At 38.9% G+C, this 72,089-nt stretch overlaps 1 long non-coding RNA gene across 2 annotated transcripts; it reads right to left on the bottom strand.

Moving 5' to 3' along the window:
• Positions 1-26,626: 26,626 nt before the first annotated feature.
• LOC112989894 (uncharacterized) lies at positions 26,627-68,819 on the bottom strand. 2 transcript variants are annotated; one of them, XR_010387764.1, is made up of 4 exons: positions 68,624-68,819; positions 37,784-37,873; positions 29,733-36,961; positions 26,627-28,329 (listed from the first exon to the last, which is right to left on the bottom strand). It is a non-coding gene; the product is annotated as an uncharacterized LOC112989894 (long non-coding RNA). The 2 variants fall into 2 exon arrangements; XR_010387763.1 differs by having other exon boundaries at positions 26,627-36,961.
• Positions 68,820-72,089: the final 3,270 nt, after the last annotated feature.

Here is a 72,089-nt window from a genome sequence, read left to right as displayed (position 1 = left end):
GGGATCATGTGATTGCCTTAAGAAGGGTGCAGTGGGCAATAAATGAAGAATTAATTACATCCCCCCTATTATACTTTCTCCAAGGTAAATCACTGGACAAATCAAACTTCCTTGTGTGCATCACCACAAAATGTCAAATGTTTTTTCTTATAGATGATATCATAGTAATTATATCAATAGGTTGTTTCATATACTTATTCAGGTCTGCATAGACAGCATTGATGAGCAGTCTCCAATCCAAACTTCTGCAAGGCTGTTTGTAATTACTCAAGCATAATAGCAGATGGAAACAATGAAGAAAAGGTTTTGGAATCCAAATATAGCTAAGGTTCAGTTTGTTAGCACTCTGAATAACACTCCTTGAAGACAACAGCTATCAACAAACACAGTACAGGGAGATGTTTCTTGAATAAGATCATTAACTGTACATCTACAACTTGATGGTCAGCTGTTGCCTTATGGTTATTTACTTCTTCAGATTTTAAAGCCAACTAGTTAAATTCAGTTAAATCTGTGTGTAGAAGCTCAGGTATACAATAAGTGCACCCTGCCTGGAACTGTGTTTACTTCCAAAGTGAACTGGGCAAAAAGCTACTTTAATTGTGAATAGAGGTAACAACATATATGTTTAATCCAGTTTAACTAATTTTTTTATAATCCAATTCAAAGTCATTGTGCAAGATTCTAGCATTTTGTGGGTAAATATCCTGCAAATGGAAACACTGCTTCTAGAAATGGAGACTCATTTGAAACCCGAATGATCTGATCTACAACAGTTGGCTTGTAAAACTAGAGCCACTTTACAGTGAATAGCATTTCCCAAAATATAACTAGCATTTATTCAGCTAAATGGATCACATACACTTACCTGGCAATTTCCAAGAATATTATAATTTCTCACATAAAAATACTCTTATATGCATATATATGCAAAACACTACATACAGTCAATGGATCCCACAAAATCACCCACTGACTTTCTGTGAAGCAACATAATCAAAGCATAAGAGAATAATAATAATCTGTAGATACTCAGTGCAAAACCAGAACAAACCCAAATTACAATAATATAAAATTTCTGCACTTTAACAGAAAGGGTGTGTGGGAGAGAGACAAAGGAGTTCAAAATAATTAGTCTATGTAAAGGTTAGTCACAGGTTATAAATGTTGCTTAGAACAAAGTAATGACAAAATCGTTTATATTAGTTAAGCAAACACGGGTGTCAGAGCTGTTTAATACTTGGACACTTTCTCATTCCCAACTAATAGCAATGATAAATATTAAGCTGCCATACTGGCAGGCATAAGATAATAAACCTCTTTCAGCAATATCCAATTAGTATTACAAAAAGAGAAGGCTGTCCTAACCCTATCAAGATGTAATCCAACCACAAGCTCAGTTCTCAATGTGTTAGGTATGTTCAATCAACTCCTAAAGGACAAATATTTTGCAAAAGGAGCAACTACTCTCCACTGAGAAAACATAGAATTTCTTTCATGCCACTGACTTAGTTTTACTGTGGGCATATGCTACATACCTTGATCACATACCTACCTCATCAACTCCATTACTCATCTGTGGGCATACCAATAGGAGAGATTCTTATATTACCACCTCCCAGAAGATGACTTGAATGTCTTGAACTTTTAGTTTATACCTGGGAGAAGCTGGGGTTTGGGGTTTTTTTTTGGGGGGGGGGGCGGTTGGGGGGTGTTTTTTTCTAAGAAAATGGAACTGAAAAAATAAAAAGTCACACAGTCAGAGGTAACTATTCAAGAGATGTCTAGTTCTGCAAGGTCAGCAAAATACCTATTTTACACCCACTCCACCTACCTGGCTTCTGAATATATGAGAACATCTTCAGTCCAAGTGAAGGACCAACAGTCACAGTTCTGTTATGACTCAAAAAAAGATAGCAGGAAAGCCCAGGGATTTTGTCAACATACAAAATTACTTGCATTAGCAAGACATTTGTTAAATAAAACTCTCCACTACCTATAAAATGGAGTGCACTTCCTACTGCAGAGGCAAAACAGTCCTATCAAACCACAAAGGTCCCTGATAATCTGATCTGAAAAAATACCTCTAAACCTTGTAATTTTTGTAATCCTAAATAGGACATGCCAACAAGCCATTCGAGAAACTTTGGTGCTAAACATAATGATTTATACTCTGGCAATCTCAGGTACTTCAGAGAAACTTCTTCCTTGCCGACAGTCTTCCAAGAACTCACATTTTGCATCAAGAAAGAAAATGCAGGAAACGGACAAAATGAGAAGCAAATCAGACCCAGAGGAAAGTTCTGTAGCATGTCTGGCAGAAAACACAGGAGCTCAAATGATTCTTCACATAGCAGAATAAAAACAATGTTTTACGAAGTAAGATCTGCAACAACATAAGAGATTAAATGGAACATTACCTTCACACTTCCAGGGGGTTTAGTCATCGGTCACTAGAAACAGGTTCTTGTAAATAAAATAAATGGAACGTCAGCAACAATATCAACACTTCTCTCTTACTAGCAGTATCAGCAGCAAGTTTGTTTTGGGAAAGCTTTCATTTTGTCTAAGCATCTGAAAAACCCTACGTAAACTAAATGTAATCACAACAACAGTGAAGAAAAAAGTAAGCTCTATTTAAACTGTCTCAGCCACTTGTTTTTAAAGACTTTCCTCAGCACACGCACTAATTCAGTACAATTCCAAGGGCATTAGCTGAATTAGTCTGAGCTTGCATATGCTACAGAAAACAGAATATAACTTTCAGTCGCAAAAACAAAAAAGTTAGCAAAGGTATTTTTTTTCAGAAGGGAGAGGGAAAGATGTGCACTGTCTAATTTCAGGAATTTAATTTAGGTTCAAAAATTAGGATTCTGCTTCTTACATAGTAAGACACCTCCAAAACATCTACCAGAAGTGTTACTTTAAAGCAGAACTTGCATAGTTTTAGAGATGTAAATACAGACATGCGTGTGCACAGTCACATACACATGTATGAAAACTCTGAAAAAGCAATTTATGATATTTTATTTAATTATTTAAAGGAAATTAATTAAAATAAAGAAATAAAACTATACAGCATTAATTCTCAGAAAGTTTCAAGGAAGATATTAAGATCATTCTCTAACATTCAAGGGCACACTGATGCTACTGTGTGTTCTTAAACATTAGAGAATAGTATTATTAGGATTCAGATTCTGCATTTTACAAGTTTTGTCATCTTGCTAAAACAAATGGGAAACCTCACCCGTGTGACCTGACAGTATAGCTACATTTTTCCCCTTACGTTCTTCTGCCATTTCTGCTTTTAGTGAAATCTAAGAGTCCAGAAATTTAGTCTTTAAGACCTTTCCAGAAATGTTGTAGATTTTCAGGTGCTTACATAAAACAATGAGCAATGTGGAGAAATTAAATTGAAGGATTCTATTCCCTTATTCTATGTGATTAAAGCAACAATAAATGACACAGTATCCAATAAAGCATTCAAAATTGCTAGCAAAAAATATTTCACTGTAAAGGTAGGTTGTGAAACTCATTGAAGGCCAAGAATTTTGCAAAGTTCAGAGAAAATGGAAGACTTTTAGCTCTGATAAAAAGAATACCAGAAAGAGAACAGGTCATATTTAATATTAAACAGAAATTTAATAGAGATGAGAACTTGTCCTTCACAGAAGCTTACTGTCCCTTGTTTCTGCTGCTGAATGTATTCAGCATCTACTATAGTCAAGTATCATTACTGTTATTAGTTAGCATTGTTAGTTTTCAATAGGTAACTGAAAGCCCTTGAAAGATGCTTGGAATCTTGGATAACTGTAAAATTAGAGAGAAACAATTCTGGGCCTCTAAATACACTATTATACAAAAGAAATTAAATATATGAAACTTAAGATTTAAAAACAAGTCCAGCATCCAAAAAGTGACATTTCTCCATTGAAACCAATGGAGCCGTTCAAAGGTGGGCTAGCTGTCCAAGTAGCCTAAGAACTTCAAGTCCAGAACCATCAAGAGAATAATGTTTATAAATATTAAAACCACATTAAAACCAAAATACACTGAAAAATGCCAGATATATAAAAAAAATCAGAAACTGACATTTTACTCATAAAACATAAAAAGTCAAGGCTAGCGGCCTCTCTCCTGCAATGGAAAGCATTAGACAATGCCTCTTCTTCCCCTGCCGTCCCAGCTGACCACTATCTTTCTGAATCAGTTAGGAATGTGACTGGATCATCTGCACAGTTCCATCAGAATGCAATATGAAGCAGAAACAAGGCTAAAATGAAATTTCTCAGTAAAAGAAAAACTATTCGTTCTCAGAATTTATAAACCCTAGTTGAGACTGCACTAACCACAAGTAACTTGAAATACTGAACCTGTCAGTAACAGGTAACAGCTCTTTGGTTCCATATCTGTATTTGATATAAAACCTTGCTGCTTTTAGAGTGGTGCCAAACTCTGTTTTTTCTCCTCCTAGTGAACTGATTAATGTCAGTATTTATTAGAGTAATTCCTTAGAAAGGCATCTAGCTTTTTAACACAGTGAAATACAATGGTACAGATACCTGACAAACTGGGCAATGATTTTTCCTACAGAAAAGCTTTTGAACCATCATCCAAAGACCACAAACTGTAGCAGTTTGAGTGGAATTTTTGTATGGTTTTGCTAGACATGTATGACTGTAATACTTCCTGACCACTGATCCTGTGGCACTTGAGGTAACTTTTATTCTTGCTCAGATTGTCCTAATTTCAATATTTAGGAGAGAGTATCTGACTGTTCTCAGTTTTTATGGCTTATAATTGACTAAGTTCAGGAGGCCTGTTATTGTCACATCCAGACCTACATACACTGAGCTTTAATTTCTAAAAGTTCAGCAGCCTCTTTTCAATCTGCAAAAAAATGACCAGGTCAGTTTTAGATGGTACCTACTCTCATATGCAGAAACTCTGGAAAAGGGGTAGGGACTTCGGATACAGCTTTATGCTTCACATTTCCTATTGGCTACAGTGAGGAAACATCCTGATCAGTATAAGGATTATTTCAGATCCCCAACTGAGACAACTCCCCCCTATGCTACATAGGGAGCGAAGAGGTTTCTCCCACAAATGATTTCTACTCTTGTAGCCAGATACCCTGCAGCTCCTCATCTGCAGTTGTCAGTGACCTTGACCGCACACCTACCTTCCTGCTTTAGTTCTGGGGGGGGGGCGGAGCCTCTGGAATCAAACACTGGCAGCAAGCAACAGTAGCCACTGCAGCTCTAGACCCCCTCATCATTCCCTAAGGTATTGTCGTTCTTCTGGACTATGAGAATAAATCACACAGCTATCTCATTTTGCATGTGCCAGAGAAGAAGATATCCCATTTGCCTTTGCCTTCCTTTGCTTGTGCAGTGATGCATGGCTAAGCTGAACAGAATTCCTAAGAAATTATATATGCTCTTAAATAGCAAAAATCATTCCCAATTAAAAGCATAGGTGGGAGGGGGAAGAATACATCGAAAAGATGGAAGCAGGGCCATAAACAGAGAAAGCTATTATACAGGTAGATAAAGTTATTCATAAAGTAATTTTGGCTTTTTATTTTTGGCTCTCAATACAATATACACTTCCCAATTTGTTCCTGAACTGAATATTTTCCCATTTTGTTGTTGACCTACACAAATTATTTATGTTCATAAAACTACAAGCTCTGAGTGCTGAAGCCTGGTTTCACAAGTACACAAACCTCATTCGGTATTTGGTTTTCTTCAGTGGAAATCAGGAGATAGAGGAAGAAGGAAAATGCAGTACTTCCCAGTACTACTGGACGCTTTGCTGAACAATTGCTCTGTAATAGTGCAATGTTGTATTTTAATAAACAGTCAGTGCAATTCAAGGCTTCCTGCTATTTTATGTAGAAGAGTATTTTGAAAACAACTTTTCCTCCAGAAACTGTTCCATGTTATGGTGGCTCAGTGGGAACTCAGCAAGAGATTCCTGAGAACAGTCTGTTGTCAGAGCAACTTTTTTTTTTTAATTGCAAAATAATAAATTTAGGATTAGCAGAAGGTGAAAAAAAATACCATTTCTGTTTCAAAAATGGTGTGTGTGGGGGGGAAATCATTCCTTATACATAGAAAGGAGCACTGAGGTTATAATACATTGTCTTTGTACCACACAGTTAAATGACCTAGCCATGGAACAGGTTTATTCATAGCTTCCCTTACTCAAGAGCAAAGTGCCCTTAAAAATTAAACATTGTATGAAGATATCCTACACCAAAGGTTTGTACAAACCAGAAAAATGCACTTAAGGAGCAGTAATTTATAGTTAATTATATATTTCAGAGGTCATCTATCTTCTGTGTTCCAACAGTATCTACATTTCAATAACAACAACAAAAAAAGAGGGGAAAAAGCTATTCTAAGGATGTTTCCTTTAAATCTGTGCAAATTTCATTCTATAATGTGGTGAGAATCTTCAGTAGTACTCCATTAGCAATACTATTTCTTTTAAAATGACAATGACTGGAGTGGAGGAAGACTTTATTGCAGCTTCATTATTATAGTCAAGCTAGGCGAAATAAGCCAACATTCTCATATCTTTCAAGTAAGCTATCTGAAGATGCAATTTTTACCAAAAAATTAGATATGCAACAAAGGCTGAGAGATAATTTTAATTTTACAAAAGGTGAGAATTATTTTTTAAAAAGTGTATACAACTAGATGTGATTCATATGCTCTAAGAGCACACGACCAAGGAACAGGCTAAAGACAAAAGCAAAAGTTTTTAACCTATCTGTAATCAAATTAACTGGAATCTTGCTATTTGGGTTCATTTTGATGTGAAACTTGATAACTCCACATAGCATTTAGATTCTTTAGGTGACAATAGGGAGGATATAAAAATATAAGTAGGCAATCTGATTTCAAAAGAAAGCTAACTTTAGGAAGTAAGTTCATAGGAGTATAATAGAAGTCATGATCTTTCTCAGTATTTCATGTAAATAATTTCCAAATAAGGGTACCACATAGTTCCTGATCTTTTTTTTAACTGTGTCCGTAGTTCACTTCTGTCATTTAAATGCTGCTATTCTACTAACAGGTTAATTGTGAAGTTCTGAAGTATAATCTCTCTGAACAGAAAATCCCTTTCTTCACCTCTACTTGATCTCCTGTCTTACACAGAGTGACACTAACTGCCAGGCATCGAAATGATCATGAAGAAAATCAACAGAACAAATTTGCATACAAGGCCTTGTTCAGAATGGAATGAAGGTGGGTAATCCTAATGAAATTGGAAAACAAGACCACAGTGGGGGCAGGGGATTAGTAGCAGAAGTTATTTCAGGTCTGTATTTCCTCTTTTGAGAGATTTTCTCCCTGCTCAGCCACCCCAAGGATAAAAGATTAGTTTCTCCAAACACTTTCTTTAGTTTTCTTGTACACATTTCCAGTCAGCATTCTGAAAGGAGTTGTATGACATGGATGTGGGTAATAACAAAAGACACTACACTCACATACACAGAAGTCCCTTCCAATTCTATGAACTTAATTACCATAGCTTTGATTTAATCCCATCTCTATGTCACAGGCAACAGGTTTTACTGACAGGCACAGGGTTAATTCCTTACTGGAATTTCATCAGGTTCAATATTATGGCTGGACTTCAAAAAAAGGATTGGATAATTTCATCACTATTCATATTCGTATGGACAATCTCAGGTCCGATCATCTATCCATATCCAGGACAGATGCAACAAAATCCTTGTCCAGGAGAGATTTTTTTCTGCCGAGATACAATTGATCAGATACCTCTCAGAATAGCTCCAACGTATAACTCATCTCCTTCTAAAGCATCAAGCTTCTTCTGGAAGCTATTCTAACCAGAGAAACTGTTTCATTCAGTGTGTAGCAATGCCTTTGTGCCTAATATATGAAGGGAATTATTATTAATGAGATTACTATGCTTAGCCATTCTCAGAACAATGCACTGATCATTTAAATCAAAGCACTATGAAAAGAGAAACAGTAAGCTGTAGAACTGTCAAAACATGTGTTACACTGGCTGAATTGATGAAGTACCAAATAAAAGAGGAACCTGCCTTCTTAGCCTTTATCCTGTGGTATTTTCTAATACACTGTGACACTCTACGCAAGATTATCGGTCTCTCTGCTGGCTCCTTTTTCAGAGAGTCAGCTACAACCTTACCAAATGAGTGCAAGCATAGCAGCTGCTGTTCAGAGCAGTGGCAGATTACCCCCATGGAGGGGAAGGTGGCCAATGCCCAGTACATCATTACTTTATTTCTTCCTTCTCAGGATCCCTGGTTAGACGTCTGATGGGGCAAAAGAGAGGAGTTAGAGGTTTTATATTCCTGGTTCACCCAGCTTGGACATTTTCATCTGTTCTCAAACATAAAACTATCAAAGAAGCAAACTTAAGGGAATATGCCAACAGGCAAGTTTATCATTACCTTATGAGGCAGGGTAGCAGCCTGACCAGGGAGTAGGACGTCTCACCTCATGAGAGCACAGAAAAAGAAGCTAAACCTTTTTCAGAAGTCTGAAGACGGGGGGGCGGGGAGGGAGAGAGAGAATAGGGGAGCCAGCTGAAGGGAGTGCTACTAAAAGAACCAAAATAGGTATGGCTGGTGAGTAACTGGACAAGAGGGACACCAGAAAGGTTATCTACAAAGACAGCTGCTGCTAGGTCAACCAGCTCAGACTCACTAGCCTTGGACATTCAGTTGGAGGTCACAGCAAATGTAAGCACAGTATTTTATTCCACTTTACACTGATATAAAGATCTATAAAAATAAAGCAGCAATGGAAAATGTTATGAAAACTAAGTATCTTGAGTGCCACAGCAAATTGCAGCCTAGATTTGCTTGGCTAAAAGGAAAGGCATCAAAGAGTACTAGAGCTGTGAGCAGAATAGAAATACGTAAAGAAAGCTATCAACAGAAAAATAAAGGGACTACAAAACCCAAACATGTATCTATACAACATCATGGAAGTATTCCCATAAGCTTTCATTGAGTTCCAGTACAGCTGGATGACAGCACAAAGAAATGTCCAGTCTTGCAAGCACTGGCATCAGTGAGACGTAATGTGGACCAATGATTGATCCAAACATCACATTTACACTCAGTAGCATTCATGGTGGATAATAAGCACTCCACTTAACTTTTGCTTTGTAGGCATGACCTTTTGAAACATTTAAACTCTGCTTAAAACAAAAATAGATGATGTAAAAAGCTATTATTTCATGCCAAGTTTAAAGTGATTTTGGTTTTGTACAGATTATATGTACGGCCGACTTGCAAACAAGTTTGCAACACATTTTTGTTTCAGTTCAGACTTAGTTGCAACTTTAACAACTCCTAACTGGCAATCTATGTGAGTCCTTAACATTATGGTCTCTTGTGTATTTAAAAGATTTTTTTTTTTTAATGCCTACAGTATATGCTTGCATATGTATTATCTGAAAATACTAAGGACAGCCATAAAACTTTCTAAATTCAGTATTTTGTGTTCTTACATATTTTACTAGCTTTAATGGATGCTAGATTTACAGCTGTGCCGTTTTCCTCGATGTGCTTTTTTATTTTTGGCAAAAGGCAAAAACTTTGAATGGCTCTTAAAATATTGTATGTATCAGTGGTTACAGTTTAAAACATTTTCCCAAGCATTTTATTTCTGCGAGACCTTCAAAATGGTGGTTAAACTTTTCCCAAGCAGTTTTCTTCAAGAATATACACTATACTGCCTTCTAAGCCACATCATGCAGACAGAAGTAGTCTAGACCCAAAGCTAAATGGTTTGACAGAGGTAATCCCAATAACAGAGGAAAGTAATCAAGATGGAGGGGGCTGGGAGTGAGGTCAACACCACAACAAAAACCCTGGGATAGTTACAACACGGACAAAGCCTGCTTTTAAGAAGCATTCCAAATTAGCCTTTATCCCATGGTCCATTTCTTTTTTCTTTTTGAAGAGAATCTTTAATAAGGATGCAGATTATTGTATTTATTTCAAATTACAAATTTCAGCTCTCAGCTAGTCAAAGGACTCTAAAGGAATTATATGATCATGGCCCTTTAAATCCCCATTAACACCTAATGCCACTATAACATTTTGACTATCCCAGTCAAAAGCTCCTTTGGTTTACCTAACCTAGTCAAGGTAAAGTTAATATATTACTTTCTTGCACATTGCACCATATGCTTATTTACTGTGACAATTTGCAGTGAACACAAGCATTATGTACAAACTTCTGATTTTGTTAACAATGCAGTTATCAGTGGTGTCTTAAATACCATATTCCCTCTGTACCTGATGTTGACCTCTGCTGTTTTACTATGTGTTCAGTTATTAAATATTGCTTAATGCTAAAATACGTTCAGCTTTTTACCTTAAAATGCATACTAAAACAAACATTTAACATTTTGATTTATGCTTGTCTGTCTGCTAAAATAACCATAATCTGATCTTTAAAAATTCTTTGAATCCATAAAGCAAAAAGGTGTGTACAGAGGTTAGTGCTCATGTTCACAAAAAAGCCTAATCAAAAATGTAGTGTAAGGTAAAAACTCCAGACTACTGACTTTAATTGCTTATTATACAAACCAACAATCCAAGTTTGATCCATATATTTACTTACAGATACAACAAATTCAAGAGATGAGAGCAGGTGGAGACCACTGATTCAAAGTAAGATTACAGAAAAATATTCTGGTTCTTCTAAGTTATACTTGAAACCTTGTAAGGTCTACAGTTGTCCCTGATGCCCACAACCACTGAAGTCTCCAAAATGCTCTGTGAGCATCTGAACTCTGAACTGAACATCTGCAGTGAGGACTCAAGGGCTATATCCCGTGTGACTATCTGACATGGGAGGGAGCTGTATTTGGGCCATGGTGTATTTTAAAATCTTTGTTTCAAGTCAATGGCTCTTTCAAACAGTAAAAATCCGATGAAATAAGCTATTAGAGTTACAAAAATCTACTTTATATTTCTGAAAAGTAAATTTAGCTGAACAAACCGCATCACTACTCCCTTCCTTAAGCAGATTTACTTCTCAAAGCCGTCTGGCTATTAACCTGACAGGACCATGTCATTGCTGACCTATTTTGATCTTATTAGTTGTAAGCAATTAAGGGACTAACTGAGAATTAGGTTGCTATGTCAATTTTCTCATTTAAAGACATTTAAAGAGGCCATTTACCAAAACTGTACACTAGTCTGACTAATGGGTTGTGCATAGCACTGATATTTAGTGTAAAATAAAGAACCATTTAAATGTAATCATCGAGGAAGTTACATTCAGCATCTAGGGTCCATTCAGCTACTGGGACAGTACTGATGCATGGAGAAAAGAAGGAGGAAATTATAATCATCTCTCTTATCATCCCCACCTACTATGGCATTCATATTCCATGCATGTTGCATGCAAGAATGGAACCGTGGATAAAGGAATCACTACAGTTTTTATGTCAACCCCTCTACTAACCATCTGCAGGCAGCTGTTAAGGATTACCAAATCCATTAGCTCAATGGAAGTGACACTGCTGCAGCTCCATACCCTCAGCTTCAACCAGTAGCAAGGCTGAGCATGTATTCTCAGCAGGCACACACAAAAACATATACAACACAGACATACACACACAGCTGGCCACACATATCAACACAGACAGAAACAGCACTGATATACAGAGCACCAGTGGCCTCAGTTGATGAGGCTGTTCAGGCTGATCAGGATGAAGGTCTGTGTATGTGTATATATAGATAGATAGATAGATTTATATATGGTGTGTGTGTGTGTATATATATATACACACTTACACATGTTTCTGTGTGTGCACACATGCATGCAAATGCACATTTATACACACAAACACTACAGATCATTCCAGCACCTGGCCTAAGACCTAGACACTCAGTCTGTCCAATAGCTGCCTCTGGATCCTAGGTCTCCCCAGTTACTGGCACATGGACATACATACCTTCTGAGGCCCACAGGCCCACTCCAGTTGCTGGTACAGACCCTCCCCCTCCATCCCCCACACTCCAACACACACTGTGGATCCTGCCAGTAACCAGGCTTAGACACTGTCTACTCAGTAGCTGGCCCTGGATCTTCACTCTCTGCAGCTGCCTCTTGCACAGAGACACACAACATGGAAACGGGTCTCTCAGTTGACCCACAGACCTTACAGTATCTCCAGTGGTGGGCTGGCATGGCCCCTGGCCTCTCCAGTAGCCAACTCCTTCAGTTATCTCATGCAGATAGAGAGACACACACACACACAGACAGACACACAGACAGACAGACACACACACACACACACACGTACGTACATACCTGCCTCCTAAGCCATTTAGCCTACTTGCTGGCTGGTCTGGCTTGATACTCACTAGTAATCACACCCTGACATGTGTACCCTCACTCCAGTTACTGGCACCACAGACACTAGCCCTGTAAGCCACAATCCCACTCCAGTTGCTGGCACTTACACCCACCCACCTGTACCCACAGAGAAGAGGGAGCCCCCTCACCCAGGAAAAGGGTTAGAAATGGAGCTTAATAAGAAGACAGGACAGACTGTCTGATCAGGCACAGGGCTGATCAGATCAGGTGCAGGGCGTGGCCAGACAAGCATACTGACCACCAGCCTGTTTACACGTGACCAGCCCCTTATCCCTCTATTGTTTCCTGCTTGTTCCTCCCCAAACCACCTCGACCCCTCCCTTTGGTTCCTTCCCTTGTGCGATCCCCAAATGCTTTGCCCATGCATTCCATAATGTGTCCCATACTCTCTAGGCAATCCCCCCTCAATCTGAAAGGTGACCTGGAGAACCACTCCTGTTGATGCATCAGGTGGGTCTCATCCCAGACCATGGGGCTGATGCTGGCCTGGGACAGTCCTGGGACAGCTGAGGCAGGGGCTCATGTCTGACTGGATGATTGGGGCTCCTCCTCCTCCTGCTGTTGTGCCTCTCTGCTCTGGTGTGTGTGTGGAGATGAGCTGTTTATGGGCTGAGCCCTCTCCTGTGATGGGTCTGGGAGTAGCTGGGTCAGGGTATTATTTGCTCCCAGCGCTTGCCACTGTTCCCCTGTACTCCTTTATGCGAGTGGAGATGAGCCTTTTGTCATGTAACCTAACATTGACTATAACCTGCCATGCTTGTACCCCTCCCAGCAGAGCCTTACAGGTTTAATTGCCAATTTGCCTCTGAAGATCCATATTCACTCATGTAACATAACAATCCTGCGGAAACTGTTAGCAATAGGAATAAATTCCCGGATCCTCTTCCACTTTCAAAAGCAGAAGCCTTTACTACTTGAACAAAAAGTTAGCTCCAGGGGTAGACTTAAACATTGGTACAGGATATCTGCTAAACAAAGTTACATTTACGAGCAACATGCCAATCCCAGTATCGCAAGGGCATTAAGACCATCATTCTGACACAAGTATACTAGCACCCCAAAACGTTAGAAAGCTCTCAGTGCAGCACCATATACACAAGGACTAACAGACACATCAAGAAATATCTTTCTAAGAAGAGAGGCATGTGTTTTTCATATTGATAGCTCACTGTATTGCCAGTGACACCTGTCTAATAAGCTAAATTAAACAGCATTATTGACAGTAAAGAGAGAGATATCTGCTGGGATTTGAGAAATCTGCTTTTAGTGCTACTTGTGCTAGAACTTCTGGTGTATTCTTTAACTAAGATACAGTTGAATACTAGACTTGTGTAAAAAAATAAGATAAACATTACTGAAGCTAGTAAAGCATTAAACTGGATCTGATGATGCTGCCATACTAAATTTAGAGAACTGCTTTTCAAATACCTCCTGTTCTTCTCTCCTGAAGAGTCAGGCTCTGCTTCAACAAGGTTTTCCCTGTGTTCCAGCACAAAACTCCCAAGGCACACCTTGTAAGAGAGATGTTCAGGACCACCAGGACCATGGTAGATGCAGTTCTGCAAAGAGTACCCAAAAGTGATGACCCCACAGTCATTTTAATGAAAATGTTTAGCCTTACATATGGGATGTAACATAAACTGAATGTTAGATGTGAAGACTTAGTAGCAACGTGACATTTTTTTTTCTTTACAGAACCTTTTTTCCCTGAACATAGTGCAACCATTTTCAGAGTCGCTTTGAAGAATAATACTGCACATCACTAATAGAATTAGGAGGCTGGATAATCTTATTTAACTTCTTCCCATAAGTTTGTTCTCTTCTCAAGTAGCAGACAGTCGCTACAGTGATGGCAAATTGCGTGTCTCTTATGCCACATAAAAAAGGCCAAACAGCAGTAATGGAAGTCTACATTTTCCTTTATCTCCAATTCTGAATATAAAAATATGATTCTGTCTGCTCCATGTCTTGAAGTAGAGTACAAATGGCTTCGCTGATAACAATAAAAGTAGGCTACTCTATACTATTTGGGAATCTATTCTAGTATATCTTGGAGAAAAAAATACAAGTCATGGACACCTACTCTCACATTTGGAGACAATGTTCTTTTTCTACCACAAGATCTTGATGATTAGAAAAATCCACAGACAAGTTTATGACCTTGAAGTGGGAATCGAATTTTGTCTGAGGTGGAAGAAAAACTTCTACTGAAAGGAACAGTCCATAGGGCAGACTCTAACCATGAGAAGACATTCATGTATACTTGAGATTAAATAAACAGCCATAAAGACAAGATAGGACATATACTGTTAAAAAAAACAAAAACAAAAACAAAAAACTGTGCTGTGCTCACAAGTCAAACCCTACAAAAATATTTTCTAGAAATTTTTTTTTAAATGAATTTAAGTTGACTCCAGTCATGCTGACAGAATCATAAAATATGAATGTAGTACCATATCCTGAATAACTGTTACACAAGACGACTCCAGCATTTGTGAAAAAGCAACAAATAAATAAATATGTATATATACTGGAGGGGGGTTGGTGGGTGGGTAGGTGGATGCATGCGCGCACACACACATGAGCCAGGAGCATTGCACCCACTATACCAGCCAGCTCCCCAAAATAACACATGAATTGCACTTACATGAAGAAAGCTGATAATGATGGTTCCAATAAGGTCCAGATATTGTGAAACTGTACTGACACAGAACTGAATTAGAAATGGGTATGTCAAATCCATAAGGCATGTATACTTTGACATAAGTTTGTCAGTTTCTTCATTTCAGTCAGCTTGCTTTAGAATAAATACAATCTTTATTATTAAACTGCTGCCAAAGGTATAATAGATTAAAATACCCTTACAAAGCATTTAAAAGAGGGTGAAGGAAGGAGAAGATTAATTATTTATGACAATTCAAGTATTAGCAATTTCAGTATATAAAGAGTTGTCTGAATTTAGAGTTAAACCATTACCGAAAAGAAACATCAAGACCACGACTAGCTGCTTTACCCAAATGCTACTCCAAGAGAGTGATAGGACACTCCTTTCCCAGGCTGGTTCAGAGAAAATGTCTGTGTCTCTACATCCTTACAAATAGGATTCCTACTGCTCTGGTTGAAAAACATGATTGTCAACCAGCTTCAGACAACACAAAAATGAAAAAGGTGAGAACAGAAAGGCTCCATATCTTAGATTAGCTCCTCAAAATGCCATAATCATCTTCCTTAAAATAAAAAAGGAGCACCATGTCTCATGTCCAAAATATCTTAAATGTGTCTTTAATACTTTGGTTACGAATAAACCTGGTATTGTGGACAGGGACAAGAAGACTTAAGTAATGAACATTGCAGAACTGAAAGTTTTTTGTTCAAAAGTTATGAATCTAGAAACATTCATTCAATGTAGTCAACTACTTTATGATAACAGTTATTCAGTCTGAGACATTCCTACGTCCTTTGAAAACTTTAGATCTTGAAAGAAAATACTGTAATGCTAGAGGTTTCCAAGATAGGACACATATCTTGCTGCTTGTCTTAATCACCCACAGAGATTTTCTCAGTACGTCTTCACAGAATCAGTCTTCGTGGCAAAAGCTGATTCCTGAACATCTGAATTTTGTATTTGGTCTCAGACTTCTGAAAGAGGGAACATAATGCTTATTTACTGCTTGCAGTCACCTCTGTTTAACAATTATAATAACATACATGCACCAATTCCTTCTATAATGGAAATATAGCCTATCAGATTTTTGTATCTGCTGAACCTTGGCAGAAAGATGGCACTCTGAACCTATTCAATACCTTCTTCTAGAGACCCTCAGTCCCCAAACAGCATTAGCTGTCATTATTAGTTAATAATATTAGGCACAGCAGAAATATGAATATAACTTTGTGTATCAAAGAGCTTGCACTTTAGAACAGTAGACAGAGGAATAAATGACAGCAGTACAAGCAAACAAAATGGCATTAAGAACCAAAGGTGAATGATCTGTATTGATGGTGGAGACAGAAGTCCTTATTACAGTGGTTTTTAATAAGTGCTGTTTTAATTTCACACACACACAAAAATAGAATTAACAAGTTGTAGGCAACTATAAACCTGAAAGTTATTTGTGTAGTTCATTTAATTGTGTTGCGGTGTTTTTCACATCACAAAAAGAAAATCTGTGATATTAGTAAAGCATTTGTAGCTCATAACATTTACATAAGATTGTAGGGTTCCCAAATGTAGTATGGAAGCCACTTCAAGATAGTTCACAGCCTAGAGATAGCAGCAGCTATTCCCAGGATGACTGCTACTGCTAGTAGAATGTCACTGCTTTCAACGTGGCATCTTGATTTACAATATATTTATCAGCCTATACGTTCACCTTAAATGAAAGTTTCCAAAATCTACATTTTTCAAAATAAACCAAGCTGTCATGAAATTGAGTTGGCAGTTCAAAGATACATGATTTTTAGTATCTTTCCTTAGGATCTGTAATTCTTAAAGCTAAATAAACCCCACATTTTGCAAAGTCATGAAAAGACTACTACCAAGCTAAACATAGGTAGCAACAGGAATGTACTAGGTTGCTGTTAACTGTAAGAACCTAATAAAAGGAAATATTTTTAAAGTCTATTCTCAGGATGTTAGGAAGAAAAAAATTATGCTGATAATCCTTTTCAAGATTTCAAAAGAATTGCTGAAGTGAGAGAGAAACAGAACATGCTTTGTCAGTACCAATAGCATATGCTTAGGAGACACCTTCAGAATAATACTTCCAGCGCAAATTTTCTTAGTTTCAGCATCTCAGGTACTTCTTGAAGTGGTAAGATCTTTAATACCTCTGATGGCCTAAATCAACAGCAGTAGAACATGTTGCATTTGCACATAATTTCCGGAAAAGTCTTTTTAAAAGGCAGTTTCAGAGCATACCAGATTCATTACTTCTGTGTATATTAAAAAAAAAAAACACACACACACGCCTTTGGTCTTCATAATAAGAGGAGTCTCGCCATGTATTGCTTTGAATAAACTTGACTGACCTACATAAGCTTTGAATACGTAAATAGCCCTCACTGAAACTACTGTTTAAACGAGTAAGCAGAGAATCACAGCTCGTATAACCAGAATTGTGCAGAACTCAGTTCTGTTTTCGGCTTTTGTATTCTGCAAATATAGTTCTCAGTTGCTGGCATGGCCCATTAACTACTTTAACACAACAGCTGTGATTTTTTTTAATGTGTTTTTCTGTCAATTCTAAGAAAATAGATTTTCTCTCATACTACTTATCCAAATGCTTTCTTTTAATATAGACTTGTTATACATCACAATATTGAATTTAAGTTGAAATGCTTTGAATGTAAAACCAAAATATCTTTTTTTAAAACTACAGAAAACAACTAGCAGACTTGGTACAATTTTTTTTAACTTATTTTCCCCTGAAAAAAAACATTTCAGATAGCAATCAAAATAAAAACAATAATCAAAGCCAGAGTTTCAATTTATCATCTTCTCCACAAGACCGATTGTTTGATATGTTAATTCTACAGACTGTTTTACATCTATCTACTGTATCTATGGGCATGTGTGTTTGTATGTCTTTATTTCTAGAGGAACCATTTTCGCTACCATTTTTAATGTTTAGTCCAGATGTCAAAATCTCTGTTTCCTTCTGTATTGATCATTCTTGATGAGTTTGTAATTTTTCTTATCAGAAATTCTACAAATTCCTCATGCTTCTTTTTATGGCACATGCCTTAGCCCTGTGTTCATTATCCTCTCCACTTTTTTGCCAAGGAAAAATTTTTACCTTCTGAAATTTAAATTAATTCTAGTGCATTGTATTATTATCTGTAGACAGAAGGATTTGATGTTTAAATGATGGGATCGGATAGCGATAGCTAAATATTGTTACAATGGTCAAATAGATCTTTTTTAGGGCTATGTTAGAGATAGGAATATCTATATATAGACCTATAAGACACAAACATAAGTATTCCTATACATAGCATACACATGCACACAAAGGAGGAGCGTCATATTACTCAAGTGATAAGAATTCCAGCTCCATCTTCAAGCTGGGAGTCAGTGAAGAAACATACTTAGACACCTTCTCCCAGTAACTGTAACTGTATAAGCCCTCTCGGGCAAATCCTCAAAGAAAGTTCATGAAGAGAGCCTGGGGACTAGGAACACTAGGTCAGTGTTGTAAGGCAGAATTAGGAATGATATTTTCTTAGGACAGGTACTAGCTCTATGCAGTCCCCTTAGTATATAGTATCCCCCTTTGCTTTGTGGTGAGGAAAACCGTCACAGAAATGTCATAAAACACGTGACCGTGCTCTCACTGCGGCATGTATTTCACTGCTGTTTTTCCTATGAAGTAGAGATATTGGGAGGAGTCAGACTAAAACACACACACATGCTAAAATCAAAAATTGAATTAAAAACCACACTGAACTCGTACGCCAAGTTTGGCTAAATCATATAGTTCATAAATGTGGCGGGGGGTGTGCGTCTGTCAATCTCTTCCCCATTTCTCTACAAAAATGTAAACAGTTGCTGCCGCTCCAGAGTTATATGATTTCAGAATTTCATTATTCTTACCAAATATGCAACAGCACAGTTATTACTTTACCCTGAAGTGATGTTAGGGGAATATTGTTACAATATTTATGTAAGCTGTTACTAGACAGAACAGCTCCCTTGGGTTGTCTCCCCCCCCACCTTTTGAATTGGTAAACCTGTGAGCAACCAAATTTTACTTCCAAGAAACGATCACGCCATGGGAAATCTAAGCTTGTACACCTTCTGCGAGACACCCATGGCACGGCAACCGTGCCTCACTGCAACCGCTTAACTCTTACTTTATACAAGGCTGGCTTTTGGTGAAAAGAGGTATTTTGAGTTGTTGGATGCTTTAGCTCCTAACATTTATCTAAATTATGCACTTCTAATAATAGCAGATGAAATGTTAAAAGTCCCTCCCAAAGCACCTCCGGGACACAATTCCCAATTTTAAGTCATATCGTTTTTTGCCATACCTTAAAATTGTGGTTCGCAACCCAAAAACGCATACTGCAGCATTAAAGTCAGGATTACGCTCTGTGCTGCTACAACCTTTAGAGCTGCAGGTCATTACCAGCATTGTCTGGGACCTGGGCTTCGGGCCCTCCCGTGATCTCACTTCTCCCCAAAGCACTGGGTCCTTCACACAGACCCCTTCACAAGCTCTCCCCAAAAAAGGGCAAACACCCCTCGCAACATGTCTGAATAGAGCAGAAAATGCAACCACTGGGCTCAGATAGAGCTGCTGTGCCTCTCCGCAAGGGGCCTGTGACTGCTGCCTGAACCGGTGGCAGGTTCCTGTGCCGCCACAAGTCCCTTTGGTCCAGCTCATGCGCAAGATCGCCAAAATAAGCGTCTCTCACCCCAGTTCTCAGACCGCCTACACACAATATTTTTCCTGCCTCCCTCTCCAACCAGGTGCCAGGCCAGGCCCTGGGTTCCCCGCGCACCCATTTCTGAGGGCAGGGAGAGCAGCCCCAAGCCCCCAAGGGCTCCTGCAGATAGCTCTGTGGCCCTGCAGCACAAACCAGGCACAGCCACTTGCGGAACAGCCAAAACTCACATTTCTTCAGCAAAACGCATGGGGGGGAGGGGGCGGAGCACCACATCTCCTTCACCAGGCAGCAACACCTCCCCCCGAAATCCAGCAGCCTCCAGGGGCTGCAGCAGCCTCCGCAGAGGCCCCGGAAAACTTCCTTTCTGTAGATTATTTTGCTTGCTTCTGTGACTTCTTTTCTGTCACACCAGACCCTGGTCAGACATGTCCCCCACTCCCCCACGAAGCCCAGCACTCCCCCCCCGTGCATCCCCCCCCCTTCCAGAACCTTCCAGGCTCCCGCCCCAGAACAGCGGCAGTAACACAAGTACCGTCCGTCAGGGGGCTAAAGCTGAGGACTCATATGAGCACTGCTGGGAGGAGAGCCAGAGGACAGGCCAAGTAGCTCCAGATCGAGTTGCTCGCTCTTTCCGAATTAATGCTGTTGTGCTGCGAACGTGATTTATAAGTAATGATGCTTGTGGGGAGGAAACTCCTGTTGTTGATTCCGGTCATGCAGAGCGTGTCAGAATTAAAACACGGTCTGCTCCGGAGATGCCGCCACCCTCGCTGCACCTCATTAGGCAAATTAAACTCATAAAACCTTTAATGTTCTCAGGCCTGGGCTTTTTTCAGCACCAAAATTCAAGCTGGCAGAATTACTTGAATGACACCCTTGGAGCAGCAGTTGGGGTACGCAGATGCGTGGCCCTGCCTTCAAAGGCGCCAGGTTTGTTGAGTTTGAGCCATACCTGCATGGTGCGGCTGCATGTCAGTCGTACGCTGCATGCACGGTAGAGCCAACACATCCAGCGTCAGATCCGCTATGAACTGGTTGCATTAAGTGGGGAAAATACAGTTAGCGTGAATTATCATAGCAGATATGTTAAAGACTTAAGTAATGCAGCTGCTCCGTGCAGATGTTTATCAAACAAGCTATTTGCCATGGTCAATTTTTTCTTTCTAAAAGTAGCTATAATAGTAAATAAAAGTAAGATGAAAACAGTCATCGACACTGCTAAATGAAAAAATATTTCCTTTCCAATAAAACTAGTGTCTCCACAAAAGCAGCAGTTGCACCATACCATAATAATTACTACACACAAAAAATACTACATGAGCATAGACCAAACTTTTCTTTGAAAAACCACCTGCGTGCTACTTAATCTTAGAAGTGAACAGAGACAACAATTACATCAACCTTCTTCTCAAGAAAAACACCATTAAGATAATTAAACATACTTGAGCTTTCTCCAGCACAGAAACAGGTACCTAACTGCAACATGTCAGAGCAGAGATGGACTCCGAGGGAGGAAACAGCTAGTTTTCTCAGGAAGGGATAAGTTCAGTGAATTAATTTAAATTACAGTAGTACTTTGTTTTAAAACTACATGTTTATTTAAACAAATTTAAAATAAACACACTTATGAACCTTATCTAGCTGATGTTTTTGTTCACAAGCTTTTTCAGATTATGCAGTTACAGTGATCTTGTCCTATAGTACTTTTCTGACATGTTAGGTTAAAGCTCATATCCAAACGAGTCTAAAATGAAATGATAGCAACTCACAGGACATTTGAGAGCTGACACATTTCCAAGATATGACATGTATATTCTTATAAATACCTACTTGCTAGGCAAATTTATGTAAAACCTATGCCATGCATGGACACTAAAATAATTATCAAGAAATAATGTATTTATTTTACTGCAGCTGCTGTGGTGAATCTGATAAGTGTTACGGTAAAGTTTCTGCAAGAGGAGGGTTTATTTCCCTGAAATGCAGAGTTCAGTGTTCCATGCTGAAGTCATTCTTAGCAAGTGTTAATATTCATTCCATGCAAACAATGACTATTGAATAAAAAATAAAGTCAGAATAGACTATGGCACTACTGAAATAGTCTTCTTCATAATGATCATTAGTTTTATTCAGCTATTTTGATAAACAGCAAAAATTGTTTAAGAAATGCTTTATAATACAAAGGCTTTCCATTCAAAACTTTGGTTTTTTTTTGTGCTGCCTCTCAGGGACACCTCATGGGGCTGGAAAAATTGGCCAAAAAGAACATCATGAAGTCCAACAAGGGAAGTGCCAAGTCTTGCACTTGGGAAGGAATAACTTCATGCATGAGTACAGGCTGGTGGCTACCTGGCTGGAAAACAGCTAGGCAGAAAAGTACCTGGGGTCCTGGTGGACAACAAGATGACCATGAGCCAGTAATGCGGCCCTATGGCAAAAGCCAATAACATCCTGGGATCCATTAGGCAGAGCATTGCCAGCATGTCAAGAGATGTGATCATTTGCCTTTACTCAGCCCTGGTGAGGCCACATCTGGAGTGCTGTGTCCAGTGCTGGACTCCCCAGTACAATACAGACATGGACATGCTGGAGCGAGGGCCACAAAAATGACTACAAGCCTGGAGCATCTCTCATATGAGGGAAGGCTGAAAGAGCTGGGACTGTTTAGCATGGAGAAGTGAAGGCTCAGGGGGATCTCGTCGATGCGTATAAAGACCTAATGTGGGAGGAGTAAAGATAGAGCCAGACCCTTCTTGGTGGTGCCTGGTGGCAAGACAAGAGGCAATGAGGACAAATTGAAACACAGGAAATCCCATTTAAACATAAGAAAAGACTTCTTTACTGTAAGGGTGGTCAATCACTGGAACAGGTTGCCCAGAGAGACTGTGAGCCTCTATCCTCAGAGATATCCAAAAGCCATCTTGACACAGCTCTGAGCAACCTTCTGTAGCTGACCCTGCCTCAAGCGGAGGGATTGAATTAGATGATCTCCAGAGGTCCCTTCCAACCTTAGTGATTCTGTGCTTACAACTGATTGAAAGAACAGTTCAGAAGTTTTCAGGAATCCCCCCAAAAGTTCCCAAGATATTTTGATTTATGCTTATGCTTTTTAAATGATTGTGCCGTTTTGCTTAAGGTTTGTCTCATTTTCCTCTATTCTTATGTCCTCACTTTCTCCACTGGAAACTTGCAAGTACCTAAGAGGAGTTTCCAGTGGAAGCTAATTTTATTAAGAGAAAAATTTTCTAAGCAACCACTGTTACAATCTGAACATTTTTTTCCTCCATAGGATAAAAATGGAGCTGTAAGAACTGGGTCAAATCACTGACATTATTTGTATTAAGAACATTGGATTCACTTCTCAAGTACAATGCTAAAGGCATCAAGTAGACAAATTATTAGAGCAGAATAAATTTACTAGCTTGCCCTTGAGAAATTTTAATAACTAGAAATGTTAATAATTAATAATTACCAATAAAAGTCAGACAACCAGTCTTTACTCATTTCCCATGGTCATTTCCACATTCAGCATTTGATTTATGTGAATTCATTGACCCTAAAGTAATTACCCAATCATTATCAGACAACAAAATGAACTTCAGTAATAACTACAAATCAATATGATCACTAACACAGTATGTTTCACATTAATGATCCAACATTTGAACTTCAGTTTGCTTAATACTGCAATATCCAGGCTCAGTATCCAGTCTGTGTGCTTCAGGATACCATATTCGTAAGAGGATGCTTAGATTAAATATCCATTTCTTTAAATGTCAGTCCTTTATACCTGACATATTAGATTCCCTTCCCCCCTTTCACATTTAGATCTCGAAGTGTGTATTTGTAAATGTCCCACAATGGAAATTAATCAAGTACTAGCAGATTTAAAAGCCAATATATATCCAGGTTTACCCTCAAGTTCCCCTGTGAAATGATTCTGTGGCTAGAAAGTATAATTAATAATATTTCATACTTCAGCCAATCAATAGAGCCAATGACTTACAGATAAAGACAACTAACCATTTCATACAAGGCTGATGAAAAACCCTGCTAATATAAGTTGCAATATAACATTTTATGCAAACAATTTTCTAGCTTACCACAAGCTCATATGTCTAAAGATTCTTGAATGAGATTAATCCCCCCACCCCCAATGAAACTACTTCAAACTGAGCTACAGTTAACACTACATCTCTTTTACTGATTTCTCTGAAAACTGCAAATATACTTCTTTTGACGTTAGGAAAATAAATAAGTATTTTGCATATATGTGCTTCTGCTTTTTATATGCTTGAAAGGCTGTGATTATCTAATGGAAATTTTGCTTATTAAGTCTATGTGCATTTGTTAATGAAGTTCAGAAACTTTACCTAAAATATTTCTAATGCTACCTTGTAACTTATGTTAAAGCTACACGCTGCCCTTTGCATATTGGTAGATCATATAATGAAATTGCGAATTATTAAAATTATTTACTTATGTATACACTTCCTATCTAATATCTCTTTATATACAGTATTTGCTTTAAAAAAAACCCCAAAAAACAAAAAACCACTTTTTATACTGTCCTGCTTACAATGTTATCCAGCCCATACAACCTTAAAATTTTCCCTTGCTTCCCTTTTCTTACTCTCACTGTTTAAGCTCTTTTCCATCTCATACTTAAAGTAACTCTGTGCAATTAATAATTAGTGCAGCCATTATTTATATAAAATACTCATCTGCAAAAATCAGCCATTACTTGAAACTGAACATGTCTATCTTGTGTCACATTTAAATTTGGTTTATTTGAAATTATGTATGAAATTGATAAAATAAACATGCTCATATCTCAAACAAATACTGAAGATGTTCTCATCTTATGTGAATTAAAGCTGTGTTCTTTAGACTTATTGAGTTCATGAGGCATAGATTATATTTAAAAGCACAAAGCAGCATTTCTTTATTTTCCAATAAATTTATGGTCTTAACCTTACTATGCCAATGTTCCACAGATTTCAGGATAAGCATTCCCAGAAATGATTTCAGAATGCAGAAGTTTTATGTTTGAACAAAATTTTGTGTGTAATTTATTCAGTTTTTTAATGAAATATTTTTGTAATTTTTCAAATTTTAATATTTAAATTATTTATTCCATGAAATAAAAGTTAAATTTCCATTTACTTCTCTTAACCAGCTGTAGAGTATAAACAGAGAAAATTCATTGCATTTAAAAAAATTTGGTTTAAGAATTTTTTTTTAAGGGAAGACATGAGTTTCCTGCTTCTTAGAAGCTCTATCAAATTAATTCTTTTAATTAACTGCATTAATTAAAATTATAAATCAGCTTTCATGCTTTGTCTCAAAATGTTCTCATAAATTATATTGGTTTTCTAAGCTTGTCTGAACTATATTTCAATGTATGGTATTGCAACAAAATCTGTAAAGCATTTTATATATTCTTTAATAACTTTGCAGGACTCATTTATAAAATGTATTTATTACATTCTATCTCTTAGGCTCATCTCAAGTGATAACTGTCTTATAAATGTATAAAAATGGCCATTTGGGGAAAAATGATTTCTGAAAATAACTGTTCCTTCAACTGAAGAATCACATTTTAGTACTAAGAGACAGTCACTTCGTAAGGTCTTTCTAACCTGCTAAATTCATATGACTGAATCTGGCAATACTTACACTGCATGTTAGAGATGAACAGTGTTTAATGGTATCACTAGTCAGGTAGATTATTACCACTGCAGACTGCTCTGATTGCTGCAAGACTAGGGATCCAAGATTTTGCCAGTAAAAAAAGGAAACCCCTCAACTTTTACATCATCTAACAATTTTACTTGAACCAATATTAAGCCCCCATACAAGAATCATAAACAGCTATATTCTTTTCTGTATAGAGCCCCCTGCATGCTACAGAGAGTCTGCCACTGATCTGCAAGCCTGGTGGAATTAGAAATGGCTGTATTAGAAATAAAGAAACTGTTTCTTAACTGCATGATGCTGAACATAAACTGCCCTTCCCAAGCCCTGAGTCCCCTTCACAGGTAGCTGTGGGACTAGAAGGCAGCATGCCAAGGGATGAGGAAGTGGTGACAGGGCTACAGGGACTGCTCTGAGACCATAGTCAGGGCCATAATGGGAAACCATCTCTCTCCCCAGAGGCATGAGCTAGCAGTTCCCATGTCCCAGCAAGACCTTGGTACTAAATGAGGACAGAAAGAGAGCGGTTCAGCAGTAGTGCTTAGCCGGGGGTGATGGGGGCATTGAAGACACAGTGCTTGGCCAAATCCCTTTGGGCACACCGAAGGAAATTCTTTATCCCCAAAATGGATTTTGTGCCCGTCTTAATCGAGATTAGAGGCACAGAAATTTTACAGTAAGATGCTGAGATTTTGAGTAAGACCGATTTTTGTTTTGTATTTGCAAAGGAAATTAATAACTGATGTTTTAATGGTTTGATAAAATATGAAAAATAAAAGATGTGTCCTTTGACAAAAAATTTTCCTCAGTACTGATATTATGTCTTCATTTATCATCGCTACCTTTTCAAAAACAAAACAATGAAGAGTCTTCTGTCAGTAAACATCTGTGAAGCCAATAAAAGAATACTTAGGATGAGGTTATTTTTAATTGAGAGAGATATTACAGAGCTTCCCACAATTTCTAAACACAGATTTGTTTTTAATCCTTTCTATTCAAAGGGAAGAATTAATGTTTTATACCACCAAAAGCTATTACGTGCTACTAAAGAGGAGGTGAATGCATCCTGTAACAATGCACTATACACACATTTTGAAAAGTAATTTAAAGTCTGAAACAAAAGATGTGCTCACTTGCAGAATTTTTATTATATTTTTACTTATATTATTTATACAGTAAGCTCCATTGTAAACAACAACATGGCATAGCAAGTAGCATTCTCTCTAAAAAAAAAAAAAATATATCAGGTGAAAACTTTGACAAAGCAAGAAGCAGCACAGAACGTGCCCTTTCACATTTGGAAAATGCACTGTTCAGGTGTGGTCTTTACATTGCCAGAATAAGTGAATTGATCATTCAAGAAGAGAAAAATTCACCTTCCTAGGACTGATGCATGTTAAAAGGTTAACTTGTATTAAATACCCATCCCTTCCCCCCCCCCCCCCCCAATAGCATGAGGTACATACATTAAGGCTCATCTGGATAACTCTCACCAAGAGCAACATTACAGGAGATCAGAGTTTGGGGGGTTGGTTTGTTTTTTTTCTCTCCTTCTTTCTGTTCTCTTCAGTTCCTCTCCGCCTCTTATTTTCAGGTCATAAAACAAAAAGAATCCCAAAGCACAAACCCAATAAAGCACCATTTTATTTAGCAAACCTTCAGTTAAAATGAAATGGCATCATTAAGATGTGTATCTACATCCAGATAAACTAAAATACAATTCGACATGTATCATCTCTCTATTCACTAGCATATTTCAGACTTTTTAATAAAATAACATCCTGTGGCTGTTCCTTGGTTCTTCTGCTTTGTCTCAATATGCTTAAAACAGTCCATATTAATTATGCTTACTTTAGATCTATTTTAACAGATTTGTGCAATCACTTGCTCCCAGTCAGGAGCAGAAAAATAGAACAATGCTAGTGCAGTTGCTGAAGGACAGCACCTAACAGAAGAAATGCATCTTTCTCCTGGAATCTATATACCTGCTATAGGTTTAGAGCTGAGAAACCAGAAGGTATGTTAAAAGACCGAGATTTTGCTATCCAAATGCCTCTGAAAGAAATGAATTTAAGGTCACAATACTAGACTCAAAGTAAGGAAGTAGCAATTCGGTTCTTAATGCTGCAACAGGTTTCCTCTGAGACTGTGATAAAGCCATTTACTTCCTAGATTTGGGAATGTCTTCCTAATTCTAGGCACTGAATAATTCCATTAACACTTACAAAATTTAAAGCAACTTTAAATTGCTTAAAGGTAGGCCTGTACTAAAATACTTCGCTGAACCAGGGCTTTCAAGTTGCAGTTTCCAAATGAAGACAATAACACTCTTCTCCCCCCGCCCCCCAAGGCCTCAACCAACCAGGTATCTCCCATACACTCAATTTTACTTCTGTGAACAATCTCAGTAGTACAGATATACATTTCACTTAGCACAGTTCATTCAGACCTTATTTGGGTTATCCAGGTCTTTCAGTACAAATAATAATGACACATCTTTTCCATTCTTCATGATACGATGAACTTAAGCTCATAGAAAATGGTAGATACTATAAAATTTTGTTCGAAAAATGTCTCCCGAAGTCTTGCAACTTTTATGACAAAGTCTATGAGAGAGGAGGGGACCAGTGAGGAGTAGGTTAGAGGATAAAGACGTAAAAATGTAATACAATATGCCCCTGACAGAGAGAAGCCTGAATTCAACATGAGAACAGAGACAAAGTAAAGAACTATTTCATAGCATCCTTTGCAGTAATAAAAATTGCTGTTGGAGGCCACCTTCTGAAATACTGCTAAAATAATTTCCTGTGGTCTTTGAAGCTTGTTCCTGTACAGATAGATATACAAAATAGTCCATTATTGTAGGACAAAGAGAAAAAAAAGAACAAAAAAGACTTTGAAGTTTAAATCCTATATGTAGAATTCAAAAATACTCTTCACTTCTACAGCAAAGAATTGTCCTGAAAAAATACATACCAGCCTCCCATCTTCCTCCAGAAACACAAAAGCCATACTGACTTGCACAGCTATTCTATACTCAGTAAGTAGTTTGGATGAATAAGAAATGACATATAACTTAAAAATAGTTTGATTAAGCTATTAAGATGGAAACCATCACACTGAAATGTCTCATCCATGAAGCTGTGGGCATAACATTTATTTTGAAACTATTCTACAATGAAAATCAATTATATGTTTTTTTCTAGTGACTTGTGGTTAAATTACCTCATGCCTGGTTTTAGCACTTAAGGTGGCACAAAGGCAAGACTACAGAAGAAATGTTTCTTGTAAGCACAATGATATCTTTGCATTCCTAATAGAAGCTAGTGAAAAAAAAATCCTCTATGTGCAGCATGCACTGTGCTTTTTTGCTTGTTTGTTTTTAAAGTACCTACTGTATTATGGTTAATTATGTTAAAAAATCCATAGTCTTTTGTGCCTGTGAAGGTCAGCTCTATGGCTGCCCACAAGGACAAGTTTTCCTTCAAAGCTGACAGCAGTCTCTGGACTCATGGACCTCTTTCCATGTGGAAGAGAGACTTCAATACTTAATGTTGGTTTTTTGTATTACCAAACCGGGGTAGACTGCTTGCAGACTAAGGGGCAGTTGGACAGTCAGGTGGTAGTCAGAGACATAAAATGCTGGTTACCAGTGTTCCTGGCTACTGCTAAACAAATGCTTAGAAAGTACTGGTAAAAATATGGAGAGGCACATCTCCAAACCCTGGCATTGGGCTGTAGTAGAATAGGCAGTATCATGACAGAAACGTAACGAGAAATAGGCTCTGCACCAAATAGACTGCTACTGTTAGCCCACTGGGCAGAGACACAGATCCCCGGCAGGACTTAGGAGAGGCTTTGGCACTTAAGCTCATGCCAAGCATGCTGTTTGAATGGGCCCTTTGAGTGTGGAGTCAACTTAACTTCTCATTAGCCTTTTGGCAGCACACATGATGACTGTCATTGTGTCTGTCAGACTGAGCAGCTTGGTGCTTTATTCCTTAGCCCAACAAGACCCTCTTTCTACCCTTTCTCCAGCAGTGTGACCTGTGCCAAGTTTGGTACATGCACTGTGCCCCAGACACTTCTGATTTAAAAAAAAAAAAATGCACCACCTGTCCTACAATTGCCACAGAGTGATAAGGGCCAGCTACTCTACAGGGGAGGACAAGCTGAGAGTGACCCCAGCACAGGCAGTGCCCTTACTAGCAGGACATCACCCCACAATACCTGAAAACAGCAGGCACAGCTAGGTGCTGGTAACAGAGTCCATCAACTGTCCTAGACACAGCAAGCAATGAACCAGGGCCAGCATCCATCTGGGGGTCTAGTTGGGAGAAAAAGGAGGCAAGACCAGAAACAGGACTGGAGACAGACACACTCACAAGGTAGCTTAGAAAGGGATAAAAGGCCCAGGTCTGAGCTGAAATAGGGCTCCTGGGCGCAATGGCAGAGGGTGTGGATGGATGTCCCAGGTGAGGCTGGTCAGGGCCATTAAGAAGTATTTTTGCAATCAGAGCCCTGATGATAATAGCAGGGTGGTTGGAAAACTCACTAAGGGTATGGAAGACTTTTCATCAACTGGGGTATTATATTAAGCACCAAGCTGTATATTTTTGGAAGTGATGGGTCAACATCCTACTTGTTCTTCCTATTGAGAGTTGTGCTTTTCTGCAAAAATGGAAAGCAAGCCCCACTGACTAAGAGATTGGCTAGGATGGGAGGGAAATTAATTCTGCTGCCTACACCCAGTTACTGTTTCAACCAATTAATGTAAAACTCAGACTTTCAAATGAACCAAGAAGCTGCCTGAGCCTCATTTAGACTGAACACAAGCCATTAAGTCTTAATCTTACACACTCTCAATTCATGCTGCAGTCAAGGACATTTTGTATGAAGTGACCCTTCCATCCCCATGAGTCCACATTCATCTATGACAGAATAATTTCTCTTTAGTTCACATTGCCCAGTCCATCCAAGGTCTGGAGATGAAGTATTCCTTCTCTGTGTCTGGTCCTGTGAGGCCCAGCACCCTGATGTCTGGGCTCTGTGTCCCTGCCAGGGCTGAATCCCTGAAGCTTTTCTTGCCCCATTATATGATTTTTACTGAGAGAGGGGTGTGAAGGAGAGAAGGAACCTCAACTCTTCATCCCTGTCGGTTTTACTCTATTCTGAGTCCTCAGTATTTCTTAAAATAAAGGCGAATTTATTGAGGAGCACCTCTGTATAAGAAAAAGTGGTTGGCATTGCAAATTAACACAACCCCCACCCTCAAGGATTTATTTTAGGTACAAAAATAAATAAAAATTACATTCCTATGTTATTGAACTGTGTTAATTTCAACTTAGTTAATGCTTTCCATACATTTTAATGTGCTGCACAATCATGTACAAACTGTTAAAGTGCCCTCTTCTTTGCCATTAAACTGGAGCTTTTTGCATTTGGACAACAGCCTGTGGTAAATTTGTCTGCATCTAGTAACATGAGAGTAACTAGGGTCTGAGTTAGCGCTTTGACTTTGTGATCATAGCTGCATAGTAGTGAAATGTTTATACTTTTCTCAATTAAATCTTTCTGTTTCACAGTTAATATATCATTAATATATCAAAGAGGATTTCTTTGTCCCCTGTGTTTCTAGCACATGTTGTTTATTCTGCTTATAAAAGAGAGAAATCTTGTGTCTCACTTTAGAATGCCCAACTACTGCCAATACCTACCAGAGCACAAATAGCATTGTTTATTGTTTGGCACATACTGCACATATAGGTGGCATTATACCTTCCAGAGCCGTTGTTTCAGGCTGTTTGCAGAATGAAGAGAGCACTGCATTGGCTTATATGCTATTAGCTTTTGGATGACGGACTTTCCAGCCATAGAAGAGCTATCTCTTGCTATCTGTATCTGTATTGCTCAAGAAAAAAAAAAATGTAATCACAGATGTAGTCTCTAGGTATCTAGATATCCGTGGGTAATAAATATCAACATTTTTTATTTAAATGAAAGACCGGATTCTGGCAAGCAGTTCCATGGAAACAGGTGGTTTCCATGGCAAAACTGCAATCATAAAACACACCAAACCTTGAATGTTGAGTAGCATTTTAGCAAATATTCAAAAGGCAATATACGATTTTGTCTCTGAAATTCAAATTTCTGTGTCAGTGCATAACATAGTAGGATTAACAGTTTACTTTGATTCAGATGTTAGTATGCCTTGGCTTCCTGGAGTCATGTATGATTGATCACCTACATCTCCAAGAATAGCTTCTAGTCCCTGACTGGATGACTCAAGCTTTTGAAGCAGGAAAGTAATAAAGTATGAATGCCAAATGCTAGTAATGGCATTTACGAAGAAAGCGTTCAGAGGAATAATTATTTCTGGTAGCATTCAGGCAACAAATGTGGAAATTCAGAGGCATTTTTGAGGATAAACCTGAAGTTACTTGAAAACTCATAAGCAATGAAAACTACAGGTTTCGAAAGAACAACAGCATAGATTTTTTATGGTAGGTATTAATGAAATTATTGGGCTTTTTTTCGTCAGGGCCAGGTGGCGGCGAGGTGGTGCCAGATCGGTTTGGGATGGCGAGATGGTGGGCGCCACCGGAACAGAGCTGAGGCTGAGGCACGGGGCTGCGAGATGGGTGCCGAGTGCCAGGGGAGGCCCCTGCCCTGGCCCATCCTGACTTCCTGGCTACATTTTATTTTTCCTCCTGCCCTACCCAGTCCTCTTTGTGTCCTCCAGTGTGAACAGAGAAGCAGCTCTCAAGAGTTTTATTTAAAGCTTGTGAACCACTGTGATTCATCAAAGATGGATCTTCTTCATTCTCTTGGGAGGTATTTGGCCATCTTTAGTTCCTATCCTAAGGATTTCTTTGTCCCCTGTGTTTCTAGCATATGTTGTTTATTCTGCTTATAAAAGAGAGAAATCTTGTGTCTCACTTTAGAATGCCCAACTACTGCCAATACCTACCAGAGCACAAATAGCATTGTTTATTGTTTGGCACATACTGCACATATAGGTGAGATTTTTTAAGAGCACTCACTTCTTTTGTGTGAGGATGCTCTCAAATTAGAAACACAAAATACACATTAAGAAAATGCAAGTCCTCTAGATTCCCTACTATCTCTTTCAATTTTCTGCTTTTATTTTTGATGTCATCCTTTGCACTGTTTGTGTACAGATGCATGTGTATGGGTGGTAGGTGCATATAAACAATAAAACTGAGACTATTGTGTTTGCAGCTCTACTTGAAATAGTTTTGTATGAAGATTCTAAGCCCTATGAGAAAAATCATGTCATCAAACAACATAAAAGAGTAATGTCCTCTCTTCCTTTTTACTGTATCTTCTTTTTGACCCTTCAACCCCTCCCATACAATGTCCTGCTGCATACAAACTTTAAAACTTGGAATCAGTAATGTCCTCTGACCAGTTCAGCAGTAAACAAACTCGCTACATTTTCCAGAAACCTAGGTGAGGGAGAACTTTTAAAAAATAAATCATTCTGCTTTACAAATGCAACAGAATGGAATGTCCTACTGTGGACACATACAAATTTGCAGGATTGTAATGAAATTATACTGCATTACAGTAATGTATATTCAGCATACACCAAAGGGGGAAAAAATACAAAAGCTGTATGATCTTTTAGAAATGGATGTGTAAAGAAGGAAAAATGTAAAGCTGACAGGTATTATTACTGTAGTTTCTTAAACTTTGAGCTAAGATCAAAACAGATCAGCAACCAATAGGTTTCATGTATGTTAAATAAGTAACCTCATTTTCCAAAAAGGTCAGCTGTTGTTTAGATATTTAACATCTAATTTCTGGATTTTGTGAAGTATCCAGCTCCTACTGAGACAAGTAAAAAATAGAGGACCTGTTCTCTCTCTCTTTCTCTCTCTCTCTCTCTCTCTCTCTCTTTTTTAACTTTTTAAAATCTCATGTCTGCCAAACCACAGACTGTGAGGACTAAAACTTCCTCTCAGAAATATGTCCATTGGGTGTAATTGCACTGAATTTACTAGAATTACACAAGTATAAAGTCTCTTTCGGATGACAATCAGCCCCTTAGAAGATGTAACTCAAACTTCATTGCAAGCATTCAGCCTCACGTGTTTTCCTAAGGTCAGAGCTGCATAAAGACTTATAACTGAACACAAAACTGGAGCAAAATTTTCCTCTCAGTACAGTTCTATTGTGTATGCTAAACACATTTCATGCTTGACATTTCCACTGACATCGATAAGAGATTTGCATGCAGAGTAAGTACAGAATTCGCAATACAGATCCATGCTGATGAGAAGAGGGATGAACGACAACAGTGAAAGCAAAGACTACTTTGCCATTTTATGTCTGTCAGGGACTTTTGAACTTCTTTTCACAGAACTTAAGTTTTACTGGATTTTCTTTAACCTGTGCAAAGTAGCTGTTTGTTCAGCTTTCCCTCCATGTATTCGCTTTTCATAGCTTCCTCCCTTATGTGTAATCCTCTTCTTGCTGTAACTTTTCTTCCATTCCATTGCTTACCTACCAATTAAAGTTAGGCAAAGAATATAGCAACCCATTTTCTGCTGCAACATTATTCACTCTGTGTCTTTATCTGTCACCTCTGTTTAGATTAAAAGTCCGTTGATGTTAGGATCACAGTCTTCTATGTTTAAACAGCACTTGTAGTGGCTGTAGTCCTGGTTTGGGTGGTTCTTAGCTTTATGTTGTTGTGCCATTACATATAATAACACTATATTAAATGTAGATTAGACAGAATACTATTCTATTGCCCTAATGGAAATTGGAATACTTCTAGTAATCCTCAAATCTGCTGTCTTTTGGAATAATCCCAACACAGATCATTTGTTTAGGCATACATGTTGTACATGCTTCACAAATTTCAGTATGAAATTTCTTGTGTGGCTGAAGTAAGGAGGGAAAATAATATCTAGATGAAAAAGAATATATCTGACTTATTTTAGATTAAAAAAGCTCATTTGCAAGCACAGTTATTATAAACAAAGACATTTATATGGTAAGCATCTTTGTTCAGTAAATCATAAGCATTCACAACCTATTCAGTGCAAAAAACCTGTGGAAATTTATGCCTTCAATTCATTTTGCATGATGTTTATCAGACTTTCATGTTTCTTCAGCCATAAATCTGTTCATGCTATTAAAACTCTTTTAGAATTATAAAGAAATAAATACCATCAATCTGCTTACAGGTGACTCAGGAAAAGAGTGGCTGAAAGAAGTGCAGTAGTACCCTTCTTTTAGAATAATACCTGTTTATAGTTCAAATCCATGTCTTCCACTGGCCAATCAATATTACCTTACTGTGTTTATCACTACATACAAGCCTTTTCAATAATTCTAATTTTAAAGACTCATTACCCAAATTGTATAGCCATTGATTGTTTAAAGGTTACAGATAGCATGAACAAATGGAATTTTAGATCCAATTAAACTTGTTGAAACGTTGCAAATCACATTGTCCTAAAAAAATTTCACACCAGTCATTCAGCTAAGATAAACTAGCATGGATTGACCACAACCACAGTATGTATGTTAATGTACATTGATAGAGGATTTAATTTTCAGATTAAGTACCTAGGAGCTAGAGAGCGATTATGCCCTTACTCAGAGCCCCTATTCCTCTTACCTTGACCTGAGTAGGTATATGGTCATAAAAGGTAAACCTGGATGCCATAATACATTCTTTGTGTCTCATATGGGATATTTTTATCTGATAGAATCACACGTTTGCTCTACCCCTCCTCTAGTTCGATCAGATGTAAGATAGCTTGCATCAGTAATCTCCATAGCCATTTTAGATGAATTTTAGGTGAACTTAAAGGTCTGCAAAACAACAAGTTTTCAAAAGAACAGCTTCTGCACTTATTGGCAGATGCGCTCATGTCTCAGCCATTCCCAGTAAAATGCTTTTGGCCAGACATTTTTCAAAGACACTTGGCCACTTACACCAGTGTTTCAAAGACAGAGAGACCTTTGAAGGTGTTGAGGTTTTTATTGAAAATCTGGCCTGTACAAAAAATGTAATAGCTGGCGTGTACAAAAATGTAATACAGCTCAGGCTCACAATGTCACAGAACCTGAGAAATGGATGAGAAATTGTTGCTCTCTCTTCTCTCAGGCCATCTACAAGCAATGGCTTAGCTTATCATTGCCTTTTTTTTTTCTGGTCCAGATAGATGAACATCATATGTACTGAAGAGAAAACTGAATTCTTAAAATGTCAGCTGCTCAGTAGCTGCACTGTTACTATAATTTCCTCTATAGTAGCACTAGGTCTGTGACTGCATTTGTTTTCAGGGCTTTGGCACTGACTTCTTCTGGACAAGTGATAGAAAGAAATACTGACAGAATGCTTACAATATCCTGCGTGTTCATCAGAATAATTTCGAACATGTCTTTCTTTTTCTTCTGTGTTTCTTTCTCTTTTGATAATTACAGATGTCCCTTGCATGTTGTTTATTTATACTCACTCACTCTTCTGCACTGCAAATAAATTTAAGTGAAAGTCACCTGGTTTGTACACTGGTGGCACATACAGCTGAATGTAGAGCACAATCAATAGAAGTTGTTTGTCAGCTTTCCCAAATTAAAGGAAACAGTCCTGGTTTTATGTACATACACTGATAGATAAATCCATGGTAAATCCATTCACTTGAGCACTGTTGATTTTAGATGTCTTTGCAAGTCAGTCACATTTTCTACAAGGCTGTCTAAACTTTTAAGTAGTATTCCTGTTTGGGAACTTGAATGCTCTGTGAGTTACAGTCAAGGTACAGAACCGTTTCTCTAATGTGGTGAGCTTTATTTTTTACCTCTCTGCAACTAAAATTAATGAAAACAAAATGTCAGGTGATGCCTATCTGATGTGCAGCAACAGTTTTCAGCTTCTCTATGACTAGTACTATCAAGTGGTTTCCTAATAGTCACGGCAGAAACAGGCCAGTCTTATGTGCAATTGAAAGCTGTCTTATTCTGCCCTTTTTGTGACAATCTGGCTTACTCCATCTGTAAACTAATATGTAAACTAATATGTATCCTAATTCCTAAATTAGAAATTTTGGGAATCATTCTACAGCAAGCAATGGAAAGGAAATGGTTAGGAAAATTCACCAAGTCATTCTTAGTATTCCTTTCATGTAACAAGATACTGCTGAGGAGTGAACAAAAAACATCACAAGCCTCCTCTGGGAGTCATTTAACAGCTGATACATTTCAATGAAAAGGACTCTTATTTCACTTTTCTGCCTCAAAAACAGCTAAATGTTTCTTACTACAGTAAACCTATTCTGTTTGCAAAGTTTACTTTTAGCGGATATGGGATGAGATGAAGAATCTGGAGATGGCATAACCTTCTCTGCTCCATCACCAAGTTGTGTGATCTTGGCCACAGTCATTTCACATCACTTCACATCACAGGGGCTGCACTTCACCTGAAAAGAAAAAAAAGAATAAACTCTGATGCAAGCAAGGGGGAAAAGAGTGATACAGAAGTTGTGTTGCCAACGACATTACAGGGCTTTCTTTTCAGAGCAGAATTTGTTTGAACTGAAACCTGGAAACATTGACACCTTCCTTCCTCACAAAGCACCTCAAAATTTGTAAATGGAAAGTCCCATATAAGGATACTGGTAATGACACTGCGTCTTTATTATCTCAATCCTGTTAGAAACAAGACCGATACCAAAACAAAAGCTTCTGATCTGAGCATCCCGAAATTAGTGCTTTCCAGGATATGGATGTAGATCTAGGTTTGATTTTTCTGTGTGGAGCTGCTGTGCAAAATGTGCCAGAGTTGTGGTATAGGACTATCTCAAGCTACTGGAGGTCTGAAAGTCAAATAAAGCCAAGTTATTATGTCATCCATACATTCATTAGTCTGTGCAAAGCTTCACTTTTAGTTCAATATGTTCATTAACCTTTCAGGAATTTATCCAAGGATGTATATGAAAAACCAACTTACAGTAAACTCAGATATAGTGGGAAAAGCAGCTTCAGTGAGATAAAACATAAAAACTAAAATGACTCAAAAGGCTTGAAAAGTCCCTATGTCTGTCTATAAGAAGTACAAACATATGTATGCATGTTGAGACTAAAAGTCTTTCACTACATAATATCTCTTAGAACAAATACAAGCACCACCTATTCAACAAGTTAAGAAAGTATAATATTCCTATGCCTTGATAATACCATCTAGTGAGTGAATTCAACAAACCTGAATTAAGCTATGAAAGATTTGGTTACATGTCACTCACTCTTCTCTTTGAGGCTTCTGATAGAAGTATGTTCCCATCCCCTTGAAGTTGTAGAACTGGGTACTATATCTTTGTAGATGTATCTATTCACTGAAAAATAAAAAAAGGAAAAATGAAAGCACACATTAATAATACAACCTCCAGATAATGAGCTCAACCCTCTAACCACTTTACCTAACCACGGATGGCAAAGATCTATGCTTACCTGTATTTCTAAAGGGGCACATCCTTCTTTATATATTCTGTCTGATATTCTGCATAGCAGCTGGGATATGAAAAGCTGTGTATTCTCCCCACCTTCATATATGCTTTCAGGTACTTTATTGGGATATTCTTCTTGCGCAGCAAAAGAACTTATTGTTTAAATATAACTTCATTTCAGTCTATAACCCTGACATAGAGGAAAAATTTTCTAAGTTCATTCTACTCTGCATTTTGCTTTTTGGATGTATTGACAAATAATAGTACCTACTTCACAGTATTTTTACACTACTGAATCTCCACATGTCTGGCTTAGAACCTTATTTTGTTTACAATTTAAGATAAATATGAACAGAAAATTACTTTAATAACTTGCAGCAGCTATTGTTCAATGAACAGAATGTAAGGTTATAAAGCTCTGCTGTCAAGTTATATAATGCAAATTGAGATACCATCCCCAGTGTCAAATGTTGATGCAAATGTACATTTCATCAAGCAAAGTGTCTGAAATTGAATTTGAAGATAGGAAGATTTTACTCTCTTCTCCTTTTTGTGCATGCAGTGAAGAAAACGAAATGGAAGGACTAAGAATGATTTAGAAAGCATTGCTTTCACAAGGGATTGAAATTTCCCATTAACTGCAAGCAGTGCACAAAGTGAATGCACATGAAAAATATTAAAAGGCTCAGCACAACTAAGCTTCTTCTGAAATTCACCTAATCAAACACAGCATTGACCAGGAGGAGGAAAAGGTTTGGGCCACAGTCATGGAGCAGGGAAACCAAAGGTTCAGGGAGTTTGCTTTTATTAGTAGTTTTATCAAAAGAAGTAGTTTACTTCCAAAGTATGCAAGTACTTTATATACTTAATTCCAAATAGCTAAAGTAGTTGATATGCATTTTGAATAAAAATACTATCCAAAGCAACAATTTATGCAAGAGACTTAGATTTGATATGATAGTACTTTCATATACATCAAGCGAAATGGGTTCTAGCATTTTTTTGAAAAAATAGTTGCCTGAAGTTTACTGTGAGTTGAGCACCAGGAGGCACTGTTGCTCCACAGAGATGAAATGTGGGGCTGTGCCAATAAATTATCAGAGGTAACACATGTAACAGTCACTGTATCTGCCAGCTCGTTGTTCTCCACTATTTATAAAATTTTATTGACTTAGTTGAACTTTGAATTTGTTCTGGACATGCAGTAAATGCATGACATAAGGTTATCAAAGCTTCAGAAAAGAAAAAAGGAAAAAAATTGGAGCTGATTGAAATCTAGAATTCTTAGTCCAAGGGAAATAGAGAAATGTTGCTGTTGTTTTGTAACAGCTAAGGAGAGAAAAATCTAAATTTCAGATGAAAAAATCTAAAATCTTAAAATAAATTAAGATTTTAATTTCTTGTTTTAACTTTGTCATATATGCAATTTGGAAATCAGTTTTGAATTGATATTTTAATTAGCATGATGGTTAGTATCAGATTTTTCTCAGATAACATTGTAACTTGACCATTTTTTATAAATGATAGCTTGGTTTGTTAATTGCTAATGCTATATGTTGACTGTCATTCTGCAAGTACAAGATAAAACATGAGTGTATAATAAAATATAAAATAAATTTTAAAAACATTATTTTGCTCCTTTCATGCTAAAATATATGTGGGGAGAGAGATAGATGTATACACACACACGCGCGCGCACACACACACACACACACACACACACACACAAATATATATATTCACTATATACTACTAGGAAACTAGTACTTACAATCCTAACCAAGAAACTTTCCCAGACACCTACATTCGTGCTTCTGCTCATGTTCAGATCTGCCTCAGGCTGATCATCCCTGATCAACTTATTATCATTTTCATGTCTTAACTTAATGAATATCCTCATTCCTTCACTTAGCTCCTCCTTCACCTAATTCAAGGCACAGACCTTCAGGATCAGACTGCAGACAAGATGACGGTAGAGTTCAGAGAGGACGAGGATTGTCCCCTTTGTGCAATAACCTTCTCATTCAAGACTCCACCTGGTTAGGGGAGCTGAGAGTTTGGCGCCTTCTTCCTCATCAGGAAGATTTAACCTCATATCTCCTACTTTCCTAATAGTGTCTCACATCCTGAATGAGTCTGCACACAACCACTGTACTGCCAAAATACTCTTTTGCTATTTTCTAGCAAAATGCAGCATGACTACATATTCTAGATATATGCTTTAAAAGTTGTTCTGCCTCAGATTTTGAAAATAATAAGTTACACACCCACTCACAAGAGATGATTCAGGGCTTTGAATTCCAGGTCAAGGTAGGATCCTCCAGTTCAAAGCCTGAACTCCAGAGGGGGTGGATCTTAAAATATTCCCTCTGAACAGCATTTTTAATTAGCTATATTGGGTGACTCCTCATGTAGCAAGTTGTTTGGTGTGAGCCCTGTGCCCAGGGAACCTAATATGGCCTCCTGTATCTCTCATTTGTTGTAGGGGTGTACATGTACATAAAATATGTACACATATGTTGTATGCATACATGCACCATGCACACTTTATGTAAAACATTAAAATATTTGTTAAGAGTTCAAAAGGGGAAATCCTGAGATACATTTTTCACAGCTGCCTGTGAACCTGTAAGCCTTTCAGCGGACAGGTAGCTATAAGCCATCCTGTAGAATCCAAGACCGTTCTGAGAACAAGGTAAAACACTTTAGAGGACGTAACAAAGAGAATCATCTCACATCATCAGCTAACCAAGGATGACAAATGATTCTTGGCAAGTTTGGAACGCTGCTATATTTCACTATTCTAAGTTTTCTAATAATATGTGTGTATATAGAGAAGTCAATTTTTGTGGAAATACATGTCATATTCAAGCCTTTTCCTAATTTAATTTATTGTCAGTGTTCTGGGTTACTTTTAGTTACATTTTACTTATTGCTCTCTTCAGATGAATTACATAGCTGTATCTCCAGATGATATGCATTTAATTAGCTGTGATGTGGGGAGTGATTTTAATTTTAAAAATGAGAATAGTAAAAGTGTTTAATAGTTTAGAGCTCTATGAAACAGATCATCACTTATTTTAAGTTAAAATTCTATTTAGAACTGTGTGTTTTCTACTGTTAAATAAATACAAGAGAATCCAGCAGCTTTAAAAAGAGTCAGTTTGAATAAAAATACCTTATTATTGAGAAGAAAAGTTCAGGGTCATACCATGGGCTCATGTAAATCAATACAGATTGACAAAAGTCCATACAGTTATGTTTCTTTATAATAGATAAGTATCTTTTTCCTTTCGATCATGGTGAGTACAGCCTATTTACTAAGAAGTTACTCTCTTTGCTATTCTTAAGACAGATTTAAAGTAAATGAGCTATTACAGGTATTTTCAGCAATATAAATGAAAAGTATAAGATCCTTATTGTGGCTTCAAAATCTTACTATGGCAGCTACCGAGAATATATAGCTAGGAATATTTGTTCTCTTTCTTGGAACTGACTATACAGAAATGTCACAAATATTTTTCTGAGACATTTATGATCAAATTTTTAAAATGCATCCACCAAAATCTGGGGCTTGATTTACAGACAGTTGCTGTAATACTATTCAAAACAAGGCTGTTTTCCAGAATATTGTAGAAAAAAGTCCCAAGAGTTCCAATTAATTGCCTGGAAAATTTGCCTTACACGAAAAAACCTCAAGCTATCCATCTTACCCAACAAATGCTTAAGAACAGTGCTCCCATCACCTGTTAGAACTTAAAATTTTAAGATAATAAAAAGTTTGGAAATTAAGCAGGGAAAAGCACAACAAAGTACAGTAAGTGGAAGTGAAACTAGACAAGTTCAAATGAGGAATAAGCTATAGAAAATGTGAATGACTAACAGCTGGAATAATTTACCATGAATATGGGGGATATTCCATCATTTGAAATCTTTGAATCAAGATTAAGTGTCTTCCTAAATGGTACCTACTCTTGCTCAACCAGAAATTATGGGTCTGAGGCAGGAATTCCTTAATGAAATTCTATGCCCCGTTGGATGAGATTATCATAATAGTCCTCTCTGGTTTTAAAATTCCATGAAAAGAATGAGAATAATAAAAGTATAGAATAAGGCAGAGACAAAAAGATTTATCAACTCTGTGTTGTTTTATTATTTTCAACCACGCACTTGAATCGATTGCGTCTGCGATGGAGCTATTTCCTAACAATCCGGAGCTGTCCTTTCTAATTATTTTTTATGTAAGTCGTGTAAGGAAGAACGCCAAATACTATGTGATTCTATCCACCTGACCTTTTTTAGAAATGTGCTTTCTGAGAAAAATGTCATTCCAAAGTGATAATGTCTCATTCAGAGTCTTGGTTTTAAATAAAATTGTTCCAGATAATAAATAAGATAAATAGTGGTAATAAAGGCCCAAATGGCATGACATCTTACGGTTTGGAAGCTGAAGTGCTGATGCCTATTGATCTTCGATAATGATTGCAGACTGTTTCCTTAGGTATATTGTCATAGGCAAATTATGCAATTTTAGAGAACAGAATAACCTTTCCAGCCTTTGGCTAGTGCACGTAAATTGAACAACCAATTATCCTTAAGGCTGGAGTACATCCTTTGGATGTTGTACTCACATTCATGGAGTCTGAATGTAGTTCTTGTGCAGTAGAAAAAAGAAAATTTTCAAGCCAGGAAAAGAAAAAGCTTTGATAGGTCAAAACACAGCCACAATAGTCACTTCTCACACTGCTGTTAAAACAATGTCACATCACCTGTTTCCTCCTTTGCTGCTCCTTTTCTGGCAGGTGCATTATTGTGCTTGGATGTGCAGGAGGATCCATCTGATCCTCCTCCAGCTGTAGAAGTTTGGATACAGAACATCTAAACTCCAGAGTAACTGCAGAGTCCCTGCAGTCTGTTTCCCACGTTTGTTTTATGTTTGCACTTGCAAATGTTTCCCACATTTGACCAAGCCCTCATTTTCAACATTACCTTCTACATTCCTGAGTTCCCAGAACCAGCTGATATTCAAAACACTGTATAACATTTTTACTCACCTTGCTTTTCCACAAAATTAAGGATTTAAAGTACATAAAATAGGCTTATATGCTACTGACTCTTCCTAGTCAAAAGCATTTCCTGGTTTTTATTTCTCATCCATATGCTGAACAAATTGGCTGTCTTTTGAGACTTTGTCCCTTCCTTTGGTGTTTTTTTCCCCTCCTTTTTACTACTGTATTTATTGATGTATACAGAATAGAGCTGATAAGAAAATTATTTTACTGAAGGAAGAATTTCTATATAACAAAAATGCAGTTTTCCTAAATGAACATTGACAGCTTTGTCAACCACTTCTCAAAGGGCAGTTATGGGCAACGGGGGAAATAAAGTATTAAGATATAAGCCATGAGATGAACCATACCAAAAAATGAAGAGCTTGGAGAATGTCTTATACAAAGACAGCCAAAGGACCGAGACTGTTCATGTTAGAAAAACGAAGAAAGGCTATTAAGTAAAAAAATGAATAGTCTAGAGAAACTAAACTGGGAATTTCTACTAACTGGTAAAGGCACTACTATATCTCTGATTAAATTGCGAAGCTGACTGCAGAAATACAAGAGTTGTAAAGGGATCTGGTATTAATAGCAACCTCAGGAATATTCAGCCATTAATGAAGCAGCGATTCTGGGTGTTCTGCTTTTGGGATGAAACGAAGCTGAGGTAATTTGAGAATAGGTTTAGAACTACAGGGGAACTGTTTAACAAGCAGCCATTCGTTTTAGGCCTGTTACATTTCCTTCTATAGCCATTGTTCAGCAGTGGCCTCCTGGCCTCTGTGAGGAGCCTGTTGTTGGCATAAACTGCTCGGAGACTTGTTACTTTGGGATGGCAGCATTAATTTGGCACCTTAATAAAGCCTTGTCTTTTTTTACATACTGTACGTTTTTCATTATAAACATTCTGTGGAAAATAGTAATACTTTATAAAAATATCATGTGAATTTAAAACTTAATCGGTTACTGAGGAATCAGTTTTGACACAATATTTTCAAGCAACCCTTGTACATACGCTTCTGTGCATGCGTGCATACATGCTATCTGGCACAAAATGCTGAGTTCATATGTCGGCTATCACCAGTTGCCACAGGTTTCTACATCCATCAATGATCTAAATGTACAATGATGTGAGGCAGTAAGATAGATACATCATGTTTCTTAACTTCAGTGCAGGGCTGATCCTGGCAAAGGTTTTCCTGAGATCTGTAACTTATACTAATGTTTCTCCACTGTCATGGCACACATTTGTGACTGGTACACCAGTATTTACCTTGCTAATAGGAGTTAGTGGCAGAGTGTAAGTGCTACTGACACAAAAAGGGACTGCATTAGACCGGAATATTATTTTGCTTGTATTAGTATTCCTTGTTGTTTCACTGGGAACAGTTCTGAGAAGTATATTTTAAAAAGACACAGTCAATTAAAAGCTCTATAAAAAATACAATACTGCATTTATTTAGACATGTCACAATAGTGAATGGTATTTTTAAATATTGGGTTTCTTATAGCTTCTGATGGCTCAACATGACTTTGTCTTTTTGTATCTCGACCATATGTTTTAAGCAGCTTTGATGCCATCTGCAATGCTAACCTGGATTATTCATTTTCTAGTTTTATCCCAAGATAAGTATCTAGTTTCTGTAATTTGAATATGAAGGTGATAGAAGAAATTCAATGCAAAATTACCCTATTGGCTTGGGGAGGCTGATGAGTCAAGTAGGAAGTTGCATTATTTCAATTTCTTTCTCTATATTGTTCCAGGAACACTGACTATCCAAAATAAAATAAATGTACCATATTCCAACTGTGTTAGATGAAGATACCAGATTCTAGATACTGTACTTTTTTATCTCCTACTTACAAGCTTATTTCTTTAGGATTCCTTCAGAATTTACAACGTATTTATCTTATAACACTGCTCCGAAGTAGAGGTGTGCTATTATCCCCATTTTATAGATGTGCTGTTCATGGAAAAGAGAGGCTAGGTTCAAGCCACTGAGGAATCTATTCTAGAGCTGGAGTTAGATCCTCCCTCAGCTCGGTTCACAGCTTGTGCCTTCAGAGTTGGTTTTGTATAAGTTAAGCCTGAATTAAGACCTGGTACTTCTGGAAATCCCATCACCTCTGACATTCAGCTTTAGATACCAGACATTCAAAGTCTGCCCCGTCATGGGAAGTCTGCGGCACAATAAGGAAACCATACCTGGCCTTCTGATTCCTAGGTCAGTGCTCAAGACACTGTTTCTCAAGTGATATAGTTCTAAGTCTAGGAAACATTTATTTTGCAGTATTTCACCTACATAACATATATACACTGAGTTAGCATCAGCAAACTTGGATGTTGTCAGACCAAGTCAGAACAATCCTCAAAGACACACAAGAAATTTTTGGGTAGGTATCCTCATCTCATCTCTTTGGCAAATGATAAAGGCAGTAGTCAGCACCCTCAGTGTTACTATCGCGTAGAGATACTAATACAGGAAGCTAAATCTTATCTAAAGAGTTACCATTTAAAAAATACCGTATTACTGCAGCTGATATAAAAATATGCTATTATTTTCACATGCATAATAAAAGCTGAGAGCATTTACCTGTGTGACTGTCCTATTAGGTATGAAGTCAGAAAGCTTTCCTGATATACCTCCATATAATTCCATCTGCCCTGAAATATTTGTATGCAAGCATGCAAAAGCTTTATGCAAAGGGAAGGGCTTAGGACTAGATGCTGAACTCTATTGTCTGTCTTCCCATCAGTAGGGTGAATTTCATCATCTATCAGTACATGTTAACATATGATTTTTGACGATGATCAAATTTGCCCACCCCCTCCATAAGCTTGAGGAAGCTATCAGTAAGTGAAACATTTGCTCATCATTCCTCAAAATGCCAGATTATTCTCAATTCAAATACAGACCATTTATAATAGTTCCTTCCACATGAATCATCTATAGCCTTACACACAAAAAAGAGTTTATTGAAAACATTCCAGTGATTCAGCTAATCTAATACAACATCTGTAAGTTTGTGGGTAACTCTTTTGCTCTGAGGACAGAACATCAATATTTGCTGGCTAATTTTTATTACTAAACAGCTGACAGCAGAAGCAGTAGATTGTGTTATTCTGAACAGAGTGCATCAACAAGCTTCTGTGCATTAACTCTCTCTTCCTAATGCCTTTGGAAACCATTGCAAGAGATTTTGTACACTTTTCCCTTCAGCAAAGGACTGTCACAGCACTTTGTTAAGTTTGCGATCTATAATTTTCAGAAGCTCAGGTATAGCTGAGCTATCTGCAATTCACAATAATTGGTTAATGTGTCATAATTTTCAGCATTTAAGCTTTTGTTTTCACTTGAAATTGCAGAAGAGGACATTCATAATGGCACTGAGATTTCCTGTTAAATTTCCCATCTGCTGATCCTCTCTCACTGGCATGACAAAATTCCAGATTTTCATCCATTTGCAGCTGTGGCTCCTGCCCCTGTGAGATCAAAGTTGCACCTGGCTAAGCAGCCCTTTAGAAAACACTACAAATAGTGTAATATGTCATTTAAAATGCTTATGACTTCTTTTGGATTAGGAGTTAACAGCAGACAGCTTGTAACTTGCTGGCATACCCTATACAGGCACTTTCCAAATCAGAATATTTCCATTCTATTTAAGTAGATTCAATGATTTGCTAAAGGCCACAGAAAAGATCCATTCTGAAGGGGAGGCAGCATCTTTAGTGACATCCATAGGCCAGTAATGCAACTTAAAGCGGCTGCTCTTAAGCTGCATTAAAGCCAGGACAAGCTTTACTCATTAAGCAGCTCCTTTGCCTAACACCGCTGCCACACAGATACGCGCTACAGGAGCGAACATAGTCGCCACTCTTCATGCTCAGTGTTTTGAGGGATGACTGTGAATCGATGGCTCAACAATCACTGGAAGCATTTGAATACATCTTGCTTATTGCTTTATGATGAAGGCATTTTCCTGGCCCTTCTTTTTGTGACTGTTATTTATAAAAAAAAACAGCCATGAATTTTGCTGGGCAGAACTCCAGGTGCAGCCCCAGGGGACCAGGATTCTGTGTCTCGTCCTGCCAGCGGCATGCTGAGTAGCGCGGGAGAAATTGCCTCCGTTCCTGACCAGAAATACTCCTTCTCTAAAGCATGCTTCTGCCAAAAAATACACTGGTGAAAATCTTTCCTTCATTTAAAGCACATTTTATCTAAATCCATTAACCTTGGAATCAAAACACTGAAAAGTGTTGAAAATGACAAAACAGAATTAGAGCAAGCTCTAAGATAAAACTGACAGAAAGGAAGCTGTAACTCTGCTTACTGTTACTGAGGGCTGTTGTGTATCATGTTGGGACCATTTTTACTTTTGGTGCCAGGCAGAGAGATATTTCTCTGTTGTGAATATTTGGTTTAACACATTATTTCTGAAGTCTCAGAAGAAAAACCTGGAGACAATTCTGTCTATGAAAAAGACTCAAGGGTACACCTCAGCTGTTTTAAGACAATATCATGGGCAATTAACAACAATGCAGTGGGTCTGGGTTTCCTAGATCACAGTTCCAGGCGATGAGTATAACGTGCTGCCATACTGCAATGCACTGATGATTAAATTAGGAATTCAGTGGATCTGCTAGAGGATCTGTACCATTTCAAGTGGTAACACTTGCATACAACTCAGGCAGCGACAGGCAGTTGGTTATATTATCCTGTTTTCTGCCAAAAAATCTTAAAAGCAAATAGGGGCTTTTGGTCATCTGTTTGGTTTTTTGAAGGCCTGCTACAAACAGTAGCAGCTGTCATTTTGTTTGCTGGTTTTGCTTTCCATTTTTCCTGAAAATCTTTTGTGCTTCCCCAATTTAGAACTGATGTAACACACAAGACTTCCATATCTTCTTAGGAGAAATGGAAGAGGCATTGAAGTTTGGTTTAGTTTGGTCTACACTGTAATTTCTATAGTTACACAGGCAGCAAGTTTATTTAGTTTTATAAGTGTTCCCAGCCCCTTCTCTAGCCCCAACACCTTCGTTATTTATGTATAAAAAGATAAGGGGGTAGTCGCATTTCATGTATATGCCTTAGAATCTGAGATGTGAGTTTATGTGAACCTTTTCCTTGGACGCATTGGCTCACACTTTCTAGGCTGTTTGTGTGAGGCATGTCAGCAATGCCGCTTACCCTGGTCTCCGGCCAGCCAAAAAGCGTGCGTGATGCTGTGTGTCCCTGAAGCAGTACAAAGAAGCCAAGAGTATTAGCAAATCTGGTTCTCATTCTAACAAATCTGAGTTTGCATAAGAAAATATTTACTAAAGCTTTCTAGAGCTGATACAAAAGAAAACAAGCAGATTAGATTTTGAGTTTAGAATATCTATTGGAAAGCACTGCGCAAAACAAAAGATGCTCAGAAATGAATATTTTGTCACATACTGATATCATTGTATGTAAAAGCTCATTGGAGGAAGAACAGAGACTATGATACCCTGTGTTTCAAGATCAACTCAGAATTATTCAATTATAGAGTGTATGTGAGACTTCAGCTGAGACAGCTGCAGTTCAAACTTTTCCTCGGCCTACACAGCACATTAACATTCACCAATTCTTTTTCAGATGTATTCATATTTATTTAATAATAACTTTGCATATGTGAGATTTAATATGAAACCACGTGATAAAAGACTTGGATTATCTAGAACTGGGTGCATCCAGCCAATGTGAGCCATCCCACAGACATTTGAAATTTCAGAGAGAGATTATCATCTTCTGAAAACAGGTTCCATCATAGCATCTGAGGGCATAGTCAATGTCAACTTTTGAAAGTGCCGTTTAATGAGATTGATTTATGTGGTCATAATATAAATAGTTATGGAGTAGGGATCATATATGCTTGTCCTTTTCTTTCTCTTTCTTGAGTATCCACATATAGCCACTGTTGTAGAGAAAGTACTAGGCTAGACTGATCCTTTGGCTGAACATGTAATACTGATTCTTCTGTCCTATTACAAATTTTATCAGGTACAAAAGCTTTAACAGGATATTTAATGCAGTCTGTACAGCAGCTCCTATTAGAAGAGTTGGTTCGATGCCAAAAACTTTTGAACATCTGAAAATAATGAATATACATGAAGTAGGCAAAGATTATAGTTTTTTTCATATCCGTTTATACTCTGACTAGGACTGAAAATTCCATTTCATGTATGAAAGTTTTCCACAGATTTTGAACGAACTGCTGGTACCATGAATAACCCAAAGATGCGGTTTGTAACATGCTTTTTTCTCCTCCTCCCAGAGGAGGAAAAAACCTACTTTGTTTGCATGCCTCAGACTACTTGGAAGCACTGCAAGAGACTAGTTAACACATGCTGGGATTTGTGCGCTTGAACTCTGAAAGGAGAGAAAAATCAATTAGCAATAGAATGTGTATCTTTTTTGTCACTTTTACGTATAAAAGTTTAAAGAACATAAATCCTGACATTGAGGTATACTGTTCGAAGGCAGAAATTGTAGATTCTGTAAGACATGGCTGGAAGGACAAGAAGCTCCACTGAGTGATTTACTGGCTTTCTGCCATTCTCTGAATAGCTGCCTGTCAGTGCCACATGTGGCATCTTTCAGATAGCATAGTCCATAAAGGTAACAAGAGAGAGTGTGAAAGAGTGCTTGTGTTAATGCTTGGGAGCATTCATATTAAAGGTTAAAAAAGAGAATACTCTTAGACGTTTCTCTTGTAGGTAAAAACACAAGCAACACAAAATGATCACCTGCACTCCATTCCTCCAGAGCCAGCTGTGATTTGTGTTTTGAATCCATGAAATCTGCAGACAGACATCCCTCAGTGTTTGAAAGAATTTCAGTTTCCTATTATGCAAACTAGCATGGAGCTCTGCGAGTCCCTTCCCATGAAAGGGTTTTAATTCTAATTTTCTGTTTCTGTCTGTGGGCATGGTTAAGTTATCAACCTCTTTCCCCATAGACCTACAACCTATAAAATTAATTTATGGTCTTGCAAGAAAGGGGAGCAGCAATAGTTCAGAAGAATTAGATACTGTCTGAGACACAATAATACACTTAGAATTCCTCCCTCCATCTTACCTCTCCTCAAGGATCACCACTATTTCAATATCCTTAAGTAGCAACTTATGACTAGTAATGGTCAACCTAAGGGACAAATGAGAATTTAAATTTTGTCTTCATAAGCCAAAAGTCTATATTATTGTATATATTTGGTGACAATCTTTTCCTGTTGACTGACATATCTTTGAACGTCAGCCATTTGTAGTAGATCTTGATATTCTTGCTTCATGTATTTTTGCATAAGATCCACGCAGCATGTGGATGCCCACGGAACATGCTGTCCTATGTGGATGGTATTGTAGGACAGCCTCTTCTGGGTGCTTTGCTCAAAATGAAATCAGCTACCTCTCAGGAACTGGCAGACGCAGAGCTTACAAAAGAAAGCCTAGAGGTTGAGGCTGGAAATGAGAAGACCAATGTATATCCTCCCATTCTTTGTTGGCCTTTGTTTAGGCTGTAACTGCTTTTGAATATTGATCATCTTTTATTACTTAACCTGATGGGAGCCTGTGCCTCCCTTATAGCCTCTTCATGTTACCAAAATGCAATTGAGAAAGCTGGCAATGGATTTGTGCAGGTGAAATGATTATACTGTCTGTCATCACTGTATTTTAATCTATCATATTAGACAACAGTAGAAATATATGGATATTTATGTAAATTGAAAAAAGAAGCAGCAGCAAAGTTTTTGAAAAAGAGAAAACCAAGTAATAAAAAACCCTTTATAGGAGAGCCAGAGACCCCACTAAAATCTAAAAATAAAAATAACCAGAAGAAGAGATGCTATGCCTCAGTCCTACTCCCAGGCACGTGCAGAGGCCTTTGCAGGAATGAGTAGGTAAATTCTCCAATCTCTCAGGGCTGGCACCCTGTATCAAGCTTCAATGAAAATACTGAATGCTTTACAGCAGATAAAATCAGGCAGTTGTTAAAGTGCAGATATAAAACCTTTTTCAGCTAACACAGGTAAGTCAGCTAGTAGCTACATATTTAAACTGGCTATAACTTCCAAAGTGTCTTGTGTGGACTCTAATACCACAAGAACAACATCCACAGGACAGGCACCTCTGGGCAGTCCATATCTGGGGGAAAAAAATTACAAATGTCCAAAGTAGACAGGGATGAAAGGCCACCATAACCATCTGCATTTCCAGGAGTGCTTGGAGACTTAGAGACATATCCAAACTGCAAATCTCTTACAGTATGATCTCCTCTAACTTATACTTCGTTTATTTTTATTCCAAAGACTGGCTGTGCTTCTGTTTCACATCTTTAATGAAATGTCAGTCTTTCTGTTTATGCCCGTAAAATAAATTCAGAGTTTTCCTTCTCATCCATAACTGACTGAGTAGTTTGGGTTTTCTTTTGTTTCTTCTAAATGTAATTAATCATTTCTATTTTTCCCTTCTGAATTATTTCTATTTTGTTGCTGTGCTGCCAAGGCACCACAGCGATCAAGAGGATTTGGGTCTGCCATCTTCAGGCTTGCTGATTATTCCCTCAAAGTACACAGTATCAGCTGCTTGGCACCATGTGTGCTTTTCCATTTATTTTCATTGTCAGTGCTTGAGCTTTGCATGCAGGATAGTTTAGGTGATCTACTTGGAAACAAAGCGTAACAACATAAAAGAAAAGGGGGATTAAGAAAGACTAGGATCAGTCCCCACACAGTACAGAAATACATTTTATGGCTATTGCTGTTCAGGGTTCGATTTAGCTGATTATTGAAATAAGCGGCGCTAACCATCCATTGCCAGTACAAGATTAAACAATAAATAAATAAAATTTGTTAATGTCTGCAAAAGAGAGATGGAGGACTCTTAATAAAAAGCATGCTCTAAATCTTAAATAGGTTTAGGAAGACACTGTGGTTTTCTGGGCTGGCCCAGACCATCCCCCACCCCCACATCAGTAAGATTAATCTAGGGACAGGCTGAACAGGGCCATAAAGGTGAGTTCCAGCCTCGTTACTGTATATCCATTGCCCTGGGATTAGGACATGTGGAGTTAGGACTGAAGTTTCCTAAGCCAAACAGTTCAACTATAAAACCATCTTTTCATCTGGAAATTTCCTTCATGGATAAAACTTGGTGGCATTCTGGCTATATGCTTTGTTATAAAAATGTTTGGAGATTAAACTATGTAGTATTCCTTCAAAGCATGAAAAGAAATTTGGATGGTGCTTTATGCAGTTTATATGTTCAGTAGGATACTAATTTTTTGTGGGGTAGTAGGGTGAGGAAGATATCCCATCTCTGTCACCATGCATGAATTATTCATAACTTCATAAACCAGTTCTGAGAAACCCAGAGATGGGAACAGCACAAAATGCAATTCATATATATGGAATCAGTGCAACACTCTGCAAATCTTAGAGCTAACTCTGTTATTCAGTTCACTTCAATATTAGATCTGTGTGTATTCTTTAGCTCTTGAGACAGGCAAAACCAATCACGTAATATCATTTAATAACATATTGCCTACTACTAATACAAAAAAATCTTGTTGGTAAAATCCTCAAGTGTCGTTAAACACTTTTCATTCTGTTCTTAGTAAAAACTAGAGTCAAAAGTGTAGATGTCCATGGGAGTTAGTCGAAGTAAAATAAAATGAATAATGGCCTAGAGAATTTGTATATTGAAGGTCACTGAGGAAATAAAATACACCACTCAAAATAAACAGATTATTACCTTCATTGATTACTTCAAGGGTATGGTGGGCTGAGTAATTAATTCAAATTAAATAATTCTTCCTCATTACTATTTGCAATAATTGCCCTATGTAGGAAGAGCTGTGTTTAGCAATATTATGCTTAAAATCTTATTAGTCAGCTGTTGGGCTAAATTGTAACCCCTGGCTGAGAGAGCATATGCTATTAAGTTCTATCAAGAGGGAGGTCATGCTGCATCACACAGTTCTGTCTTATTTCCAGAATTTTGCTATATATAAATAAGTAGTCATTCTGAGCCTTTCTGAAGCAACACTACAGTGTCTTTCCTCAATCTGTTATTTCAAAGCAATCTTTTTTGCACATTGCACGGAAAATCTACACAGAACAAAAAAAAGGCAAAAAGGAGGGAAAAAGCAATAATTTCACATTGACAGCTAAGTATTGATGTAAATGGGTAATGTAAATAGATCCCAAAAGTAAGTTTTCCCAGTATAAGCACTGGGAAAAACTGTTGCCGATTTATAGATGTAGCAAGGAATTGCAAGGATGAAAATAAAAGTAAGATGAAGTAATGACGATAATTCAATTTCCTATTTTTCTTAATTTAAAATATTTTGTTTGTGCTCACAATTTGAAGTATCTGGGCATATTTATTGTTCTTCCAAATACCAGGTAACTGCATGTTTTTATACTCTGCCAAATAGGGCAACTTCACTTGATTCTTTCTTTATATATTTCCCTGGGAAGCAATGGGTCATGTGTCACGCAGTTAAGAAACTGTGCAGCTTGTGGCTTCACAAATTAGATTCAGTGATTGCTCCTTAAAAAGCAGAAGTCTTATGCTATTTAAGTCTTTAAATTTAGATACTAAAACCTATATTTCAATACATATAAAAAACAACAAGGTTTTCAATGATGTTGCAGACTTCTGGACTTCATTTATTTCTAAAGGAGCTGCACGTGCCATGAAATTCAAAGTAACCATATATGTGGTTAGATACGATTATAAATGTCAACAGAAAACTCCAAAAGTCTGAAAACTAGGCCTGAAGAACCATGAATTAGAATTATATATATATATATATTATATATATATATATATATATATATACACACACACACAAACACACACAAAAATAGAATTTTATGAACAGGGTTTTATAAAGGTAGAGACAATTATACATAAAAAGCCTGAGGAATTTTAAAGCAGAAATGAATTTTGATTTGCATGGCAGAATACTTTAATCTGTACTTTACTGATTGCGGAGAATCTATCAACTGACTTTTTTATGCAGAAATATTGTGATGTACAATGGCGAGCCTAAATAACTATCTTAGCTTGCAAATTAAGGCAGTTATCTTTGAGAACAATCCTCCACCAGATGTCATTTTTCACAAAATGTGCAGTACATCAGGGTAGAAAAGATATTTTTTTTAAATTTAGCAAAATTTATCTGTTAAGGTAAACATTACAAAATTGGAGCTGTCAGCTAAACTGTAAAGTAATATGTATACGCTCTTTTGTATATATAGTAAGTTAATAATAAAACAAATCTGACTAAGCTTTATATGTGGTGGTCTATCTGTTTGTTGTGTTTTCCCTTAGGGGAAGGAGAATGCATTTAAAATTCACAAACATTTCCACAGTGCTGACACTAAGTTATTCAAGCTCTATTTGTTAGATTTCCAGATTTCTCTTCAACTACTAATTCAGGGTTTAACTTACAAGTTTAAATTTGTCTTAGGTCTTCACACTTGCACACATCACAATAGAGTACATCTCAATTTCAAAGCTACCATGTAAGAAAAATCTAATAGAAAATAGATGCAGCGATACAACTGTAACGCAGCTCAGCAGAACTCAAATTTCTGTTGTGCTAGACCCTTAGTGTTTCCTATCTTTTTTCTAAGAAAGGCTAATGAGTGTAAATCCCAGGTTTGTAATTCTGACTAGGAGTTTTAGTCTCAAAATTTCACAGTCTAGCTAAATAATTTTTATTATGTTCAAACTGTCAACTGTATGTGTATTTGTGGAAACATGTTCTACGAATTAGACTGATCAGGGCAGTCATACTGGAAACTTTCCAGTTCAGAAAAGTTAGGTCACTAACTTCACCAGTTCTAATGACTATAGTTTTGTCCTCACAAAACCACAACTATGTTAGGTTTTGTTAAGAAAGAGAGCATAGGCTTGCACAAGTAAGAGTCTTAGTCTTGCAGCATGAGAGATGATGGACCACCTGGTGGGTTTATAATAGTGTAACCAGTGCAGGTGGATATTCACCTAATAGCTTTGCTCCTGCGGCATGAAACGCTGAAGTGGGACATATTCACTGTTGTAAACAATGTATTTAGTGACATAAAACAAGGACAAAAAATACGACCTTGTCTCACACCCCACTATTCCAACTTCCAATCAACAAGATTATGCCTAGGTATGTAGAATACAGCCTAATTTCAGTTTCACTAAACTTTGAGAAACCACAGTAAGTTATTTTAAAAGAAGTTTATGCATAAGAAATAGAAGGAAAAGATAAAAAGCCTGAATGCTCCTTTTGGTTACACTGCTCTCATCCTGGTGAAATGACATGGAAATTAACTTCCCATTATCCCTTGACCTGGGCATTTCTGTTCCTGATACATCAAAGCCCACAAAATACGACAAGGCCTTCCTGCAGTATCACCAGGACAGCATCCCCAACTCTGCCAGGTCCAGCATGGACAATTCAGTGGGATTTGTTCTCCCTGCACATGTGCCAGTGCCTGCATTAAGGACAGCGATGCTCTGAATCCAGGGAAAATGCTCTGGATCCAGGGAAAATCAGCGCTGCACCTGGGAGTAAGTTTCCTGTTAGACCCGCATCAGTGATGGGATATTGAACTGCCCATATCATGCACTGATAAGGAGAGCGGAGCTAATTCACTCATGAGAAGGAACAGTAATAGCAGAATTATTTGGCCAAGAGATTTTATATACAGGGAAACATCTGAGATTTAAACGTAATTATTTTACAAACTGAGGATAAAACTCAGCATTTTAGAAATAGCTCTGGTGCAAGAATACTCTCTTCCCAAGACAGAGCTTTTCATTTTGACTACAGCTACCTTTTATATCTGATCTGAATATTGTATTCTTAACCACTATAGGCTCAATCACCTAAGGCTAAGAGTTTTGAGTTGAGAGACTAAATTTTTTCCATTTAAACACTTAATTTAATAATGAGACATTTCAAGAATTTTGGAAAACATCAATTTGACAAACTTGCCAAAACTTACCGATTCATGCCAACAATTAGTCCCAGTGAATTAGCATTTCTGTATAGGAAGCTAGTTCTCTGAAAATTTCCCACCCAATTCTTTTTTGGAAAACAACTAGCAGGTTGTATTTGCTATTGTGTGCAGATGGGACTCATTACAACAACTACTATTCTGTAATATTCTAATTTAATGTTGTCCGGCAAAAATGACATAAAGAAGTCCTACAAAGTCTTTATTGCCACTAGACTCTGGCTATTTCTTGATTAAATAAAAATAAAGAAAGAAAGAAAGGGAATGAGGACATCACTTACTCCATATGTATGATAACATATGCCTCCAAAAATATTATTGCAGTCAATTCTTTTGTCCTTGCTGCTTGGTTCAGTATAACTAGTACCAAAAACAGTAGAGAAAGCCATCTGAGTAACTACCCCACAGCAAAGACTGATGTATTTTTCTTCTCTTGACCTCCCAATTTAAATAGGAAAAAAGTAAAAATAAAGAAGATACACTATAAATATGTCCTCAAATCATTTCAATAAAACAGCCTTTGAGTACTCAGGGCCTCTGCTTATTTTAGATTATGCAGTTATAGCAAGATGGGAAAAGAAAGTTCATTTTCCCAAACTGGTGATATTACTGGCATAGGGTACAGAGAAGCGCTAACAGTAGGAACACAGAACTCTTGCTCTTAAACCTCGGTTGCCATAGATATTCTTGCTCCTTGCCCTCTTTTCCATCATCAAGGAAATGAGAATGGTCTAATTCAGAATGACTCAGAGCATGTTACCTTCTGTATATTTTTCTTGTAGGAGCACTACGAACAGGAACTGCATGCACCCCCTCAAACCTCATTCACTCCCATATGTTCTTATTATACATCACAGTAAGAACAGGTACAGTAAAGGGGTAAGAAAAGGATAATTTTTTGCTGTTAAGTTTTTTTGTTTTGTTTTGTCTTGGCTTCCAGTGAAACAACTTGTGCAAAAGAAAATTTCTACCTGATGTTGCTGATCCTGGAAAGACTGATACTTATTTAGAACCAGTCATCCTACCCTATTCTCAAGGCAACTGCATGCTGTCAGATGCTGATCAGCCTGATGTCAGCTGAGCAGAGCACTCAGGTTTATCCCTCCGACAGTGGGTGGGGGTCAACACTGCAACTCAATTCTTAACACCTTTGTTTTGAGGCTCCTTGATTCTTACCTATGTGCTTAATTCCCATTCATTTCAATCAAAGTTAACGGCATACCTCACTGCTTTGAGGAATCAGAGTGCATAAGGAGCTCTCTTTTTGCTTAGTATTTTTTTTTAATGAGTAACTTCAGTAATTTTATGTCCATAAATTTGGAATTATACAAAACCAGTGATTTTTAAAAAGTTTTCTAAAAATATTCTGAAGTACCATTTACAATTGGAGTTCAGTGTAAGAAGAAATTAATCTAACTGCTTTGAACTGCTAGCATAATGTATATTATAGAGTAGTTCTAGCTGCTCAACTACTATCTGTGACGTAATTCCCTGCATGAATTTTTGCTTCTTGATCTCTACAATCTAATCTCATTGGTTCATTTCAAATACTATTGCAATTATAATGGCTACAGCTCTCTGAAATATTAAATGCCTTATTTATAAATGCTGAGAGAGCACCATAATAATTTTATAGCACATCAAGGCATCCTTTTGGGGGCTTATTTGTAATAAATAAAAGAAATTGCAAATGGCCATAGTCCCAGACCCACAAACTGTGATTCAAGGATGCTAAGTGACCATCAGATAAACTGCTAACTGTAGCTGAAGAGATCAGAGATGGTGCAAGTGCATCCAATCATAGTGATGCAATTGCATAACACAAAATTACCAATGATTATACTCTTAAAGCTGAACAAGCAGTTTATGGGCTCCTGAGTGTTATTGTTTTGATTTACTTTGGACAGTTCAGGATCCAACTTAACAAGAAGCTGATAAGAAAGCTGGAAGTCAGGATTTGTGTGTGCATATGGGATTGTGCTTGTAAACTTGTGTTTTGCAATGCTATGAGATTGCAAGAAAAGATTTAGAGAAATTAGGAATAGTTTGTGGGGTTCTTAGAGCATTACTTTCAATTCAGATCAGCTCAAAGTTCATGCTCAAGAAAGCTTTGTGGCAGTGTCAGCAGTGAAGGGACCAGATGGTGGTGTGTTGGAGAACAAGCAGAGTAGGTGGGAACTACTGAAGTCTGACTTGTTGCTTAAAAAAAGTTACATGTGGAAGCATGGTCTGATGAAATCTTTACACAGCTAAGCTCTCTGTTTATGTATTCACTAGGATGAGAAACAAGGAACAACACCTGATCATCTGCATCACAGATATCCACTGCTTTGACATATGCAGCACTAAATATTATCATTAGTTTTGTTAACTATAGGGGAGTGGGAGTACCTGCTTTCAACCTGCTTTAGTAAGGGACAATGCCTAATATTTTAGCTGAGCGTTCCTTAAGTAATATGATATACATGTACATTCCCATAAATAAGCAAAGAATTGTGAATAGATTCTTCCCACACTACAAGAGTGTGAACTATTCAAAAATATTCCTATTCCATTTGATGAAAAAAGTAGTATCTTGAAAATATTAATCAACTGAAAATCCTTCTTTACTTCCCAAAGTTTGGATCAGTGTAGGGAACGGCGATCGGAAGATCTCGCGATGGCACGGAAAGAGGAAGGATATGACGCAGAGATAGCAGTATGCTTGTAGATATATAAGCGAATGCATACGTACAATAAACGCCATTTGTAGCATCCTCATATTGGTGTCAGTGCTCATTGGCCCGGAGGCAGAAGGAGCCTCCGTGCCGTCTCAGGCGGACGGGAGATTGTCGCATTTAAAGGCGACAAGTGGTGACCCCGACGTGATAGCTGAGACGGCGGACCGCAGGCGGTCGAGAGGATCCGGATCATGGACACGGTAGTTAAGGTTGTACGCGTGGGTGCCCGGGAATGGGTGCTCTCTATGAGAGCGGATGCAGTTGCGAACTGCGTCGGGCGGCTCCTGAAAGACGGAGCGATAGTTAGACCAGGGGACATTTTTTCCCCTTCTAACTGGGAGAAATGCACTCGAGCGCTCGCTCAGAGAGCTATGGCCACGAAGAAGGCCGCAGAGCTTAAGACATGGGGAGACATAACGATCATTTTACAAAGGACTAGGGAGGAGCGTGAGACCTGGCAGGCTGCTCGCGCGGCGCTGCACATGTCCGTGGAAATGGCGACACAGACAGCAGCGAACGCAGAGGAGCGAACGGAGGTGATAGAGGGAGAGACGATAGTAGGGGATGAAGTGAGAACGGAGAGTGTGGAAACAGACATAAAGGAGGAGGCGGTTTATCGAGAACCAGAGCGGGGAGAGGGGGAGGCAGAAACTCCAGAGGCTTACCCAATAATGCCCTCTTCTCCGCCTCCGCCGCGGTACCCGTGGAAAGAGATGAGGGCGATGGAAGGGGGAGAACCAGGAGACCTTTGTGGAGACCGAGATATGAAAAAGCCAGTGGCGGGTAGAGGAAAAGAAAGCAAGGTGAAAGTGGAGGAGGCAGAAGAAAAGGAAAGACCGCTTATAGTGGATGATCCCCGAGACTGGCTGCCGGGAGCCATGATTCGGGTGCAGTGGGAAGACGAAAGAAGAGAAGAAGCAGGGGAAAGACCAGAAGCAAGGGAAAGACCGAGGGTGCTGCGCCCGGGGAAAGATGGCGCTGGCCGAGAGAGGAGTGGGCGTCGACCAGCATTGCGGAAGGAGGAGACTGAAGACTCAGGCACAGACTCTGACTCCTTAGAAGGAATAACGACGAAGATGCAGCAACTAGGGCGGAGTTCCCCGCCGCAGTCAGAGGCGGGAGGAAAAAAGGGGAGGAAAGTCACAAGAGATATGGAGCAGATGTTTATGCTGCTTACAGCTCTGGAAGAGGAAATAGCTAAACAAAGAGGGCTATTAGAGGCAGCAGCTAAACAAAGAGGGCTATTAGAGGCAGCAGGTTCTGCCCAAGCGGGAGGGGGAAAAGAAATTCCCCTAACGGACTGGAAACTGATAGCGACGGAATGTGCCCTGAGTGGCCTCAAGTTTCGTGCGCCAATAGGGGCCTTCCCAGTACGAGTGCCCCTCGACCCAAAGACGGTACAACAGCTATTGAAAGCAGTGCAAGAACAGGGCCTGCGACACCCGGTGACACAGACGTTGCTGGACGCGGCGCACGTGGGAGGCCTAGTACCGTGGGATTGTCGCACCCTCGCGCGACTGGTCTTATCGCCCACGATGGTCCTTATGTGGAAAGAAGCGTGGACCTCGCACCTGCAGCAGGCGTTGATGGCCGCGCAGGCAGACCCGCAGAACCCACTGGGCCAATCCACCCTAACGCGGTTAAGAGGAAATGATGCGGCCATGGCTACGCCCCAGCAGCAGGCAGCGGGCCTGAGACCTCGGGAGATACTGGCGGCAACAGAAGCATCTCGAAAGGCCTTTGATGATATTGGGCCACTGGTGCAACAGGCAGACCCATGGACGACTGTGAAGCAGAGAGTGGGAGAGCCGTTTGACAAGTTTTGTGACAGACTACAGGCAGCAGTAGAACTTGCATCTTTACCAGACGCTGCAAAAGGAGCGGTGATGTTGGAATGTATCAAACAACAGGGCAACGAGTTGACAAAAGAAATCCTAAGAACAGCGCCTAAGGGAGCAAGTCTAGGGCAGACGATCAAGTACGTATTAGAACACCGGGACAAGACCACAGCCCTACAGATTGCTGCAGCAGTTATGGCAATGCCGGAGGTTAGAGCTAGAGGAGGTCCAAAAGGAGGCCCATGCTTTGGCTGCGGGCGAATGGGCCATTTGAGAGCACAGTGCACGAATAAGGGAAGTTACGCGCGCCCAACAGGGGGTATGGGGAGCCTTACATGCTGGGCCTGTGGAAAACCAGGACACAGAGCACGAGATTGTTGGCGGCCGGGAATAGAGAAGCGGGGAGGGCAAGTAGGGGGCCACCCCTCCCCGGTGAGCCGGCCTCAAGTAGCCCCCGTCAACAACAACACACCGCTGATGGACAGCTCCAGCGACCAAACTCCGAAGGGAAACCCCGCGTGGCCCTGGTCTTAGGGTGTGAGAAGAGACCCCGAGTGAGAGCGCATCTGATAGGCCCACCAGGGGCGGGTCCTCCTAGCATCCCCTTAATAATGATGCTAGATACGGGGGCAGATGTTACATGTGTGCCCTCGTGGTTGTGGCCATCGAGTTGGCCAGCAAAAGTGGCAAGCTCGTTAGATGGAGTGGGAGGCAGGGCGGAGGCTATGATTTCTGAAACCGATATCACAATTGTATTGGAGGACCCGGATAGGCCTGCTCAGATCATCCGTGTGCGGCCGTACATAACTGCCATAGGGGAACCATTGTTAGGGCGAGATGCCTTATCGCAAAGCGGCTTTCACCTGACAAATTTAGGGTAAGGGCCACTGCCTACCTCCTCGGGGCTCATTTTGCTGTCCCGCTGACATGGTGCTCCAATGAGCCTGTGTGGGTAGAGCAGTGGCCATTGACAGGGGACAAATTGGCGGCTGCCCGACAAATAGTAAGTAGAGAACTAGAGCAGGGACACCTGGAGGAAAGCCACAGTCCCTGGAACACTCCTATATTTGTGATACACAAAAAGGACAAGTCTAAATTTCGATTACTGCACGACCTACGAGCGGTAAATCAGCAGATGGAAGCGATGGGTGCCCTCCAGCCGGGGTTGCCACTACCATCAGCAATACCAAAGAATTGGCCAGTGGTGGTGATGGATATCCAAGATTGCTTTTTCTCTATACCATTAGCCCCTCAGGACAAAGCTCGATTTGCCTTCACACTGCCCTCAGAGAATCTGCAGGAGCCAGCAGCGCGATATCAATGGACAGTCCTCCCGCAGGGCATGAAAAATTCACCTACGATTTGTCAGGCGGCAGTAGCTAAGGTACTGCAGCCGGTAAGAGCGCAGCTCCCGCGCGCGCTTATCATCCATTACATGGACGACCTCCTAATAGCTGCAGAGACCCAGCAAGAAACCGATCAGGCAGAACAGGCAGTAATTAACTGCCTAAATGAAGCGGGATTGTACGTCCAGAAAGCGAAGACACAAAGGGGAGAATCTGTCGACTATCTGGGAACCACCATCCTCCCCAGAGCTGTGGTCCCACAGCCGATAAAGCTCAATAGAGAGATACGGACGTTGCATGATGTACAGCAATTGGTTGGAGCTCTCCAATGGCTGCGAGGGCTGATAGGTATTCCCAAGGAGTGGATGGAGCCACTGTTCGAGTTGCTCAAGGGCCGCAAACCATGGGAACCGAGGCAGATGACACCGAACGCGTTAGAAGCCCTCCGAAAAATAGAAGATCTCATGGCAAAGGGTGGAGTAACGAGATACGACCCGGCCAGACCTATCAATCTGTACGTGGCAGTTACAAGAACAGGAGCCATAGGCGTTCTAGGACAAGGGACGCCGGAGCGTCCGGAAGTCGTATGGTGGATAGTGTCGAACCAAATAAGTACGGCATACGTCACAATCGTAACAGCGTTGGCACAGATGATACAGAAGGGACGAACCTCCGCCGTTCGGCACTTCGCGAAGGAGCCTGAGTCCATTTAACTGCCGGTAAAAAGGAGTCAATGGGACAGCGTGGTCCAGAAACAAGATAGTATAGCAATAGCTTTAGAAGGATTCCCAGGAACAATCAGATTATCGCCTGTGCTGGAGATGTATACACACCTCTCCGTCCTTCGGCCCCATCTGAAAGCCCGAGTGCTACAGCGACCTGCACCAGGGCGCACAGTGTTCACCGACGCGTCATCGGTGACCAGGGCAGCGGTCGTTGTGTGGCAAGATCAAAAGGCCCAATGGCACCGAGTGAAGATCAGCGAGCCGGACAGTAGCGTACAGCATCTAGAGGCCCGAGCTGTGGCGCAGGCATTGCAAATGTGGCCAGAAGAGCATTTGAATGTAGTGACAGACTCCATGTTCGTCTTTAAATTGTTACACAACATGTCGTATCCCGGATGGGCCGGGTCGCCCATTGCGCTAATGCTAGAAGAAGCCCTACAACAGCGGCGGGCCACTGCCTCCGTTATTCATGTTCGGAGTCATGAGGCAATCCAAGGAGTGTACCAAGAAGGCAACAATAAAGCCGATCAAGCGGCCAAAGGTGTGTGGACAGTCGCAGAAGCAAGGCAGGTGCACGACCTTCTCCATGTTGGTGCAAAAGCACTGGCAAAAAGCTGCAATATCCCCCTCACCACGGCTCGTGAAGTGGTTGCGGCTTGCCCGTATTGCCAAAACGCCCCCCTGTGGGGCGCCGGCATCAACCCCAGGGGGCTGAAAGGAAACCAAATATGGCAAACGGACTTCACAATGTGCCAGCGACTTCGACCACGGCCCTGGCTGGCTGTCACAGTGGACACACACAGCGGTATCATCGTTGCGACCCAACATAAACGAGTCACAGCGCGGGCGGCACAGTTGCATTGGCACACGGCAATGGCCTGGCTGGGTGCCCCAGAAACTATTAAAACAGACAACGGCACGTGTTTCACAGCGCAAAGCACGAAAGAATGGGCCGTACGGTGGGGAATTAAGCTAGTGCACGGGATTGCCTATAATAGCACAGGTCAGGCCATCGTCGAGCGAGCAAACCGCACTTTAAAGCAAAGGATCGAGATTCTTGGGGAGGGGGAAGGATATACACAAAGAATCCCCGCGCACAAACAATCAGAAATAATTATGCGGGCCTTATTCGGTCTGAACCAGTTCACCAGGGGGGAGGAGAACAAGACGCCAGCAGAAAAGCATTGGGCGGTCCGAGCGATGCATGAGGGACCAGACGTAAAGGTCCGAATCCCGGAAAAAGGGGAATGGGAAGAGGGGTGGCAGCTGGTAACCCAAGGACGAGGGTATGCAGCGGTCAGGCAGGGGGAAGTGGTAAGATGGGTCCCTGCAAAGTGGGTGTGCCCAGACCTCAGGGCAAGGACAAGACAGGAAGCAGAGAGTCAAATGAATTAATGAATGTCTGAGCTTTATTGCAGGGGAGGACCACCCTGAATGGCCGATGATCCCTCCTAGCAGCAAAGACAGCAGACAGGAGAAGAAGAACAGATGAGAAAAGGCGCGTGAAACCACAAGAAGAATGCGTAACCAGAAAACCCGAGAAGATGGCAGGGGGAGCAACCCAAGTAGCTCTCCTCGTAGCGATGCTGGGACTGGGACTCCAAGGGGTGAAAGGCGAACCAACGTTAGCGAAATGGGATAGTAACAATCTATGGCTCACCTGGGCAAACCGGACAGGAAATAAGCAATTTTGCCTGATGCTGGCGGGTGCGGGGCAGCCTTTTAAGACATGCTTAATAGGGGTCCCATTGAATTTGACCGTAGACCTACCAAAGCTGAGAGAGCATTGCACAAACACAAGCAATATTAGTAACTGCTTGAACACGCTGAATGCATCATTGCCCTGGGACCCGCAAGAGCTTGACCTTCTGGGTTCGGTAGTGGTAATTGGCTTGGGCTAGGACCATGGGCCAGGCAGTTACTAATAGAAGGGTTGTGCCTGCTGCTGATGCTCGTGCTAGGCATATTAGCATGTAAACTAGTATTTAGATGCTTGGTAAGACAACTGCTAGAAAAGGGGTGGTCCCGCCCACACCCACATTATGAACGCTTAACCCGCGACACGGCAATTTAAAGCAAATAGCATAGCCAAAGCCTGGGGAGGGGGAGATGTAGGGAACGGCGATCGGAAGATCTCGCGATGGCACGGAAAGAGGAAGGATATGACGCAGAGATAGCAGTATGCTTGTAGATATATAAGCGAATGCATACGTACAATAAACGCCATTTGTAGCATCCTCATATTGGTGTCAGTGCTCATTGGCCCGGAGGCAGAAGGAGCCTCCGTGCCGTCTCAGGCGGACGGGAGATTGTCGCATTTAAAGGCGACAGATCAGGTCAGTGTTTTCATATTTCATTCCTAGTTCAGGTTTTCTCATTTTGTTTTGTTTTTGCTGACATTAAGCTTAACATTTAAAACTAAGAAGCTTATTTAAACAGCAATAGGAGACTTTGGCAATTTCACAATTTTGTCTGGAAAATGACGAAGTGGGAAATCTGTCAATATTTTCTTGAAAAGGAAAGCTAAAACCCAGGAGTAGTATTGTAATGAAAAGTATGTACCAGAAAATTCCAGATCAGCTTTCTATAGCCCTCAAGAATCAATAGAAAAATCCAGCTCTTTTTTCATTAAGTAAAATCAGCTGAATTATCTCATTAAGATAAACCAATTATTGATTGTACATTCTTTTTGAAAGCCACTAAGTAAACATGTTAATGGAAATGAGAGACTACTGTCTGTTCATATGGGCAACTCTAGGTAAGCCCCAAGTGTAGTTTGTTGACGTTCACTAGTTAGTTATTCAAAGGCAAAATCTTCATATGCTTTTCTATATTGTAGATTAGTGATCCTTGTTTTTTATCTTGCTACAGCAGTGCACGTCTCTTGGCAGCAAAGACACACTTAAGGCTGCAGTTTCATATACCTTTAAGTCAGTAAAGCTGATGTTTCTACAAAAAGAAGTAATTAAGTCTTCCTCCTACCTTCACATAGCCCTCTATCTTGAGGCTTCAACTACAATTGTATGGTCAAGCAGTGAATTTACATTGATCCAGACAAACCCAGAAAAAAAATATATATTTATATAATGAATCTGTGTGTGTGTGTAGATTTATACATGCACATATATTTTAATAGTCTAGTTTTAAGCCAAAACATTCCACAGCCTAGTTCATTACCCAGACAGCACAAAGTCCTATGTAGCATAAAGCTGGAAATGAGCAGCAAGAAACTCAGAGGAAGGCAATGAAAATGTTGATTTAAGCCATTTTAAATTGTACACAAACTTATAGCCAGCACAGTTGAAAGAGACTGTAAAATACAAATTGTCAGGCAGCAATTTAATTTCTACTCTGTGTGATATTCTAAGGGCTCACCAATGATAGTAATTGATACCAAAGAAAAAAAAGACCTCAAATATTCCCCCAAAATAGAGAACCTATATTTCTCATAAAATATTTTGCGTTTAATTTAAACTAACATTAAGCAAAGTATCATTTTTAGTGAGTGAATTAAATAGATTCTTTCTGGTCAAAATCACCTACAAGACTTTAGAACTGGTAGATTTTACCTCAATTTTATGCAGAGATCGAAAAAAAACAACACAAAAAAAGGCAAGGCTTTCCTGCAGTTTTCAACTCTGAATGATCTGCTAATCTAATTTAATTAACTGAATCAACTGAAATCAAGAAAACATTCTCTCCATGTATGCAGAAGAGACTAATGTTTCTAAAAGCTGCTTCACCACTTAAAGCAAATTCTGACTTGATGTGTTAGTGACTTTCACTGAGGGGTTTGATTGCCTTCAAAATTTCAGAAACATATGTGGAAAAATAAAAGATAATTGATTTTGATCCACTTTGGTTAGAACTATAATTTGTTAATGACTTCTTTCTAAGCCCTTGTAACATAAATTATCACAGCATCATGAATGAAGAGATGTTTCTTCCTACGGTGTGATTGTAAGCATGAAGCCAAAGCAATTCATTTGTTTTACATACCTACTGAATAGTGAAAATTACTCTGCTTTACAGTGTAGACCTGCTTAAACTCCACATGCCATTTTTAGTGCCATTTAAGTCAGGAATTAATTTGTTTCTGAGATGTTTAATAAGAACTGCATTTACTTTCATCAGTTTTACATCCAGTCCACTATCTCATGATTATCTTGATTTCAGAATACCATCTAGACATGTGCTTAAATTTTACGAAGAGTCAGAGAGACCTAGATTTTTGTTTAAATATAATGATGTGTTGATGTGCTCTTCAAAATTGGGACCAAAAAAAAAAAAAACTTCTGAAGGCTCATCATTTTCGTTTGTGTGTTATGACTGACTTGCAGACTTTGCGAACTGGCAGGTTTGGGAGCATGGCTGGGACGCCATTTTCAAAATGATCTTAGAAGGGACTTTCCAGTGTTATAAAATATAATGGGACCCTAGTTTTTAACATTAAAGTACAAATTAAAAAACAAGAGGGACATGTTTGAGAGAGACAAACACAATGTCATTCAGTTCTCTTTCATTTTGCATTACGTTTATTTATTTAATAATCTTGTTTGTCCTTCCCATGTTAGAGAAATAGTGACAGTGTCATCTTTTCCCTATGCTGCCACCATTAATGAGCATTTCCGCAATAAGAAACTCCAGGGATGACAGCTTTGCCTCATATCTTTCTCTTCAGGTCCACTGAGAGAGCTAGCTTTGGAAACAGTTTCAGAGACAATTAAAAGCCATTTTGACTCCCTCCAGGAAGCAAATGAGAAAAAGACAGCTACTCTTTGGAAAAAACATAAAACATTAATGGGAAGGTACCAGTAAAGAAGGTCAGCCTGAAAATTTTCTTCAGAAACAATGCCACTTTGCAGAGAGTATTTCTAATTTTGGTTAAAGATTCTTCTAGATTTTAGGCTGTTCCTTGTCTGTTATGCTGGCATGATAGATCACACTTTAACAGCAGAATATTAATAAAAGGGGAATTGATACCCATACCAATTCAAATGACTATGTAAAAAAATAGTGGTTTATATCATGCGGGTCAGAGTTGACACGCTTCTGATACTGGAATAGTGTTTCAGTACTGAGGGCTGGAAAGACAATTACCTTACTCTAAACTGTGAAACTATCAACTAACTTAGAGAAAAAACATGATAGCTAATAATTAGGAAAGAAATTTGCCATATTATCAAGTATATTCTGTAGAGGTGTTCAAAAAAAGAAAAAAAGCACGACAGCATGATTTTATGTATTGTGCTTCCATTGTTTTTCAGAAAAGAACTGAGGATCAAAATGATTTCAGAAGGTATTGTGAATGAGAAATTATAAAAAAATCTATTACAGCATTTGTCTTTGTGCCCTAGCAATTGCATCTGCTGCTACAGAACTGTCTAAAGACAATATTTACAATCCTGACTTATATGTAGAATATAATTTCTAACATTAAAAAGAAATCCCTATTGTATAAACTCAGAACAACAAGGGAAAACACTGAAGAGGTGTACACAATCACCTCTTACTTAAAAAATAAAAGGAAAAAAACCAAAACAGCTTACTCTTCATCCAACTGCATAGTAAGATAAACTTTAAAACAAAAAAGAAATTTCAGTACATCTACAACACAACCAGTTCCTGTCTGAAATAGTCATTAAAGGCAAATTAATAGTTTCCGTCACTAATCTCTCTTTATGAAGTGTAACTGTTTTCTCTTAGACCATGTTGCCACTTACTAACAAAAACCTACTGCTTAGAATTTTCTTCCAGTGGCTATTTTAAATGATGTTTTGAGCAAGCTTGTGTGCCATTGCTCAATTAAAGCAATTAAAGCAATTAAAGTATTAATTAAAAGTATTTCATTTCTAGTTATCATGGAAATAAGGATATCGTAATCTGGCCCTAAGTCAACAAGAAACAATTTTTGCACTCACAGCTGGATGGTACATGGTCCTTTCTGTAGTCTAATCCGGAAGCCAACCTCCTTCTGGAGCAGCTGTTTTGTATCCCTTCTTTAGTATTGCCGAATACTTACATTAAGCTTACTTACATTAAGCCTGATCAGAACAACAAGCAAAGTAGCATTTTCAAGAACTTATCCTTTCCATGCTCATTACACTTTGGAACCAACTTTCTGTCTGATTATGCAGTTTTGCTAGTAACTACAGGATTAATATTTGACTGCCAGGATGAATATTTGCCACTGAGAATAAATCATTTAATTAGAATCTGCATTGTCTTGGCATTGAAATGGATCAATAGAGAGGCAACATAGTGAACAGAAATCGTACAAATATACACATTTTCCTTCCAAACTATTGCTTTGTTAGCTCTGTTCCATGGCAGACCATGGAGATAACCCTAACAGGGCTGGGAACACAATGCAGGCTAAACAAAAGTGGTCAGTAAGGTGTGATAGGATATGACTCAGTGTGGCTGACATTTCAGTCATCTTAATGCATCTACTAAAAAGCTGTTATTACAGCCAACATGTACTTTTGAAAGTTTCTTGTTCACCAACTAAAATTAAGCATGGTGCTACACAAACACTAAATAATGGGTAAACATCAGAACTGAGGGTATAGTTATTCTGCAGGTAAATTAATTTAGCTATCTGGCCTCCATACAAAGAGTGGAACCAGTCTATACTGACCCACTCACCTGACACTGGAAGTGTTACTGTATGATAAGATACTCAAGACTTACATCCCCCCCTAAACAATAGGCTAAGAAATCACTTGTTACAAAGACAAGGGGGATGTGGTTTGAAGGCTTGCAATAAATACTGTTGTTCTGCTAAGGCAACATGGACATAAAGGCTTGCAAATACTGACTAAACAACTGGAAAAAAACCAACTTTTCTACAGTTTATATTTCCCTAATTATATATTAAGAAAAATAAGATACCCTTCAAATCTGTGTAGGAGTACATGATCTAGGCTATTCCAAACAAAGAAGAAGACATAAAGACAGAAAGAGAGGAAAAAAAGGAAATACATTTTCTAATCTGAGTGAATGTTGAAACAAAAAAACATAAAAACAGAAAAGCAATTGCACAGTATAAATCCATACCTATATGATTTTCCTGAGTCTTCAGTAAACTGGATACAATAGCTACTTTTCCCTTCCCTAAAAAGTTAATGTCACCTACACAGCAATATTCATTCCAAAATGTAAATGAGTAAAACAAATGCCACCGGTTTTGCCACGGAACTGTTAATCTGTTGCACTGAAATGTGGCAGAATCGAAACACCATTCCCAGAGAGCCTTGACCTTCACTGAAACCTTTAGAACAATTCAGCAAGGCGTAACAGTTATGCCTCAGACTTAAATATTGGAGAAGCGTAACAAAAAGATTGCTTAGTACATAGCGTCTCCACTTAGGCTGTGAGTCTTTGATAGTTCCTAGCTACCTATATTTAGCTCTTCACCTCAATATAGAAAACGTTGTTGGATCATTTTGTGCTCATTCTTTTTTCTTGCTTTGCTTTTTTGGTTTTGTTTTGTATTTTTGAATTTTAATTTCTGTATGTTTTTGATTCAGTCCCTAGCTCAGAGGAATGTCATGAGAGAATAAAACATTCCAACTTCTCATGAAACAGGGGCTTATTGCCAGCTATGCAGTATTTTGCCATCATTTCTGCATAGTCCTTTTATGGTTCTCAGCACCACTGAGTACCTGCCATTAGCACACTAAGCAATAGGACAGGCTTTTGGCACATGTGGCTTTTCCTCTCACCTTTTCTACAGTGGCATAAAAGCTTATATCCATCATTAGGTCTGTAGGGGTAGAATCTCCTTTTCAAGATACAGGATCTAATTTTCTATATATTGTTAAGTACAAATAAATTGAATTGATGCTTTGCTGACAGTTTTTAAAAAAGAAAAAGTAGAGTATTTTAAAATATATGCTTTAGATGAGAATCATTGCGGTGCACCAAGTAGACAGAAAGAGTTATAAGCCCTATTGCCCCACTATTCTGAATGTACTATATTAAAAAAAAATTCTCCTGTCCTAAAGAAAAGAGTTTCGTCTTATTTTGGGGTGGGGGGTTGGGAGCATTTTTTGATCATTTCTTTCATGTCCATTGGTTTATAAGCCTGACTGTCCTCTGAGATGCAGCTTATGGATTGAAGCACATTCATTCTTTATCTGAAAAATGAACTCAGGGATATTAATCTTTTCTTTTAAACAGGAAACGAAAGTCAGGTGTCAAAGGTCACAAAATACAACTGAATGGCAGTTTGGGTCTTGAGGTTATTAGTAGGGAGCTTTTAAGGCTTTCATTGATATCTGCCTCATGCTGCCAAGGGACTTTAGAGGACACATTTTTTTTCTGCTGCAGTCCTGCCTTGCATTCACAAGCATGAAAGAAACAACTGGGCAGCCCCGTACTGAACTTTAACTTCAGCAAGTGGAGGTGCCAAGTAGTTCCTGCAACCTGATGGGAAAAATTCTGGACCTCTGCAAGGAAACATGGTAACAGAACAAGCGAAAAAAAACTCCTCAGTCCTAAAATTGTTGGAGATAGGAATGATCACGTGCATTTTGTTATTATTTTTCTGGTCAAACAAAATCCTTCCCTCTTGGGAACACAGTGTTACAAAAAAATTGTCTGCCTTGAAGCCATGCTCTCTTACAACATTTCGAAGTCTGAGACTTTCTAAAATACACATCCCACACAAAGATATTAATCTAACGCTCAAATCGTTAATCTAACACTCAACAAGTGCAGATTTCTTTATGTCCTCTGTTGTTTTCATATGTATTTCTGCTGACAGTACAACCTCCTAACTATTTCTGGCCCAGCTTATGAGACCTTACATAGCAGATCTGTGGCAGACAGATGAGTGAACTTTTGCCTTAAACATTTCTTGGTACATAAGGTGCAAGCAAACCATAACCCCAAACAAGCCATCTGTTCCCGGCAGGAACAGGACTGAGCTGCTGCGACCCCTGAAATGGCCTCCCTGCAACCATTCAGGACACACTAAGCCTGCGCTGAACCAGACCACGATCGGGCAGAGACTTTGGGACCTGGACTGTAAATTACTGCTGCTTAGCACAACTTCTATAAAACTTGCTTAGCATGAGTAGCTAAATTTGCTGAAGCCTTAGGCCTCACTCCCTAGTTCAGTGAGAAAGGGCCCCAGAGCTGGTGCAGGCAGGAAAGACAAGGGGGTTACCAGCAGTTTGCATTCCCATGCTTCATGCTCCGGGAGGAAGGATGTCAAGGCATTGAAGTGAGGCCTGCTTGGGCACCGGGACCCTGGGGAGCAGGGCCTCCTCTCGCTGCGGAAACAATGCTGATTGGGGGGTCTGGGCTATCTTGGGGTCCAGATCATATTCCCTTTGTCTGGACCTTGGGAAATAACACCTACCGTCACTGCTGGGGAAG

This window comes from Dromaius novaehollandiae, chromosome 2 (genome assembly GCF_036370855.1).
Source record: "Dromaius novaehollandiae isolate bDroNov1 chromosome 2, bDroNov1.hap1, whole genome shotgun sequence".
NCBI lineage: Eukaryota > Metazoa > Chordata > Aves > Casuariiformes > Dromaiidae > Dromaius > Dromaius novaehollandiae.
This window is presented reverse-complemented; position numbering and strand designations above follow the sequence as displayed.